Raw genomic sequence first — 72,089 nt, forward strand, 5'->3', positions numbered from 1 at the left:
CCGAACTTGAAAGAAGTTGTTAAAAAAAGAATTTATTGAAGTGTTGGATGCCAGAATTATTTACCCTATTTATGATAGCTCATGGGTAAGTCCGGTGCAAGTAGTGCCTAAGAAGGGAGGAGTGACGGTGGTAGAGAATAAAAATAATGAACTTATTCCAGCAAGAACGATCACAGGTTGGAGAGTGTGCATAGACTACCACAAGCTTAATGATGCCATACAACCATTGCACTCATGCAACATTTTTAGGGATGTTTATTTCTATCCTTTCATTTTTTTTATTTTATTTTTTTCATCTCTTTTGATTCTTCACATTGGGGACAATGTGTTCTTTAAGTTTGGGGTAGAGGTAATTTATTTTAGAGTATCTATTTAGTTTAAAGATATATGAATAAGAAAAAATTTGTTTTGTTTTGGTTTTAGGTTGATGATCACCAGCCTTTGATATTACCTGATTGAAATTGAATTGGATTTGTGAAAAATGCTAAGTTTGTCTTGTTTTGTGCTTAATTCTTGTATTTGCTTGATTTATTTGAATTCTTTTGAACACTTTTACACAATATCATGATCAATAAGTTGCTTTGTTGGCTTAGAGTATATTTATGTGAATTAGATATTTCATAAGATCTCACTAAACTTTAGAACCTGTTTGATAATTTCTTGAGACAAAATCCTAGGTAGCACACCATTAGAGAAATGATCTAGACTATCTTTGGAACGTTTGAGCTTTTCTAGCCTACCCTAATTATCTATCTCTAGTCACCCCTTGGAGCCTTAAATACATTGACCATTTTTCTTTCATTAACCCACATTAACCACATCTTTTAACCCATAAACATTCATCCTACCATTTCAAGAAAAAATGTTATATGCTTAGTCATTGGAGAAGAGAAAAGTTTGTTAAAGAACTAAGAGAGTAAGAGCAAGTTTTGTTATTCTATTAAAAAAAATTAATAGTACAAATAATACAACCCAGATTAAAAAATAATAATAAGTTTGGGAAAAGAAGAAAAAATATATGTATAGATGAATAAATTGCTCATAATGTGCTCTAGGAAGTAAATGTAATTTTTTTTCTCTCTCTTCATTGGTGAAGCTTGTGTTGAATTTTCTTGCTTTGAATGCCATACCATTTTTTTTCTTTTTCCAGCACCCTAAGCCGAACATTACAAGCCTTTATTAAGACCTTTTGATCTTTTGTGATGTGTTTGTACTACGTTAATGGAGAGTTGATTTGAAAAATAGGCATATGAAGTTCAAGAAGCTCATTATCATAGAGATCAATCATAATTCAATCAAGTTTGCATAAATTGATCCGAGTTAATAGAGTAGCGAGTTGATATTGGTTACTCACACACACACACACTCAAAGGTTTCTACATAAACCTAAGCATGCTCTTGAATTAATTTAAAAACTTGTTAAATGTTTAGACTTTTCCTTGAATCAATTTCTTCATGCAATCCATAACGCAATCATTGTGAGAAATCAACCTATTCTATTTATTTAATTTTTATTTTCACTTTTTATTTTTGCTCGAGGACTAGCAAATCATAAGTTTGGGGGGATTTTGATGTGTTTAATTTCTATACAAGTTTTGCCATACTTTCACTCTTATTTTTATGCTAGTTTGTAACGACCTGCTTATCTTATCATATAGTAAAACATAATAAATAAAATAGTCAACCTGAAACCCATGAGTAACGGGGACACCTGTTATACACAGCAGAACCTAGGCAGTAGTAAATGTAAATCATCATTCTCATAACCACAAAATATTTAATACCAAAGCTAACTACAATCCATAGTATTACTGTATTCATATACAACCTTAAAATATCAAAAATACAAGTAGGATCCCATAACAACAATCTCCTGACCCTAGCCCAAACTTACCCTCCTAGCAGGGTAGTACAATCGACTCAACAGCGGTCACGCTATGTCGGTCTTTCTAGGTTTCCTGAAATTTATTTAATGTTCGGGGGTGAGACACTTCTTAGTAAGGGAAAATAAACTAAATACAACTGTGTGACAATATGAATATTTAATGATAATATAGATATATAGTACATTCTTCATACCAAAGAACATTAATCATTTAGTAACTGCATAAACGTATACCTTCATATTTTTAATAAATCATACTAATCATAACTGTCTGGTATAGCTAATAATATTGAAAACATACCTAGGATTAATAGCTAGCTGATGTCATGTATTACCCCCCATGACGGGTTGTGCAGCTCGAAAGCGGGACCCGACAATGGCTGGCCGACCACTACCGAGTCAAAAATGTCTGTAAGTACGATGGGCCCGCCATACCCTGGTCCAGACTGCTAGGTGGACGTCTACAACTCTACACTAAAAGTCACATCGATTATTCATCTCCCACCCCCTCGTGGGGCGATTAGCACAAGTCTAAACATACATAGCTGATCTGTATAGCTACGGTACCGTACTCCTGAAACTGAACTAAACTAACATCCGGGTTCTAATAACATATAATACATGATAATATAGAGTTTAACATAAATGGATTGATAGCATTTTCTATAACTTCATAAATACGACTTTATGCCAAACATTTCATAAATACGGCATTGTGCTGTACATTTTATAAATACGGCCTTGCGCCAAACATTTCATAAATACGACTTTGCGCCGAAATCATATATCATACACGGCCTCGCGTCGACTATCAATCATGGCCTTGTGCCGAATATCTCATACATATCATTCTGAATAAATAAATCAATTATCATGCATTTTCAAAATCGTAATGTACTGTATTATTTCATAATTCCTGAAAACATGCTTTACTCGTAAAATTTACCATAACATAATACTTATCATGTAAAATAATATTCACACCACATAATACTGAGTAAAATCATACATTTCATTCTAAATTTACATTTCCTGTATAATAGTAGTATTTTCCCAAATATGCATTTTCTCAATAATATTCAAATATAACACATGCTTTTTTGAAAATTAATTTATTGATAAATAATACTAATTTGTATGGAAAAATAATTGCTTTAGTTTATTCCCTTACCTGACGCGGGAAAGAAACCCCTTAAAAATTCTAGTCCTGCACTCGCAAGGTTCTCCGTTCAATTCCCTAAAAAGAGTAACTCTCATAACTAAATTTCAGTATTTTTCCATGAATATCATTTCCTATAACTATGAAAAGACCCAATTTGACTTAAAAAGTCTTACCTCAACTCAGGGATGAAGTTCAACTCGCTTCCACCAACGATCCGCTCCTGTAGATTTGGAGAGAACTTCCCCAGAAGCGTCGTGGTGGCTTCAGATCGTCGATCCAGCGAACGACGGAGCCGAAATCGAAGAGAGAGGAGAGAGAAACCATAGGGAGGAGAGAGAGAGAGAGAGAGAGAGAGAGAGAGAGAGAGAAATAGAGTGAGAATTTCTGATTTTTTGCATTTAAATCCGAGTTTTAGGCTAATTATAGAGTCAAATTCGTCGACGAGACACATCACCTCGTTGACGAGTCCCTAAAGAGTTTTATCGATGAACCTTCACCCTCGTCGACGAAATTCAGAATTTCCAAAACCCTCCTCGGTATTTTCTCGTCGACAATATATACCCTTGTCGACGAGCCCAATTGTCGTGTCGTTGATTCATCGACGAAGTTTGCCACGCCCTCTTTTCAATTCCCATTTTCTTCTCTCTTAATTATTATTTAAATACCATTATACTTCGGGTCATTAAATAGTTTGTGTTTAATTTTCTTATTTATTAGAGTTTTGGTTTTTTTTTTTTTTTTTTTTTTTGTTTAGGAATAAATAAATGAAAGGAGTCATGGGATAAGGAGGAAACTTTCCTTTTCAAATACAAATTCCCTTCATCAAGAGTCCTTTTCAAATTCAAATTCCTCTCTCGAATTTCCTCAAACACCTTTCAATGTTTGGAGCATAACGTTTGCTAGAGAACTCCAAAAAAGGCGATATGAGTATGTATGGAAAGTTAAGAAAAAATCTCACAACTTTCATGTTGAATATTGTCAAAGATGGGAAGATCTTGATACATAAAATCACATATCAATGCGGAGGCAAAAAATGAGGGGATTTGGAGAATCTTGTTTTGGGGAGATAAGAATGGAGGATGACTACAGCTTTATAAAAGGAAGAGATTCGAAGTTAGGAAAAAAAAGAGGAGGATTTTCTTCACCATTAGGGAGGAATTCGAAGCTTGGAAAAAGAAGAAGAGAGAGGCCGAATTGGAGTTGTTGATGATTGAGATCCTCAATCTACATATAGTTTCCTTCTTACTTCTTTCATCTTCTTTTTGTACAATTTTCATTATGGATTCTAGAATTATTATGGTTTGTTTTGATTATATTATGAACTAATTTATATTGTTAAGGATACGATGTAACCTCTCCACGACAATTCCAAATCTTATTTCTATGTGATCATAATTTTATCATTCCTTTTAAGTATACAACATTGAGTTTAATGCTTTCAATTATTTAGCCAATAGTTGAGTGATTTGTTTTGCATGTTAATTTGAGAGATGATGCATGTAGTTTAACTTCGTATGATGTATGTCATGAATTGAACGAAAGATAGGAATATGTCAACATGATTTGTGCAACTTTTATGTAAAATATTATTAATCTTAATCTACTCAAATGCTTTTAAATTTGCATAGACATGTCACAGGTTATCGTATTTTGGGTAATTCTAATTCTACTCGAGAGAGGGTCTTAGATAAGTTAGAATATTTTTCTGTCAAATAGGATGATAATTGATTGATTGCAGGATTAGGATTTGGGATTGGATTGGTTAGGTGAGTTGGATGCCTTAGTGTTTTATTTTTGGGTGAAATGTTCTTCTTTTTAAGTATTTAGTTGATTTAATTTATTTGTTTTTATTTTATTTTTTAGATCCAAAATCCACCTCCTTTCTTGATTTTCAAATATTTTAGAATTAGAACAATTTCAATAGTTAATAGGTAAACAGTTCTCATGGGTTCGACATCCTTCTTTCTCACTATATTACTTATTACAATTTCGTACACTTGTGAATTTTCACAACATGAAGCAAGGATTTTTTGTGGTTGTTTTTCTTTATTTTTAGGTAGAAGGAGAATTTTATAAGTTGCGGTAAAATAATGTGTAATGAGGTGAAGGAACTTTATGCACAAAAATGAGCTCATGTTACTATTAAAGAAAAGGCGCTTGACAACAATGGTCCCCTTGTAGCCGTAGGCACAGCTTGCAAGGGCTTAGTGATAACCAAGGTTTACAACAAAAGAAAAGATATGATTCAAAGAGAGAGACTGACTCAACACAAATCCCATCCAAAAATTTGATTAAAAACGCTACTTAGCCCAATTGGTGAATGTTGGGATCCTGAGGGTCATAAGGGGATATGCACTAGCATTTTATCTCGCGTGGATGCTCAACTTTAACAATAAAGAGAATGTTATCAATTAGGTTCCGAACCCTATGCTTCAATCAGATGCAATTTTTTGCGCCATGACCTTGAGCTCCCATATGGTACTCACAGAAGGCTGTTGGGTTGAAATATCGCACTGTGACTTTAGGCTTTAATAAGATAGGTACCAGTTTTCCTTGTGCAACTAATCTTGCAAAGAGTTTTATTAGGGAGATAGGCAATGATGTGAACTCTCGACGAGACTTCCGAACTTTGGGAGTGCTAATTGATTTAGTGAAAGCATTATGAGCTTTCTTGCAATTGTTTCCTTTAAGTATTGAAGTCTTTGTAAAGGAAGCTGAGGGAACTTGGCCTATTTGACCCATAACAGTGTGTAACATGTATGATATGAGAACCAAGTGCTACCCTTAGTGATGTGATGTTTTGGTTCAATAATCTCACTATCCTATCATTTTTCCTTTCACCATTAATTGGCAAGGATTGTTTTGACATTTTCAGCCTTTGTGGCAAAAACTAAAAGGTGAACTTTATTATTATTACTTTTTAAGATGTGACAAACCATTGTCATAGCACCAAAACTCATTTTTACAAATCAAATTTGTACATAATTTTTGAAAGCAAACAATTAAAATAAGATTGCTATTATATTTAAAGTAAAACATCCACATCACTTCTAAAAACTTTCAAAAATAATAAAAATCATTCAAAAAAGACTAAAATATTCTTTGAGCACTGAAGAGCTTAAATATACAATAAATAAATGATTATGATATTTTTATTATAATGTTTTCCAATTTTTTTCTCATATCCATTTTCATTATTGTTAAGATATTTTTAATTATTATTTCACCAAAAGGACAAAAATATACATTTTAAATTTGAAAAATAAAAATAAAAAATAACAACCTTTCAATTTTCAGATTTTACTTTTATTTTGTTCTTCTCACTTTCATTGTAAAGTTCATAGGTACAATTTTAAAAGGGTAATCCCCCAAGAACATAATGGCACGTCCTAAACTATTTCCAAGACCATGGTTTTCCAAAAACTTTGATCAAGAGCAGAGCAAGGAAGAGTGTTTAAAAGCAATCAGAAATATGGAACACAAATTGGAAAGAAAGTTCCAATAACTAAACATGAAATAGCAAAATAGGAACAAGAAATTCACAAATTTACACCCATACAAAATCTTTGTACACAATTATGGAAATCCATTTGGATCAAAATGCTTCTAAAATAGGCCTCGTGACCTTTGTTGGTCAAAACTAATTAAACTCATGGCTAACCAAAACATGAATTTAATTTTTTTTTCTTTGAAATGTATTCAACTCTGAAGCATAAGATCAATTTATGATTTTTGTATAGAAAAGTACAAATATGTAAAAAGAAAAAACGTACCAAACAATATCCAAATATATTTGTTCAGTTATATGACTAGGCTTGATATTCGATTTTTCCCCGCTCGACAAGCATTGGCCCAATCATTTTGCACCTGGATCAAACCAATTTTCCCGGATGCCATATATCAAGGTTACGCGCTGGACCTCAACCCAAATGAAATTCTTTGCAAATGTTACTGGTTCGTGTAATTCATCATTGCCTCTTTGCTAATGTCTTCTTCAATCCCCTGGCAATCTTCTTAAACCACATCAAGTTCATGACAGAAAGCACCGATGGCCCAACAAATATCAAGAATATTCCAAAGGAGTGCATCTGAAAAACCTGTTTATTCAGAGAGGCAATTCAGAGTTTGATATAGAGGCCATCTATTGTTGGGTTTTTCAATAATTATGAGAATTAACTCAGAATACTGTCACTAACAAAGTTTTCAACAGGAAAACATGCCAGAATCCCAGCAAAAAACACACGCACTCATTTCCAAATTTTCAACTACCATCAATGCAAGACTAGATTTTTGTGAATGTAAATATGCATGTGTTCGCTAACATAAATGGCCTTTGGTAGTGAGATTCCATATTTTCTTTTCTCCTAAGCCGATGACATCATGAGTACCTCCAGTCTAGATAACTCAAATGTCAAATGATGTCCACCATGATGCTTCTCTTTGTCATTCCCTTCATTATATTTCTCTCAAAAAATTTTTTTTTTTTTTTTTAAAAATGAAAACATAAGCCAATTAATCCTAGTCAGTAATATAAAGAAGGATTATAGTAAAATTCTTAATTCCCGAGATTCTATAGGGATTGGAGAAGATATATTACCTGCTTGCGGTGCAAGTAGACATGGTAAAATAAGTACATGAACAGTACTAGTCTGGCAACCTGAGCATAATATTATCTTGTAAGTAATTCATACAGTTAAGATCAAAGCTAATGCAAGACGCATGTGAAACTTGATCATGTATCTCTCAATAACATCAAAAGAAATAATAATAATAAAGCCTCTTTAGTTAATATATGAGCACATCTTGAATACACTTACCAGCCACGTACAAAATATCACAACCCCATTAATGACATAGGCCTTGGACCTCTTCATTCCAGCCGTGTCAAGATACCTTCATCAACCCAAGGTATGCATAGAAAGTGAGAACAAATCCAAAACCCGTTAAGAGTTATATCACTTCATAAATAGAGCATTACCATCTCAAGTTTATCCCAGGGGTTGTCATCTCAGAAAGAAGAACCATGTAGGTGTAAAGCTGACCCTCTTGAGTTAACATAGCATATGCTACAGCCACCAGAGAGAGAAGATGATGAACCACCTGAAATAAATGTAAGTAAATTGTTTGTAACTAGTATCAATTTAAAATTATTCCATACTACATCAAACTCTGACTTCCTTTCAATTCACCTAATATTTGGGTAGAAACATCATCAACAATAAACAAAAGTTTCTTGTGTGTTACGAAACATCACAGGAAAATAGAAACACAATAAGTTTGATTGCAACTGACTAGACTAGGATATACTTACATACTCCATTCCACCTAGAGAAGGATAAAACCAAACTATCATCCCAAGATCAGTGAGGAAGTAACCAACAGAAACCTGACAAAACATGAAATTGTCCACAGGTATGAAGCACAAAATTTCTTGGCCAGATGAAACATAGAAAAGCGAATATAAATACAGGATGAATCATGGATTTCCATTCTTCCCAGATGCTGGCATGCTGTAATGCATAAAAGGTGGGAACACAACCTACCCAGACATTCTCAGAACTGTATTTTTCTAATTGAAAAACAAGATGAAGAAGCCAACAATAAAGAAATATCTAAAAAATTCAAAATAAATGTTACTAATCTTGTCAATTTCATCAGCTACAAATCAGGGAATTAACAGAATAAACAGCAACACTTTTAAAAAAATATATATTTTTTGGAATTTTTTCACCCATATCCTATGGCACAGGAAGATTTGTGTCAAAAAATAATAGTGAAATTAGTCTGGTACCAACTCACCTCATGGCTCATTTTGATTTCAAGAACAGGTTCAGTCTGCATTGGACCAAATAACGTTAGTGGAATTAGCCAGCTACTAGTTGGGTCATCAACCCAGCAAACATGGAGCCCAGCAATGAAGCACAAGCTCACAAATGCCGGTCAAAATGAGTGAATCCACCAGTTCACTGTGGGAGTGTGTTTTGAGTTTGCTATTTGCACTACTTGATGTGTTTAGCCATCCATTTTTTTTTTAGCTTCGCCCTCAGCTCATGTGGTCAGCCCAGAGTCTCTAAAATGTGGAGCAATCTACGACACTGGAAGGACTAGAATTAATTAGACTGGATTACAGCGTGTGTGTCTGTGTTGTCATGGTTTTAAAACCTGAACTGATAACTAACCATGTAAAGTCCTACATCAATCAGACCAGTCAATGACTGGGTTAAACTGTGGTCACAGCATGACACCATATTATTTGTGTGTATATATGTATACTGTAAATTGGAGGAAAAGGAATCATGTGGACATCAAGTGGAAGTTAATTTGGATTCATGTGGTCACCAATAGGAATTCTTGGTATGTTGTTGCTGTTATGTATATATGTATATTACAAAAAAAAAATACTACACCAGTCCTGTATAATATTACAGAGACGTTGGTCTAAGTCACCCATCTAGATAAAACTAGTAGTATTTTTTCTCATTTTTCTGAAAATATTCTAAAATTTTATTATTATTATTATTATTATTATTATTATTATTATTATGACTCAAAATAAATAATGACAAGTAGGGAGAGAAGGGTCCTCCGATTCAGTTAAAAATTGAAAACAAGAGTTGCAAAATTGTTCATGTTTGTTCCACGGAAAAGCTAACCCTATGGGTCCAATGGGCCCATGATCTTATGGCTCACATGGGTTTGGCTAATGTGAGTCTGCCAAGTAGCTTGAAGCTCAAAACAGGAAAGACGGACCAGATGAGCAGCCCAGGTTCTGATTTCTAGCAGCACAAGTCTTCGGTCTACATAATCTTACCTCAGTCCAAGTCAATGTCAGCACACATGGGCTTAGCATAGGACAAGTGGGCCAAACATGTGAAAACTTAGCAGCTGGTACTTCCAAAACAGCACAGGACAGTTTTTGTGCCGCACCATCAATCACCTTCCCCAATCCCTTTCCTTTGGAGCCACATCATTTAGCAAAAGCTAAAGTTCCTTTCAAGGTTCAGGCTTCCATCTGGATGATGCTGAAGGCCCTCCAAGGCCCTTGACCGTGCTTGCGTGCCAAGGAAAAACATAATTTAGAAAAAAAAAAAAACTCTGCTTGTATGTGATGTGTCATCAGGCTACTGAATGAATGCTCTCCTCTTCCTTCACTGCAAGGTGGCTTCACATCTCTGGAATGCTTTGTTATCTGGTTGATGAAGCTTGGGTGCCATTGCGGTGGTGGGCTATTTCCTTGTGGTGAGATACTAGGGTTCAGTGCAGGCGATGTCTCTTGAGGAACAGATAAAAGCACGAAAGCCATGGATGTGTTAGAGAGAGAAGCTCTCTCTTCTCTCTAAGGGAAGTGCACGTCCGCTGGCTGGATGCTTGTTCTTGGGAAGGATCCTTGTGGTTTGTACAGGTTCTGATTGAAAGATTTTTCCTGTGAAGGAGGATTTAGTCATCCTTGGTTCTCGGATTGAGTTTCTAGGGGTGATTTTATTGATTATGTGAGTGTTCTGGCCTTCGGGAGCTTCGCGAGTGGTATTCTTGGTGACTGACCCCTACAAGTGGGACCTCTGTCTGTCCTGGAACTGTTTGGGAGTGTGGATCTGCAAGTGTGTGTATTATTTGGGGTGGATCGGTAATCTCCTGAATGATGGTGGAATTATCAGGACGTGTGGCCTTCCAGTTGAGCTCTAGTACTCTGTTAGCTGTGTTCTTGGAAGGATTGATTCTAATCCCTCGTGGTGGCCGCTACAGAGTTTATCTTGTATATTTCCATCTGTTTATCTGATTTCGGGATTTTTTCTGGTCAGGAAGGTTTTTATTTCAACGGTTCGCTTTGGGTGTTTGTTCATTGTGTTTCATCCCCTGTTCATATGTTCTTGGTCCAGTTTGGGTTTCGGGCACCTGTTTGATCCGTTCCTGGTGTCTCAATTTCATGTTCTACTGTTTGTGGGCGGGAAGTTTGAATTCGTAGTTGCTGGGTCTCCTCGTGCCGTGTCAGATTCTTCTGCCTAGGTGTGTGGGTGGCTTCCACGTGACTGTGTCTCTACATGAAGTTATTGAGGTTCCTGTGTGGGCATTAATTGTGCCTGTGTGGTTCGGGTTGGTGTGCTTCATCTCTCCTCGCAGGTGGCTACCACATGTTGGTGTCAGGTCAGTGCTTTTATTGCTCATGTTCAATTTGGTTTTATTGCTCTCTAGTGCAGCTTGTCTTTTGTTCCTCGGCGCTTCTTCCTGTGTGCCCTGCCACGTGGAGTGCCAGTTGCTGGTGTATGCCACATGCCTGCCTCTCTGTGTGTGGGTTGCGGTGTGGTTTGGTGACAGCCTGTAGCTTTATCGGTGTGCTTCTTGTTTGGGTCGTTGCATGCTTCTTGCCTCCTTCAGATACGTGTTTCTTCATGCACTCTGTTCTCTTAAGTGGTAATCGGTAATGGCGGCTATGGGAGGTGGAAGGGTGGCTAGTAAACACATTCATATGGCTGAATCAAAGGAAGAGATTGCTAAGGCACTTAAATATATTGAACTCAAGGGGGCTAACAGACTGATATGGAGAAAGAAGAAGGACAAGGAAATACTTGCAGAATACCTGCGACTTTCAAAAGAAGCTGATCGAAAATTCCAAGAGTCTAAGAGCATGCATACTCCCTCTCTCCATCAGAATCAGTTTGGGTTACCTGCATGCCCCTCCGACTCCTCGGATGACTCATCCCCCAGTAACAAAGGTGCAGCTACCCCGATGGTTTACAGTGAAAAAATTATGGATGCTCTGGGACTGGTGAGTTGAATTGGAAACATAGATTGTGATAAAGATCATGAGAAACCCTCTGTCTGCTACACTGGGTTCGCAGGATACAATAGAGATGTTGGAATCTGAGGATGGTGAACAGATGGAAGAGGAGGAAATGGTGCCGGACACTCAATGTAATCAAACTGGAAATAAGATGAGCTACGCCCAGATTGTGAAAGGAGAAAACGTAAGGATGATCACCCAGAACAATAAGAGTGTTCCTTGGTCTGAACTGTTCGCAAATAATAGGAACCCAGAATGGTGCATCCCCATTCCAGCTTTCACTTCTGATGGAGCTGGAGCTAGACTGGAGACCTCTGACCTAGCCCCGGAGTCTTCATACCTTAGATGCCTGGTGGGTTACTTAGCTGGTAAGTTCCCAGGTAAGGACGCTCTGAATAAGTTGATGTCATCTTGGAAGGTTAATGTTAATTTTGTGTGCCATAATGATGGTTGGATAGTTTTTAAGTTAGCAAACGAGGAAGACCTTGATTGTATCCTGCAGAAGGGCCCATATGCAATTTATGGAAGAACACTGCTGTTGAAAAGAATGCCAAAAAATTCAAATTTGAACCAGAACACAGAACCATCCTTCCTGTATGGATTCAACTGAAGAACCTCCCAATCGAAATGCGGACACCAGCGGCCTTAGGGAAAATTTGCTCTGAAATTGAGAGGCCCCTATGCGCAGACAAACTTACGGCTCATTGTACTAGAATCTCCTTTGCCAGAGTTCTTGTCAAAGTTGATGTAGCCAAGGAGTTAAAATATTGTGTGAAGGTGTTGCTGCCTGACGATGAGGAGATGCACCAAGAGGTGCTATATGAAAACCTACCCTGTTATTGCTCTCTTTGCAAAGTGGTGGGGCATTCGGAAAACTTCTGCAGTATAAAGAAAGAAAGGGAGGAGAAGGAAAAGAAGAATGGAAAAAAAGGGTATGTACCAAAGAACACTGGTAAGGATGTTACTGATAAACCTACTGAAGCTCAAATGAAATACATGGAGAACACAAAGGTGTATGAACAGGATAGGAGGATGGATGCCTCGTGGAATCACACTGGCTTTGCAGCAAATGTTGGCAACACCAGTGCCAAGGAAGGAAAAGCAGTAGAAAGTCAGGAAGCTGGAAACAAACACAAACTTTGCTTCAAAGTTGGTGACATTCCTTCTTCTTCTTCTGATAACAAGAGGGCGGGGGAAGTTGGTAATAGCCATGTGGCTGACAGAAATATGAAAGTAAACAAATCAATGGGGAGCCCTGGGAGTCTCCTGTGTCCTGATGTTGATTTTGGAAATAGATTCCAAACAGAGCATATATTGGGCATGTCAGAGGACTGTGATTCCAGGTTAGGCGGTGTGAATAATTCTGGTATGCTATACCTGAACTCTGAGGAGGACGTACTGAGTGTGAGTGGATTCTCTGTTCACTCAGCTCAGCCTAAGGGGGTAGATCAGAAATTTACAGAAGAGAAGTACCTGGATGCTGACTTTGGCAACAGATTTCAAGCTGTATTGGAGTCTGGTTCTTGAAGTGAAAATGCTATCAGACTTAGGGAGGATAACAGTTATGCTAGACATGTTCTGAACTCTGAAAAGGTACCTGTTGAAGAGATGAGGTCTTTTTCTCCTGGTAACCAGATTGATCAGGTTGGTAAGAAAGGATCAGAGGAACGCTGGCCTGGAAATAAAGAGCAAGGGATCTCTGCTGCTGGAGATTCTGAAATGATGGAAGAGGGTGGTCAGGGTAAAGCTCTCCCGATGTGTAAGGAGGTCATTTGTGCCCTCCAGCTCTGAGTTGACCTTCAAATGTAAGGAAGAATGACAGGCAGACCCAAAAGAATAATGAGGATGGGTTTATGCAGGTTAAAAATAAGAAGAATATGAAGGAGGGGCTGTAAATCAAGCAAATAAGAAGAGGGGTGTCTGGCCCCTCACATGCATAATGAAGATCATCACTTGGAACATAAGCGGCTTCAACAGCCCCTTGAAACAGAATGGGGTTCTTGACCTCATCAGGAAAAATAAGGTTGACATGTTCTGCCTCCAGGAAACCAAATTATCTATTGAAAACCTGGAGAAGATGATGAACAAGAAATTTAGCACTTGGAATCAGGCCAACAATTTTGATCAACATAGTGCAGGAAGGATTCTGGTATCATGGAATTCCCAAAGAGTTCAGGTACAGATTCTGGGGATGAAAGCTCAAGTTATCCACTGTAAGGTTACTTGTTTAATAACAACAAATTGTTTTGCTGTGAGTTTTATATATGGTTTTAATTCTATAGTAGCAAGAAGGCCACTCTGGCAGGAGCTCACTGAGTTCAACTGTACCCCAGATCCCTGGTTAGTCGTGGGGGACTCTAGATGTGTACTGTCTCCAGATGAGAAGCAAAACGGGGCTCCAATCACAGCTCATGAAGTGAAGGATATAAATGATAGTTTTTGTGAAGCTGGTATAATGGACTTGAATTCTTCAGGATTCCTCCTTACTTGGTCCAACGGTACTGTTTGGTGTAAACTGGATAGGGCTTTGGTAAACCATAAATGGCTTAGTTCAGAGTATAATGCTCATGCAGAATTTAAATTTACTGGAGTTCATTCTGATCATTCCCCATGTATTATTTCTCTGTTCGAAGAAGAGAATTATGGAAGGAGACCTTTTAAATTTTTTAACATGCGGGTGAATCATGATGATTTTCAGGAGGTAGTTAAGAAGGGATGGGAGTTGAATATTCGGGGATATGCTCACTTCAGATTTATAAAAAAACTCCAAGCACTGAAACAGCCCCTCAGGAACCTCAACTCTCTACATTTTTTTCATATCACAAAAAAAAGCAGAATCTGCAATGGAAGAAGTTGTTGAAGACCAGCAGCTGCTACATGACTCACCAGGGGACTTAGAAATCCAAAGAAGACTGACAGAAAAGAAGATTAAGGCTAAAAGACTCCGTGAAGCTAATAGACAGTTCCTATCTCAACTGGCCAAGGCTAAATATTTAAGAGATAGTGACAAGGGGACATCTTACTTTCATGCTCTGATGAAGATGCAAGCACACAGGAACCACATCTCTGCTGTAATAAAAGAAAATGGTGAAAGGACAATATCCCAGCAACAAGTTGTTGATGAATTCATTGATTATTACAAAAACCTGCTGGGAAAAGAGGATGAAACAGAGGGCATTGATGCACAGATTGTGGCCAGAGGAAAAGTTGTAAATGAAGTTCAAGCTGCCCAAATGGTAGCCCCTATTTCAGAAGAGGAAATCAAGAAAGCTCACCTTAGTATAGGGGATAACAAATCTCCAGGTTCTGATGGGTTTACTACCTGCTTCTTCAAGAGATTGGAACTTAACAGGTAAAGATCTCGTAAATGCTGTAACTGAAATCTTTATGACTGGTAGACTGCTGAAGCAATTCAATCATACTGTGATTGCTCTAATTCCTAAATCAAAACATGCCAACACTGTAAACGAATATAGACCCATCTCCTACCGCAGCATTGTGTACAAGTGATAGCAAAAATTATTGCAGGGAGAATCAAGCCATGTCTTCAAGAAATAGTAAGCCCAGCTCAGTCTGCATTTGTTGAGCAAAGAAGCATGATTGAAAACATATACTTAATTCAAGAGATTGTGAGAAAATATGCAAGGAAAAGAGTCTCTCCTAGGTGTTTGCTAAAGGTGGATCTTAGGAAAGCCTATGACACAATGTCATGGAAATTCATAAAGGAGATGTTGATTAAACTGAACTTCCCGGGGATAATAATTAATCGGGTGAACCAGTGCGTAACTACTACCAGCTATTCTCTCTCAATTAATGGTGGATACTATGGATTCTTTGAAGGGAAGAAGGGACTCAGACAAGGGGATCCTCTTTCCCCCCTTTTGTTTGTAATTGGACTAGAGTTATCAAGGCTGCTTGTTGGACTGGAACTGAACAGAAATTTCAAATTTCATCCTAGATGTGAGCAACTGAAAATATCCCACCCAGCTTTTGCAGATGACTTGGTTATGTTTTCAAGAGGAGACTCAAATTCAGTGGGGGCATTGCTGAAGTGTCTTGATGTATTTTCAAAATGTTCAGGATTGCATGCTAACAATCTAAAATCAAACCTTTTTCATGCTGGAGTGAAGGCAGTGGAGCTGGAACAAATTAGGAGCTTTACTGACTTTCAGGAAGGGAGCTTCCCATTCACATATCTGGGCATCCCACTGGCAGCTTCTAGACTGAATAAAATGCACTTTTCACCACTGATTAACAGAGTGACTGAATTGTTACAAGGATGGCCATCTCATACAATATCCTAGGCAGGTAAGCTGGAGTTGGTGAATTCAGTAATACAGGGTGTATAGTGTTTTTGGCTAGCCATCTTCCCAACACAAAAATCTGTCCTTGACCATGTAGTAAGATTATGTAGAGCTTTTTTCTAGGGTGGTAGGAAGAAACCCCCGATTACATGGAAGGAGATGTGTCTACAAAAAAAGGAAGGTGGCCTAGGGATCTTTGATCCAGAGTCTTGGAATAAAGCTCTTCTAACCCGTGCCTTATGGAACATACAAAGTAATAAAGACACACTTTGGGCTAAATGGATGCATCAGATTTACATAAAAGATCACACTTTTGGGAGGTAGAGGCTAAACATGAAGACTCTCAGCTATGGAAAAAAATAGTTGACCTAAAAAACTGCCTGGTTCAGAAGGAAGGTAGTTGTGTAGCAGCTGAAAGCTTGATAAAACAATGGGTAGTAGATGGGCAAATCTCTTCATCTATGGTCTACGAGTATTGGCGGAACAAAGGGAGAGCTGAAGTATGGCATAAAGAAGTCTGGAAATGTGGTAGTATCCCAAAGCATGCTGGCTGGGAATCAAAGGGAGGTTACCTACAAATGACAAAATTATCAGGGATGGCATAAACAAGGAATGTGTGTTCTGCAATTCAGAATTGGAGACAAATGGCCATTTGCTTTTCACTTGCAGTTATACAAAAGAAGTGTGGAATCAGATCAGAGCCTGGTTAGGCATAACTAGAGAAATGTCCACTTTGAAGTCTGCACTGAAATGGCTACATAAAGAAGCTAGAGGTACCGGGATCCAATCATTGGGGAAGAAGATATGCTTGGCGGCTACTGTTTACTTATTATGGCACTTCAGGAACAGGAGGAAATTCGAGGGCAAGATCATATCGACGCAGGAGCTTACTAGAGTTATTCAAAGGTACACATTTAGAGCAGTTTTTGATAAATTTAATATGTTTCTTACTTCTTAAATGATGCCTTTTTGTTGGTAAGGCTAGAAACTTCTGATGATAGTTTGGTAGGTCTTTTACTACCATGTTGTTTCTGTTATGCTCAGAGTCTGGATTCCTGGGTATGCCCAGTGTAGCTGTAAATATTCAGTTTTGAGCAATACATTTACCTTTACTGATAAAAAAAAAAAAGGAAGGGTCGAGTTTTGGAACAACGCGATTTTCGCTATCTTTTGGACCTTATGGATAGAAAGGAATGCAAAAATTTTCAAGGACAATCTAACTACCTCTCCTTGCTTGTTGTGGTATAAGGCTGTGTACTTGGCCTCGCTTTGGGCCCACCCTTTCAGTTTTTTTCAGGGATTGTCGTTGCCTGAGTGGGTTAGGAATTTGAAGGCAGCATTAATGTAATTCTTTGTACCTGTTTTTTAACTATCTTGTATAACTTTTTGTCCTCTCCCAGTTGTACCCTTTTGGATAGTCAATACATTTTTCTTATCCAAAAAGATGAACAAAATGTCTGTATACTCCTGAAAAGAACAGTTTGTTCTAAGTTTCTAACCAAAGAAAACTCTATTAAAAACAAGCAAGAACAGAAAATGATATTTCAACATATCAAATCTAAAAAAAAAAAATGACTGAACTCGAAAGAAAAAAGAAAAGAAAAGAAAAGAAGGAAAACCTCACCCCCAGTACAAATGTAGAGAGTGGTGAACTTCTAGAAGTAATAAGGCCAGCAAGGTGGTTGTCAGAAAAGAGATCTGACCCGAACACTAGATATAAAGACATAATGGTAATAAAAATGGCATGAACTGTAGATATAGCACTGCAAAACCAGTGAAGAATTATTATAAGAATTTTAAGCATGGAAGCATACATAGATTTGGATTATACACACGCCCACAATCTGTATATGTGTGTAGATATATGTAACTATGTCCAAGTATAATCACCGGTTATTCCACTCAATTTGTTGCACTTTTGAGAGGCTAGAATGGCTCTTGAAGTAAATTGTGCTGATAAAATGCATAAGATCATATACCTGAAAGCAGGGGATAGTGTAAAAATCCAAAAGCAACAAAAGGTAATACATAAACTTCTAGCCAATAGAAAAGTTTGCTACTTAAGTCAAAAGACAACACATGCATAATATATATATATATATACTAAAACCATTTAAATGGAGAATAGTTACATACCATCTTGCAACACAAAATGCCGAAAATAACAGAAATGTAGTGGATAAAAGGATCCACTAATATGTACTCTCCGAGCAGTAGCTGGGCCTGGTTGTGGTTAGAGTCAACCGCCATATCAGCTCTTTCAGAAGCCAATATCATATATTAATCCTCAGTTCACAGGAACAAACAAGCAGCTCTCGTCGCTGCCTTACACACTGTAATTTCCTGTTTTGTGATTCTTTCATTTTGTCTTTCACAAATAAATTATAAGGAAAGAACAAACATAATGTAAGAAATAACAGAAAGATAACGCCAATCTAAAACTTGCTAATTTCCAGACAGTAAAAACTTACAGGGTTACTGTAATGAATATTTTATCCAACATAAGATGCTCTCAAATTTACTAAAAAGATTCTGCATATTATACCACTACTAGCACACGCATCACCAGAGGGTAAGATTAATTCGGAGAGGAATCAATCCTCTCACAAGCATTCTTTAATGCTCAAGGAAAAAAGAAGAATCAATCCAACCACATACTGCCTAAGCAGATCACAATATCAGAATCCCTGAAATTTCAATCCAATAATTGACAGAGGCTGCAATTTCCTTCTCTAAAAAACAAGACTTGCTTACTAAGCATTCACTTTGCAGAGATATAAGTGATGTTAAACAAACCATTGCCTCATTAAATATTGAAGAAAGACACCAGCTATTTTTTTTCCTAGATCTCATTCATCTTCATTTAAACAATATACTGTAAGCCCACAACCTAAAAGCTTAAGCTTTTAGGTGAAGTGTTAAATCTGACATGGTATCAGAGCTATCCTTGCCAGGACCCGGGCTCTACTCTTGTTGCCTACCTTTTAGGAGAAGTGGTAATCTAACAATAATAAAAGAAGCATATACCAAATGGGAGATAAGACATCCCCCAGTAACAAAAAAGAAAATCAAAGCGTAATCTGGAAGCTATCAAAATGCCACTCACCAATCCCTTTGCAAAAGTACAAGAATAAGACCATACATGAGATAAATAAAAAATGAATTACAAGAAAATTTCCTAGAAGAATCCAAAATCCAAAATCTAAGATCCACCATCCCCACGCTGGAAAATGAATAGAGTCAAGAACAGTTATCATTAGAATAAGAATTTTAGTCTCACTAACATTCAAGTCACAAATAAAATGAAAGTTCCAAGATAAATCCCCATTGCGATTCCTACAATGCTACCTAACATGCATGCAATGTCACAATGCCCAAAGCATAAAGCAAATATTGTTCAATAATGGCTCACAAGAAATAGAACAAAATTTTAACTTTCAAAACACTTCTAGAGAATAACAAATGAACCACATATTTGCCACGTCTAACCTACCTTATATTTGCAATTCCTGTCATCAGCCACTCATCAATTTACTAAGTTTCTTGATAAAACGTTACACTTTTCTGCAAGGATCTCTTGGCCCTCCTGCTTTTTTTTCTTTTCTTTTTTTTTGGGGATAAGAAAAAGAATTTATTAACACCAGAAATAGAATGTGCAAAGAAGGGAGGACAAGAGGTCCTCCCGAGACGAGACTGAAATACAGCCAAAATCTTGCAAAGTAAACTACAAAAGTGCTGCCCGCCAATACCTAAAAAGATTGGGCAGCAGCAAGCCCCTAAAAAAACTCAAAGAACGTACCCACAAAGAGGCTAGAAAGACAGATTTATCCCACAACAAAGCCAGTGAAGTAATGCAACTATTAAATGTTTGCAATTCTTTTGACCCAAAGCGTCCACAAAGTACCAAACACAGCACTATGCCAAAGCACTTCTCTTTCCCGCTCTTACTAAGACCACAATAACTCACAAGAAAAAATTCACCCACAGCCCAAAGAGGCCCCCAAGCCTCGCAAGGCAAGAGAAAAAAGCACTCCGGAGATGCATAGCAACCCTATGGTGATGGAAAAGGTGAGCATTCAATTCATTGGACTTGCGGCATATCACATGAGAGTCATGAAAGGCATTTTGATCTGAAATAAATCACGCGTTTATCTTCATCAGTCACTGTCCAGATGAAGGTTTGAATCTTGAATAGGACTCCAGCCCCCAAGACATTGTGGTTCCAAGGAAACAAGATGGGTGTGGGAGACTATGAGGAGGTAGAAAAAAAGGATTTAGGGGGAATATGTCCTGATGAATCACCTACTTGCACTGTCTTAGCACCCCACCTAGAAAGAACAAAATGATCCTAAGTATTAAGTAAAGTGGTCAATTTGACAACCTCTCTTTTGTTCAAATTCCTAAAGAAATGGAAACCCATGAGCGAAAGCCCCTCTTAGTAGAAAGAAAGGCGCTGATAGGTGCATTATGGAGGGAATAAAGCTTATACAAGCGAGGAAATGATCGAGCGAACCCTATCCCACCCAAAGGTCCTCCCAAAACCACATAACCATTGCAACTTTGAAATGGGTAAGATGAAAGAAAAGACTAGCAACTTGGGATACGAACTTCCAAGACTAGCACGAGAAGTGGTTAGAGTCTGTTGCATTTTGATGCACCCCACACTTAATTTTAATTATATAAGGAATTGCCCTCTAAAGGGAGCCTCCACAACCATTTTCTCGTTAAAGCAATGGTTTTGGAATCTGCATTCCCAAGACTCAGCCCCCGTTCCCCCAAGATTTTGGTCTCCTAACAACCTCCCAACTAACAAGGTGATATCTCCTAATATACCCGGATTCTGACCAAAGAGATTCACTCATCATCCTCTCTAGAATCCTGGCCACCCTATTGGGCACCCTAAAAAGAGAAAGAAAGTAAATCAGAATGTTAGAGAGAGTTGCACCAATGATCCTGGTATGAACCCCTAAGGAAAAGTACCCCTTTCTCCTCCTATCCAACTTTCTCCCAACTTTCTCAATCACTGGGTCACAAAAAGCCATGGAATTTGGATTTCCTCCACAAAGCAGACCAAGATAGGTAAGTGGCCACTCCATGATAGCATACCTGTCATGGCCTTAAACCCCTCCAAAATCCTGCTACCCACATTGATGCTTGTGATCCCACTCTTAGACAAGTTATTCTTCAAGCCAAGATTCTTTCAAAAAAAATTTAACAAAATGAGGGCCTTTAGAATTTTAGGACTGTCAATATCAATACGTTTTGAGTGAATACTTTGTCTAGATCTTATAGTAAAGTCTATATACAAAATTTGACATATGAAATTACGACATAACTATGTGCAGTAATAACAATAGTCTAGATCTTATAGTAAAGTCTATATACAAAATTTGACATATCAAATTATGACATAGCTATGCGCAGTAATAACAATAGCCTTTATAATATCTTGTCATATCCTCTTACGGAAAAACTTATAAAAGACTAAAGACTTCAAGACTGTAAAAAGGATGAGTTTTTAAGTCCCTTCTACTAATCACTGTATAGAAACTCAAATTGAAACTTGCAATATCAAGTTCTTTAGCTCAATAAGCAAAATACATCACATTAAATGGTTGAAGCACTGAATCGAATGTATCTCGAGGTTAATAGTGCTTGGTACCTTGGTAGGACAAAGTTTAGTTGTATGTTCTTCATAGACTTAAGAGTGCTTGAATTAGACGGGCATTAACATAAATCTACATATATGAGTGCCGAAGGTGGTGCCCCTTTCAATTTGCTAGAGTCAACTCTAGAGCACCCATGAAACCAAATATAAACACAAGGCTAATCCAGGTGTCAATTTTTTTCAAAAATCCAGCAAATATATTGAAAATTTGTGTGTAAAATCATTTGTGGTTAATCATAACAGTTCAAAGTCATGTCTACCAAGGGTAGTAGATTAACTTCGATTTGATTTTATTGATTAGATTTGACTAGTTAGTGGCAAGTTGCAATACATCATTACCCACAAAACTTTCAAAGCTTTTACAAAAAATTTTCATGCATTTTGCAAATTGGTAAGGGAGTGATCGAAAATTTTCAAAATCATTTGGACTTCTCAATGTGGTTTTCAAAACTGCAACATACACACGCTACTTTTAAGATATATGAATGGAAACTTTGTCCCACATTGGAAAGTCAAGGGAAAAAAGAAGTGTTTATAAGTGTGTGCCTCCCATGCCTTATAACTTGTAAGGCATGTGTGCAGCAGGTTGCAGTGCGCTAATCACACATTGTGACATTTTAGTTGAGCAACTAACACTTGGCACATTTGAGACGCGCAGGGGCCAGGCGAGGCTTTAGTGTATCTTGTTTTGAGTCATGTGGCAGTTTGCAACCGTAATAGCAATTTAAATCTCAATTTCTAGAGACACAATAACTCTAGAGAAAATTACTGTTGCTTTTAATTTCATTGAGACACAATTATTCAAGTGTGTTTTTGTTTCTATTTAAATACCTATTAGCAGATGAGAAAAAAAGACATTCTTTCTCCGATACTCTCCCCTATGTATGGGCACTCCAGAACTTGTAGTTCGGAGGGATTTGTGTGGATTTAGACCAGAGTAAATCCACACACACACAAATCCATATCCTCAAAACCCCCAAACCTGGTGTCTAAAATTTTGTGGTCTGCAAATAAAATTTTGCATGCACAAATTTCCTACATCATAAAAAACTTAATTGAAGTAGGATATTCGGATTCTTTTCACCTGTGCAATCTGCCAAAAAATTAGCCAGGCTCAGATGGTCCATTTATATATCAAATGATTCACTAAGGAACCCATTTGCACACTCCTTGGTGTGGGCAAATTTAGTCTTTAGGAAAGTGCATGTAGTACTTGAGAGCACCTAGTTTCTTTTTTGAGGGCATGTTGAAGATGGAATTCCAATTCATTTTTTAATAAATTTTTGCAATGGTCAATGGCATGGTTATGATATGAATCTGAGTCTGAGCTAAGGCTGTTAATTCAGATATAACAAGGAGACATCAACTTCACATATCATATGTTGAAAGCCCTCTCTTAAGCCAACACGAGGCCAATCTTCAAGGCTATCAATCCTGCCACCAAGCTCCTACCATATCTGATGTCAAACCCAGCACCCTATGGTTCAAAATGTCTTCTACTTAAAAAAGACAATAAAATTTACATGGCCCTGGTGTGAACCGTGTGATGTCCTGATTTATTTGTCTAAATTGCATTTCATTAATCATTTTTATTATTCAAATAGACTCAACAATATACTGTTATCTTAACATGCAAATAAAAATAATAATTCTCTTTCATGTTGAACTGCACATTATCGAACACATATCTTCTCATTTTCTCCTTCCATCTTCTAACACAAACTTGTCAACCCAATGAAGTATAGCTTTACAATCCTTATGTGCTAGAATTCAGAGTTGAGCCAGTAACAGAAGAAATTGCTACTGTTTTCCACAATAACATAGGCTGCTTCAAATTCTAACCTCCCATTCCCCACCATTCCATACTCCAAACCCCTAAACCTCAACTTCCTGTCATATGGACCAAAAATCCCCACTAGCCCTTTGAATATATTCACTAAATTGAGAATCCATTTGAAATTTATCCCTCACCATGTCAAATTTTCTGCTCAATGCATGTATTCATGTTTATCATTAATATCTTACTGAATATTCATTCAACAACAACATCATTTCACATAACAATATTCTGATCTTCCAGGATTCTAATCATAGCTCCTAAACAATATCTTTCATTAGCGATCCATGGTGCAAGTAGCCTTGTCTCACTTTTAGAGACATTGTGATTATCTCAGTTCCCACAACACCAGGATGTTGATTTCGAACACTACAAACAAAGTATCACATCGTGCAATAGAGATCAATGTTTCATTCTCTTCAAGAAAGAGAGAGGAATCCCACCTCTATGAAGATAGGGATGCCAAAAGAAGAAGCAACCAAACAAAAACAACAGAAAAAATCAAATAAAAGCGAAGGACTGTAATACTGTTCAATAGGAACTCCCGCAATGAGCTGTGAAATAATCATGGGTTTCACTAATTCAGTCTCTACAAATCTGGCCCTTCCTACATCTTCAATACCAAATTAACAGCAATCCGAAATTATGTAATATTGACAGAAAGCAGCAATTCCTGCTCAGAACGCAAAAATAAAGAACCCAACTTTCAAAAATCAATTGAATTCAGAAGTGTATGCTTAATAGGCTGCGTCCTTTCCACGCTGCAGGAAGATTTTTCCGAGAAAATATACACTCCTTTGTTTTTGTTCTTAATAAAATATATACCCAAGCTTCCATTTTTAAAGAAAAAACAAATTCAAACCTCCACGAAGTTAATTTACTCATCGACATATCTTTTCGGTGAGTGCCTAAACAATATATGCACACCTCAACAAAACTCGAACTGTTTTTCTCGGGAAAACTTTGCCATGGAAAATTTTTTCCGTTAAAGCAAACAGAACATTCAAAATCGGTGATACTCAGTCATGAATTAACAGTTGAAAAATAAAAAGATCAAGGTACATAGAGAAGACGAAGAAGGTCGTAGGTTTACCTGACAATGGAAAGGGTCTGGAATTCAACCAAACCGTAGAGAGAGAGCGAGAGAAGCCAAGCGCGGAAGCAGCGGAACTTTGGATTTTTTTGGACAAGAGAGATATTGCACCGAGCGTGCGCTGTGGGTTTTTTTTTTTTTTTCCCCGTTTTCTTTTTTTGATCAAATAGAAGTCCACGCCCCACGGCCAGCCTTATTATATCTCTTTTTTCTTTCTTTTTTTTGGCCTCTTTAACCATTAATATGTTCTTAGAGGACGCCTCTTTCTAGGCTGAAACGAAGGAATTTTTACCGAAGTATTTTATCCATCTATTGACTCACCAAAAATAATAGGAAAACTAGTGTTAAAATCAGAGCAAAAAGGACGAGAGGAATAAAAGAAATATAGATTTAGAGGAAGAAGAATATAAAAATAATAATTCTATTCAATTATGTATTTTACAATAACTTACAATCAATATTTATACTTATAATTGGGGAACGATGGAGTAAATACAAAATCGATCTTAAATCCATTTCTATGCTCCTTTCTATAGTAAGAAGATTTGCTGACCCTTTTTAAAGAAAATATCACGTAATTGGGGTCTCATGTGTTGCTCCTTTATTTGTGGTCTTCCTCAACACTCCCCCTTAAGTTGGCGCGAATATTTATAACACCCAACTTGTTGAGTAGGTAGTTAAATTGTGCGAGTTCAAGAGTTTTGGTAAATAAATCAGCGGGTTGCTGGCTTGTATGCATATGGATTGTTTGAATGATCCCATTTTGGAGTTTTTCTCGAACCACATAACAATCTATCTTGATATGTTTGGTTCGTTCATGAAACACTGGATTTGAGGCTATATGTATAGCGGCTTTGTTATCACAATATAGTTTGACTAGTTAAGAATATGTCACTGCAAGATCTGAGAGTAAAAATTTTAACCAAGTGACCTCACAGCATGTAGAGGTCATATATCTATACTCTGCTTCAGCTCAGGAGCGAGAGACCATTTGCTTCTTGGTCTTCCAAGAAATGAGTGATTTTTCGAGTAGGATGCAATACCTGGTAACTAATCATCTAGTGTCCCTGCAGCGTGCCTAATATGCATCATAGTATGCATGGAGTTGGATTTCACTAGATGCCGACAAGAAAAGCCCCTGGCCTGGAGATTTCTTAATGTACCGCAAGACTCTATATGCTGCATCCAAGTGTGGTATACGTGGCTTGTCCATAAACTGACTGAGTACATGTATTGAATAGGCTAAGTCTGGTCTTATGATAGCCAAATAAATCAATTTTCCAACAAGTCGTTTATATGATGAAGGATCTGTAATGAGTTCACCTTCACTCTAGCTGAGTGCGAGGTTTTGTTCCATGGGGAAGTTGCTAGGTTTAGCTCCAAGGAAGCCAGCATCTTCCAGTATCTCAAGGGCATACTTCCTTTAAGATAGAATTCCCAAATCTTTAAGCTTGAAGTGGTCGCTTAGAAATTTATTGACTGCATTGATATGCTCCAAACTATTTCTTGCAACGATAATGTCATCCACATATACTAAAATGGGAGTGAGATTGTTCTTATGGGATCGGACGAAAAGTGAGTAATTTTCCTTAGACTGTGAATATCCTGCATCAATAAAGGTGGATGAGAGCTTGGCATACCATTGCCTCGAGGCTTGTTTAAGGCCATAGAGAGACTTAAAGAGCTTGCATACTCTAGTCTCCCCTTTTGTCCAAACCTTGGTGGAAGCTGTATGTATACTTCTTCTTCCAGATCTCCATAGAGGAAAGCATTGTTGACATCAAGCTGATGAAGATGCCAATTATGCGTGGAAGCAAGAGCCAGAATGGTGTGTCATCTTGGCGACTAGAGCAAATGTCTCAGTTTAGTCAATGCCTTCTTGTTGATTGTAACCCTTGGCAACGAGGCGAGCCTTGTATCGTTCGATGGATTCATCTGGATTGTATTTAATCTTATAGACCCATTTACATCCAATAGTATTCTTACCAGGAGAGAGAAGAGTGAGGATCTAGGTATTGTTGAGCTCAAGAGCATCAATCTCAACACGCATAGTAGTACGCCAGTTTGGATCAGTCATGGTTTGCAAGAAAGATTGTGGTTCTTTGGAAAAAGAGATAGCTGTGGTGAAGGCACAGTGAGAAGGAGTTAAGCAGGAATAAGAAAGGTAATTAGTGAGAGGATAAGGAGTACCTAATGAACAGACCAGTGCAGAGTCATATGATTGAGTGGGCCAAGATGGTAGAACTTGTTCCACATGAAAATCCTTTAAGTATGTTGGTGGCTGAGTGGGACGACTAGATCGTTAGGGCACTGGAGAAGTAGATGTTGATGGTGATGGTGATGGTGATGGTGATGGAATGGAAGACGGGTCATCTAGAATATGGTCAAGGGAAAATACTGGACAAGGTAGGATAGGTTCTGTAGGTTTAGGTTTAGAAGAGGCAAAAGGGAAGATATCTTCATTAAAAATGACATCTCATGAAACAAAGACTTTGTGTATGCTAAGATTATAGACTCGGTAACCCTTTTGACCATATGGGTAACCAAGGAAGACACATTGGATGGCTCGTGGGTCGAATTTGGCTGGGTTCTGAGAGTGAGTGGAAGCAAAAAACAAGCACCCAAATACTTTTAAGTGATTATGTGTGGGTTTGACACCATGCAGCAATCTTTCATAAGGAAATAAACCACCCAAAACGGGAGAAGGTGTGTGGTTAATAAGATAGGAGGCGGTAAGAATAGTATCCCCCCAGAAATGTGTAGGCATATGTGCTTGAAAGAGTAAGGGAGCGAGCAACACTGAGAAGGTGACGATGTTTGCATTCAACCACTCCATTTTGTTGAGGAGTGGAGACACGGTTGGTTTGGTGGACAATACCCTTGGGTGAATAAAATGTGGGCATGTGAAACTCTAGCCCATTATCGCTTCATATGATTTTGATGGTGGTGGAGAATTGGTTTTCAATGAGATGAATGAAAGATTGGAAGAGAGAACGGATGTCAAATTTGTGGTGCATTAAGTAAACCTAAGTACTATAGGTAAAATCATCGACAATAGTGAGAAAATAATGTGCACCAATAATAGAAGGGGTGCGAGAAGCCCCCCAAATGTCAACATGTAGTAATTCAAAAGGTTTGTGGGAAGAAATGGAACTAGTTGGAAATGGAGCACAAATCTGTTTAGCCAATGGGCAAATTAAACACATTTCAAATTAGAACTACAAATTTCTTGTAGTTTATTAGAAAGAAAAGACAAATTTTTATTGGACAAATGTCTTAAACGTTGATGCCATATATGGGAAGTCGAAGTGGAGGTGGCGGCTCGACAACCAGCCTTTCTAGTGTTTGCAAAGTGGTAGAGGTCATCCCGCTTAGTTCCCATCCCAATCATCTTCATCAAGCACAGGTCCTAAATAAAGCAAAAATCAGAAGAAAAGATAATGAGACAATGGTGTATTTTGCATAACTTACAAATGGAAATTAGGTTGAAATGAAAGGTCAGTACACAAAGAACATAATCTAAAGTGAGAGCGGGAGAGAAGCGAACTAATCCAATATAGGTAATGGTGGCATGGGAGCCATCCGATAATTGGATTGTCCAACCATGGATTGGAAAATATTGGGGTCAGAATAGTGGGTGTGAAAACCATAAGATCGGTTGCACCACTATCAAGAATCCACAAATGTTCATTATTGGGCGTACTTGCCAATGAAGAGTTGACGCTACCAACTTGGTATGCCATGGATTGTGAAAAAATGAAACCTTTTTTTTCGAAGTACGGACCACGTCAGACTGGGGTGCATTTTGAACCGGAGTGCGAGTCGCAGGGATCCGAGCTTCTTGGTGTGGGTCACTTGGTCTTGGATCTTTAGCTGTGAAAAGAAGGTCATCTTCAACCTCTCATTCAGACGAACTAGTGTGTTCTCTGATTTTCTGAAGACGATGACGAAGATGATCAGGAGATGACGTCAAATTAGACAGCCGAGTGCAAGGAGGATGGTTTCACAACCCATTACTCGAGATGCTCCACTAATCCGTGAAGGCGTAGATCTAAAAGAGCAACGAGCAGACTAAGGAAGACGATGTTAGAGAATGAAGTCACCGGAGACGTCGATGACAATGTCAAAGACATCAGCGAATAACGATGATAGAGACAAGGAAGTCAAAGGTCGTTGATAGTAGAGGTGAAGATCAGATAGGGAAGGCCTGGTCAGCGCCAGCAATCGGCAGTGAAGAAGTGATGGTTCCTTCGTTGTCTTTGATGACGGAACTAGTGGAGAGCTCACCAGACAATCGGAGTAGATGTTCGATGAACCCGCTCTGATACCATGTTAAAATTAGAGCAAAACGGACTAGAGGAATAAAAGAAATATAGAATTAAAGGAAGAAGAATATAAAAAAATTAACTCTATTCAATTATGTATTTTACAACAACTTACAACCCCTATTTATACTTGTAATTGGGGAACGATGGAATAAATACAAAATCAATCCTAAATCAATTTCCATGCTCTTTTCTATAGTAAGAAGATTTGCTGACTTTTCTCAAAGGAAATATCACGCAAATTGGGGCCTCATGTTTGCTCCTTGATTTGTGCTCTTCCTCAATAACTAATAGGAACCATATTACTGCAGTAACTATGTCTAATGGCGATCATACTTCCTCTTAGGTTCAGGTTGTGGATGAATTCCTAAGGTTCTTTAATTAGCTACTGCAAATGGAGGGGTTTGTTTCTAGGGTTGAAAGTCATATAGCTCAGAGTAGCCCTCTACAAAATGATACCCAAAGAGATTGTATGATGGTTCCCATTTCAGATGATGAGATAAAGATAGATTTATTTAGCATTGGAAATGAAAAATCACTAGGTCCTAATGGGTTCACTACATGCTTCTTTAAGAAGGCTTGGTGTACTGTGGGTAAGGATTTCACTGATGCTGTGAAAGAATTTTTTGCTGCCGATAAGATGTTAAAGCAACTAAATCACACTGTTATTGCTTTAATTCCAAAGTCAGACCATGCCTCGAAAGTTAGGGATTATAGGCCTATTTCTTATTGCAACGTTATCTACAAAGTAATTGCTAAGATTATAGCTGCAAGAATTAAACTTGGACTTGAAGAAATTATAAATCTTGCTCACTCTACTTTTGTTCAACAGAGAAGTATGGTGGAAAACATATATCTTGTTTAGGAGATAGTGAGAAAGTATGCTAAGAAGAGGGTGTCCCCAAGATGTATGCTTAAGATTGATCTTAAGAAGGCATATGATTCAATTTCCCGGTGCTTCTTTATACAGATGTTGTTTCGGCTAAATTTTCTAGCTACTATGATTAATTGGATAATGGAATGTGTTACAACCACGACTTATTCATTATCTTTAAATGGGGGTTTCCATGGTTTTTTAAGGGCAGAAAGGGCCTTAGACAAGGCGACCCATTATCCCCCCTTTTTTTGTGATATGTCTTGAATACCTCTCAAGATTGCTGAAGGTTTTGGAACACAATGCTGATTTTAAATACCATCCTAAGTGTGATAAGATGAAAATATAACATTTGGCTTTTGCTGATGATTTATTTCTCTTCTCTAGAGGGGATTTATCTTCTGTAAAGCTACTAATGGATTGTCTCAAGAAGTTCTCGGATTGCTCAGGTTTAATTGCAAATTGCCTCAAATCTAACATGTATCATGCTAGAATCAAGGAATATGACTTGGAGGGGATAAAACAGCTGACTGGATTTAATGTGGGTGAATTTCCCTTCTGATATCTTGGTATTCCACTTGCAGCTTCTAGACTCAACTTTAGCCATTATTCCCCCCCGGTAAACAAAATTGCTAACTTTTTTAAAAGCTGGCCTCATACTATTATAGGAAAATTAAAACTAATCAACTCAGTCATCCAAGGTGTAGATTGTTTCTAGCTTGCTATTTTTCCTTTTCCAAATAATGTCCTGGATCATGTTGTGAAATTGTGTAGAAAATTTCTGTGGGGTGGTAGGAAGAAGCCGATTGTAGCTTGGAGGGAAGTCTGCCTTCCAAAATCTGAAGGGGGGTAGGGAGTTTTTGATCTTAAAATATGGAACAAGGCCCTCCTTACAAAAGCCTTGTGGAATATCCTAGCGAAGATGGACTCTTTATGGTCAAGGTGGGTGCACCAAATTTTTTTAAAAGACTTTAGCATATGGGAGTTGGACTCTAAGCACCAAGATTCCGCTCTTTTTTAAGAAGATAATTGATATTAAGTGTAATGACCTGAAGAATAATGGTAATTAAATAATAATAATAATAATAATAATAATAATAATAAAAATAAAAGAGGGAGGAAAGGAAATAAAAAGGGGGCAGCGCGTTTGTCGACGACACAACATATTGGGTTCGTTGATGAGGGTGCTATTTGTCGATGAGAAAATACCGAGTGGGGGGTTTTGGTGACTCTGAATTTCATTGACGAGGAGAGAATTCTTTGATGAGTTGTTTTCATAACCTCGGCAACGAGGTGACGTAGCTCGTTGACGAAGGCCAGTGTAAAAATAGTGTTAAACACGATTTTCAGTTTATTTTGGCCGCAGAATTCACTCTCTCTTCCTTAGGTTCCCCTCACTTCTCCCTAGCTTTCTGGGTTCATTCTTCACCAGATCGACGATCTGAAGCCACCACGACGCTCCTAAGAAAGTTCTCTACAAGTCTGCTGGAGCGGATCGTTGGTGGGACGAGTTTGGAATTCATCCCATATTCAGAGTAAGGCTTTCTACTTAGTATTTGGCTATTTGATAGTTGTAGAGAGCGTAGTACGCGTAGAAATACTAAAATTTAGTTCTGAAAAATGTCGTTTTTAGGGTGTTGAATGGGGAACCCTGCGGGTGCAGGACTGTTTTCTTAAGGGCTCTTCAGGAATTAGGTAAGGGGATAAACTAAACTAGTTATTTTATGAAAATGTATGTATGTTATTATAACATCTGAGTTCAGGAAAATAAATATATTTATATATGTTTTATATTTGGGAAATACTGCTGAAAATGATAGTATGTTAAATATACAAAAAACCTATTTCGTGTGGCATGAGTAGGATTTATAATGAAATATTGTTTTCTAGGAATATGATAAAGATATGGATTTTTATAATGAAAAACCGGTGCACGGGCCGTGCTATGGATATAATTTACTGGCATACAGGTTGTGCTATGGATATGATTTGCCGGCGTACGGGTCGTGCTATGGATATGATTTGCCGGCGTACGGGCTGTGCTATGGATATGATTTGTCAGCGTACGAGCCGTGCTATGGATATGATTTTCCGGCGTACGGGCCGTGCTATGGATATGATGTGCCGGCGTACGGGCCGAGCTATGGTAAAATATGAAATACAGGAGTACGGGCCGATGATTTTATGATATATATATATATATATATATATATATATATATATATGCAAAATGATGTGATGATATTGATTTGACAATTAATAGTATGAAATATCCATGTATCACAGTTTGGTTACATGCTATATGTTATCAAAACCTGGTTGGCTTGGTTTAGGCTAGCACTTGCACGGTACCAATGCTATGTGTTCATGATTCATCACGATATTTTTGTTAACGTTGCTGTACGGAGTGGCGTGAGATTGGATGGTTGATGTGGTTTTAAGAAGTGTGAGCGCCCTTGTTGTACGGACTAGATCTGGCAGACCCATCGGACTTACAGATTGTACTTTTGGCTTGGCAGTGGTCGGTAAACCATTGTCAAGTCCCACCTTTAGGCCACACAAACTAGTCTTGTGGGGGTAATACATGATAACAGCCAACTAACCTACCAAGGTTGTTTTCGTATTATATTATATGAGATGAATTATGTTTATGAAAATCTTGTATGTTTTGCCATGATATTAGAATATATATGTTTCCCAAATATGATGTAGACAGTTATACTGATATGTTTATGTATGATTTTATATAGAACAAAGAAATACTCATGTTGTCACACGCTAGTATTAGTTTATTTTCGTTATTGAGAGTTGTCTCACCCCGAATTACATGAAATTTTCAGGAGCCTCTGATAGGAGAGCGGATAAAGCTTCGCTGAGATAGTACTGTTGATCTGCCCTCTCTGAAGGGTAAGTTTTGGTGGGGACGGTTGGATTTTTGTGGGAAATGTCCCTAGGACTTTCTTTTAGGGATGTATATATAAATGTAATGGATGTAGTAACTTTGGTATATTGATGGATGGTATTGTATATAGTATTATGGGTTATTTCTGATTTTATGTTTCCTACTGCTTAGGCTTCCTCACTATTTTCTGATGTATCCCTGGTACCCATGTGAAATTAGGAATAGCTTCCCAAGAGGGGGAGGGGGTGAATTGGCTTTTAAAATTTCTTTTAATTCCTTTTTAGAATTCTTAAACTTATTTTATTTCTTTTAACCAATTCATGACTGATTTGTTTAATTTGTCAAGCACTCAATAACTTAGTTTCTTTACTTAATTTTTAACCATACAAACATCCAATCATTCAACCAAACCAATCAACTAAATTTATAAAGTAAACAAACAAGCCAATACACAACACTTATGTAATATAACAACTTAAGATGGTTGTTTGTTTATATTTGCCAAATTTGAACCAAGCCCTGTAGTGAATGAGAATTTATGCTTGTTGATGTAAAGCCCTGTATAGATGAATCAAATCACTATTTCCAAATATTTAGAACTCAAATAAACTCTTGGTAAATTTATCTTTGGGATGTTAACCAAGTAACGTACTCTCGCAAGGTTTCCGCAAGATATGGTGTAACCAACGTACTCTCTTTCGGTTTTTGCAACCCAAATCAAAATTAAACCTTAAGTTTGTTTGATTTCCAAATATTATGTAGTATATATGATTATCAAATAAACTATCCATGCAATTTAAATATGTTGAAAATAAAGAGTAAGGGAAAGAGAGAATGAGATGGAGATTTTTATGAGGTTTGGCTTATACCCAATGTACATCCTCACCCTTGGCAATCCACCAAAGGATTCACTAAACCTGTTCCGTTGACGGGTGGAACAAACCTTTACAACCTCCTTGGTTATGGCTAGAGCCTGCCTTCTCCAAATGATATTCCTTCATTCGGTCACTCCTTTAGGCTAGAGCCTGTCTCTCTAAGCAATATACCCCTTGCTTAGCCAACGATCCAAACAATCCTTGGAACGTCAAAGAACTACAAAAAATACAAGATAAGATCTGCGTACAAGTATACTCTCTTAAAGAGCAAGTTAGTACAATTTCAGCACTATATACTTGAATGTAAAATATCAATATGAAATACAATGAAGCTCAAGTGTAGAATTCACCAATATCCTTCTTAGATGAGGATTAGCAGTAGAAATTCATAGGAGGAAGGATCAGCACTTCAAAATATCTCAGCAAAATAGTTTTGCAATGAGTGAACAAGAGAGCTTTGGAAGAACAGGAGTGCTTTCAGCTTTACAAGCAGATTTTTCAATTCTTGGATGAGTTTTGATTTGCAAAACCATGTATTTATAGGCTTTCAAACTTGTTTCCATGTTAAAAAAGTTTCCCTAGAGAGTTTTCCAAATTTTTTAGAAAGTTTGGAGCTCAAACGGCTATATTTTAAAATATTAGAATTTAAAAAATTTGTCCGTTGAACAGTGTTCAGATGTTTGATAGCAGTGACCCCACTTCATTTTTTTGGCTATAAATTTTTTTTTATAACTTAAAATTAGATTTTCTTGGTGTCAAAAGAAAGCTAAGAGAAAATTCTACAACTTTTATGTTGACCACTTTTTAAAATAATGAGTTTTTGATAGAGAAAAATTTACCTCAATTCCGCTATATAAAAATTGACAGCATTTGGGAAAACTCTTTTTGGTACTTTTTATTCCAAAAATGATTCTAACCTTTTTTTAAAATAATTTTTTGACCTTATAAAAATATTTTTTTTAGGTATTTTAAAAGGTATCTAGGTATAAGAAATTAACTTAAGAGCTTCAAAATATTTCAAACGATATTTTAAACATTAAAGCACTTACATAAAGATTTCTAAGATATTAACATTCTAAGTTCTTGAGTCTTCATGATTTGTCCTTAGATTGAGTTCATCTTTTCTTCAAGCTTCCATATTCTTTGAGCTTTCTCAATTTGCCTTTCCTTGGCTCTTTGGACTTTAATATCCTTTGGCTTTCAACAACTCATTCATGTCCTCATATTCTTCAAGGTTTCATATATCATCTTTAAATCCATGCTTTGACTCATTTAAGCTTCATTTAATCCTTGTGAACACTTTCACCTTACTTTCTCATATGTGAGCCCTAAAATAACATTACTCATAGAAATACATTAAATTTCACTTGTTTGTTAGCATCAAAACAAGATAACAAGATTTTAAGCCTTGTAAGGCCAACACCATGGGTCCAAGTGGATTATGATTTTCTAGATATATATATATATATATATATATATATATATTATATTGGTTTTATTATGGAAAAAAATGTTTGAAATTAAGCAGGTCATTACATTAAGAATCAGATTCTTCAGAGATGTGATTATCAAATAGCAGCTGCAAAATGTCTGTTGAATGGGTGGATTTTGGATCAAAATAACTCCTCTCAATGCTATGATTTCTGGAGACAAAGGGGATGCAAAGTCCTATGGGTTAAAGAAGTGTGGAGAAGTGGAAGCACCCCCAAGCATGTATTTATTCTTTGGTTGGGAATCAGAGGGAAGCTTTTTACCAATGACAAACTGTATTGGGAAGTGCGGGACCGCAATTGTGTTTTCTGTAGAGAGGAGTTTGAAACAGTTGACCACATATTTTTCAAATGTAGGTTCTCCATTACTGTGTGGGATTGTATTAGGAGATGGTTGGGTGATGTAAATCATAGCACAACTTCAAAGGAACTAGTTCAAGTCCTAATTGGGCCGATTACGTGAGTAAGGAAATTTAAAGCTGTACTCAATGGAATGATTCAAGCGGCATGGACTCAAGCAAATTCATGGAGGACCATTGAGCATGAGCCATGTGAGTAAAAAAAATTCATCAACATGATTCAAGTTCTCGAAGAATTTGGCCAAGGCTAAGCTTAAATTGGCATGTTTAAGAATACTTCTTTTTGGGTTTGATTGTAAGGCTTGCATTCCATTTATTTTCCTTTTATTTGTTTTGACTTTTATGGGCTTGTATGACTAATAACACATTCATTTAAAGCTCCCCACTTTCCTTTTTCTATTTTAGGCATGTGATCAGCCAATTAAAGGGCTGATTGTCCTTTTTTTTTTTTTTAGGCAAGTAAGAGTTATTTCTTTACCAAATTTTAGCCTTAATTAGGATAACTATTTTAGGAATTTTCCTTATAATGGCCAGCCTACAAATAGGCGTCTAAGCAATGAAAAGAGGCAGATTGTAAATTGTGAGAGTATTTTCTCTACGGTTCTTTGAAGAACTATTCAAACTTATTAGGATTTCTCGTGGCGTTCACCAACGACTTATCAAATGGTTTTCCACCACCATTTGTGGTGTCTTCCTTATACTGAGGTTCTTGTTTCGCAATAAACAATGGATTGAGGTCATATATACCAAGGTTCTTGTTTATTGTAAACAACGGGTCGAGGTTTATCATTCAATTCTAAATATAGAATGATCTTGGGTTCTTTTTTTTTGTTGTTGTCGGATCTCATTATTTTGGTGGGATTCGCATCATTTGGTATCAGAGCAAAGTTCTAGTTTAGGTTTGCCTATACTTTAAAACATTTCTTTTGTTTCTTTATTCTGTGTTGTTGTCAATTCCAAGTTCGGTTCATGTACCCTAGTTTAGCTGAATTTCCTTTACCCCATTCCGCTCATATTTTGTTTGTTCTATTTTATTTCGAAATCTTATTCTATTATTATCAAAAGCCAGTTGCTGATCATTAAAAAAAAAAGAAAAGAAGAAGACGAAAAAGAAAAATAATAAAAAAATTTGTTTGTTTTCATTCATTTTGGGCTCTAATAAGCTTGAAAATCACCTCACCCTAAATTTCAAATATTTGTTTTCTTCAAGGAAGTTTTGGTTATTTTAAATCTAATCTGCCATGTTCCTTGTATTCTTGCTTTTAAAACTTAAAATTCCTTGATGAGTTCTTGGTGAATTGTTGTTGGAAATTTTGAAATATTGTTTAGTTTCAAAAGAATTGGAAGAGAATTATCAAGTGGAAAAAGCCAATAGTGGTGAGAACATTAAAGGATTAAAAGCCACGTATTTTTTTTGAGTGAAACACGAGTGTAAAGTGATTCACATTCTTGAGTGTAAACACATAAGGGAGAGAATTGTGAGGTCCTTTTTTTTTTTCTTTCTAACTTTGCCCTGCAGTAATCATGTCTCACAACAGTGCTAAGAGCATTACTGAAGATGCTACGGAATTGGTTGATCCGAAAGTGTTTATGGAAGCCATGATGAGTGAGATAAGGCATGTGATGAAGTTGGAACTGGAGCAGGTTCATGAAGGGATAGATCAAAGGGAGAATACATATGAGAAGCAGCCACAAAATTCCCCTAATGTGATTAGAAGGGAAATAGTTCAACCGAGGGAAGTGAGGGTTGAAGATGAAGAGCCTTACAAGGCTGGTTTTGATGAAGAAGATGATTAGGATTCTATTGTTAGTAATAGGAGACATTGAGAGAAGTTTAGAGAAACTAGGAACCGGGAAGATAACAACTTGGGTATTATTAAGATGAAGATTCTGTCATTTCAAGGTAGATCCAACCCTAAAGCATACCTTGAGTGGGAGAAGAAGATAGATTACATATTTGACTGCCACAACTATTCCGAAACAAAGAAGGTAAAATTAGCTATGATTGAATTTTCTAACTATGCTATTACTTAGTGGGATCAGCTTGTTATAAACAGGAGGCGGAATAGAGAACGACCAATATAGACCTGGGAGGAGATGAAAATAGTGATGAGAAAGTGGTTCATTCCAAGTTACTACTACCGAGAGTTGTACAAAAAGCTACAAGGTCTTAGGTAGGGAAGCCAGAGCGTAGAGGATTACTACAAGGAGATGGAGATTGCTATGATCTGGACTAATGTAGAGGAAGATCGAGAGGCTACAATGGCTAGGTTTTTATTTGGATTAAACCGGGAAATCCAAGATAAGGTAAAGATGCAACATTATGTGGAGATGGAAGACATGGTGCGCATAGCCATCAAAGTGGAGCAACAACTCAAGAAAGGGGGTGGGTCACATGCAGCCCATAACTCTAGTTCTACCTTTTAGAAACTAACTTATACCAAGCAGATGGACAAGTCACAAATGTCCAAAGCTGAGCCCAAATCCACGAACACCCGCCACGTTCCTCAAGGTAAAACTGACACTTCTACCTTTAGGAATCGTGACATAAAATGTTTTAAATGTCAAGGCAAGGGACACATAGCAAGTCAATGTCCAAATAAATAGGTCATGGTGTTGCAAGACAATGGTGAAATTGTGATCGACAATGAAAATTCCGACACTAACTACATGCCACCATTGGAGGATGTTTCCGAGGAGGAATATTTAGCCACTGATGCATTGACATTAGTCACGAGGAGAGCATTGAGCTTGCAAGCAAAATGAGTTGATGAAGTGTAATGGGAGAACATCTTTCACACTAGGTTCTATGTCAAAGACAAGGTATGTAGTTTGATTATTGACAGTGGTAGCTGTACTAATATTGCAAGCACAATTATGGAGGAAAAATTGGGACTACCCGTGTTGAAGCACCCTAGACCGTACAAGTTGCAGTGGTTAAATAATAGTGATGAGATAAGGGTGAACAAGTAGATGTTAGTTGCATTTCGAATCGGTAAATACGAAGATGAAGTGTTGTGCGATGTAGTACCGATGCAAGCAGGACACTTATTGCTAGGGCATCCATGACAGTTTGATAGGCATGTGAAGCATGATGGCTTTACGAACAAATACTCCTTTGTACTTAATCAACAATCAATCACTCTTGTAACATTGGCATCGCAACAAGTATATGAGGATCAAGTGAGATTGCAAAAAAAAAAAAAATGATCAAAAGAAAGAGAGTGAACAAAAGAAAAAGAGTGAAAATCAGAGAGAGGCTGAGAAAAATGAGAAAGAAAAAGAAAGTCAAAATTCGGCCATTGAGAGAAAATCAAAGAGAAAACAAAAGGATTTCTATGCAAAAGTGAGTGAAATTAAGCGAGCAATATTTTCAAATCAGTCGATGATTGTACTTTAGTACAAAGAGGCATGTCTAAACACTAACGAACTTGACCTTGCTTTGCCTAGTTCTGTTGTTTCTCTTTTGCAGGAGTATGAGGATGTCTTTCACGAGGAAACACCACATGGGTTACCTCCGATCCGAGGGATTGAACATCAAATTGATTTTGTTCCCGGTGCGACAATTCCAAACCGACCAGCCTATAGGAGCAATCCCGAGGAGACAAAAGAGCTTCAATGGCAGGTAAGTGAGTTGTTGGAGAAAGGGCACATGAGGGAGAGCATGAGTCCATGCGCCGTTCTGGTTTTACTTGTATTTAAGAAGGATGGGACATGGAGAATGTGCAATGATTGTCGGACCATCAACAACATCGGTAAAGTATCATCATCCTATTCCTCGCTTAGATGATATGCTAGACGAGCTGCATGGTTCTCTTGTATTTTCTAAGATTGATTTAAAGAGTGGTAATCATCATATTAGAATAGAAGGACATGAATGGAAAACTCCCTTTAAAACAAAGTATGGTTTGAATGAATGGTTAGTCATGCCTTTTGGATTGACTAATGCTCCGAGCACCTTTATGAGACTTATAAATCATGTTTTGTGTGCATTTATAGGCAGATTTGTTGTTGTCTACTTTGATGATATACTCATTTATAGCAAAAATGTGGACGATCATGTAGTACATTTGAAATCTGTTTTAGATGTGCTTAGGAAAGAAAAGTTGTTTGCTAATCTGAAGAAGTGTACTTTTTACACCGATAAGCTTATATTTTTGGGATTTGTTGTTAGTGCACAAGGTATACAAGTTGATGAAGAGAAGGTATGTGCAATCCAAGAGTGGCCGAGTCCCACAAGTGTAGGTAATGTTCGTAGTTTTCATGGACTTGCTAGTTTTTACTAGCGGTTTGTGAAGGACTTTAGTAGCATAGCCACACCACTTACTGAAGTGATCAAGAAGAACGTTGGATTTAGATGGGGAGAAGAACATGAGAAGGTGTTCCAATTAATCAAAGAGAAGCTGACCAACGCCCCCTTATTGTCTTTACCTAAATTTTCAAAAAATGTTTGAGATTGAATGTGATGCTTCAGGTATTGGCATAGGTGCAGTTCTTATGCAAGAAGGATGACCAAATGCTTACTTCAATGAGAAACTAAACGGGGCAGCCTTTAACTACCCAACTTATGATAAGGAGTTGTATGCATTGGTTCGAGCTTTAGAGACGTGGAAACACTACCTATGGCCTAAGGAATTCGTGATTCACACCAATCATAAGTCCTTGAAACACTTGAAGGGCCAACACAAGCTGAACAAAAGGCATGCGCGGTGGGTGGAGTTCATTGAGACGTTTCCGTATGTCATCTGATATAAGCAAGGTAAGGAGAATGTGGTTGCCGATGCACTTTCTCGCAGGTATGCATTACTCTCCACACTTGATGCAAAATTGCTTGGTTTTGAGCACATTAAAAACTTATACATTGATGACCACGAATTTTGTAAGGCATACTAGGCTTGTGAGAAAACCGCTTGTGGTAAGTTTTTTAGGCTTGATGGATTCCTGTTTCGAGAGAATAAGTTATGTGTACCTAATTGTTCCTTGAGGGAGTTGTTAGTGCAGGAATCTTATGGTGGGGGATTAATGGGACATTTTGGAGTTGCAAAGACTTTAGATGTTTGCAGGAACACTTCTATTGGCCTCACATGAAAATAGATGTTGAGAGAATTTGTGGTAGATGTGTCACATGTAGGCAAACCAAATCCAGAGTGAGGTCCAACGGTTTGTATACCCCTTTACCAATTCCTAGAGAGTCTTGGATTGAAATTTCAATGGACTTTGTGTTAGGATTGCCCAGGACTAAACGTGGGAGAGATTCAATTTTTGTGGTTGTAGATAAATTTTCTAAGATGACACACTTTATTCCGTGTCACAAAACAGATGATGCCTCACATGTTGCTGATTTGTTCTTTAGAGAGATTGTGAGATTACATGGCATGCCTAGAACAATTGTTTCGGATAGAGATGCTAAGTTCTTGAGCTATTTTTGGAAGACTTTGTGGTGTAAACTAGGTACTAAGCTATTGTTTTCTACTCCTTGTCATCCACAAACTGATGGTCAAATTGAAGTAGTAAATAGGACCTTATCTACTTTATTGAGGGCAATCATTAAAAAAAACATCAAAACATGGGAAGAATGTTTACCACATGTTGAGTTTGCTTATAACAGATCTGTTCATTCTACTACTAAATTTTCACCATTTGAAATTGTGTATGGATTTAATCCTTTAATTCCATTGGATTTATCTCCTTTACCTTTGACTGAGCATGTTAATTTAGATGGCAAGAAGAAAGCTGACTTTATCAAGCAGATTCATAAGAAAGCACAACTCAACATTAAGCGAAGAATAGAACAGTATGCAAAACAAGCCAACAAGGCATGTCACAAGCTGCTTTTTGAACCCGGAGATTGGGTTTGGTTGCATATGAGAAAAGAGAGATTTCCGGCACAAAGACGTTCCAAATTGCTTCCAAGAGGAGATGGACCTTTCTAAGTCCTAGAGCGCATTAATGACAATGCTTACAAGCTAGATTTACCTGGTGTGTACAATGTAAGTGCTACTTTTAATGTTACTGATCTGAGTCCTTTTGATGTAGGTGATGATTTGAGGGCAAATCATTTTCAAGAGGAGGAGAATGATGTAAATCATAGCACAATTTCAAAGGAACTAGTTCAAGTCCCAATTACGCTGGTTACGAGAGCACGAGCAATGAAATTTAAAGTTGTACTCAATGGATTGATTCAAGCAGCATAGACTCAAGAAAATTCATGGAGGGCCATTGAGCATGACCCACGTGAGCAACAAAGATTTATCAACATGATTCAAATTTTAGAAGAATCTGGCCAAGGCTAAGCTCAAATTTGCATGCTTAAGAATACTTCTTTTTAGGTCTGATGTAAGACTTGCATGCCATTTATTTTCCTTTTATTTGTTTTGACTTTTATGGGTTTGTACGGCTAATAACGCAGTCATTTAAAGCTTCCCACTTTCCTTTTCTATTTTAGGCATGTGATCAGCCAATTAAAGGGCTGACTGTCTTTTTTTTTTTTTTAGGCAAGTAAGAGTTATTTCTTTACCATATTTTAGCCTTAATTAGGATAACTATTTTAGGAATTTTCCTTATAATGGCTAGCCTATAAATAGGCGTCTAAGCAATGAAAAGAGGCAGATCATTATTCAGTAAATTGTGAGAGTATTTTTTCTGCGGTTCTTTGAAGAACTATTTGAACTTATCGAGATTTCTCGTGGCGTTCACCAATGACTTATTAAACAGTTTTCCACCACCGTTTGTGGTGTTTTCCTTATACCGAGATTCTTGTTTTGCAATAAACAACAGGTTGAGGTCATATATACAAAGGTTTTTGTTTGTCGTAAACAACGGGTCAAGGTCTATCATTCAATTCTAAACGTAGAACGATCTTAGGTTCCTTTTTTTTTGTTGTCAAATCTCATTATTTTGGCGGGATTCGCATCATTGGGACTGCGAAGAGATATGAAAACCTTGAAAGTTGCGGTAAAGTGGCTTCACAAAGAGGTTAGAGGAACTGGAATCTTATTAGCGGGGAAGATGATTGGGCTTGCTACTACAGTTGATTTCCTTTGGCATTTCAGAAACAAGAGAGGGTTTGATGGCAAGACTATTTCTCCCGAGGAGTTGATTATGATAATCTAGAGGCACATCTATAGAGTTGTTTTTGGAAAATTTGATCTACATTCCATGTAGACTTTTTGGATTAGTATCTTTTGATGTATCTAAGATGGGGATTTATCTCCTTTCTCGGGTATGCCCAGAGTATACTTTATATATGCATTTTGATCAATACAATTTACCCTTTACAATAAAAATATATATATTCTAATTTGAAAGCAATAATAAATATTTTTAATAATTAAATGTCATAAAAAAATTAAATAAACATATATTTTTTATATTTATATTTATTTTATATTCGGATAGATATTAAATTTAAATTTATATTGAATTTGAATAAAATATAATATAAAATTGTATTAAAATTTATATAAATTCACCTAAATTAAAATGTAAGATCCAAAATTCGTACTCCCAAATATAGTTTTAAAGTAAATTTTTTTATCACCTAATATTAATAACTTGTATTATTTTAAACCAAAATAAAGGACAAGTTTAGTATAATTGATCGTGATTTGGTTAGGCTTAAAAAAAAAAAAATGTCTTCAGTTTTATTTTTTATCTTTTTTTGCGTGGGTGGGAAGCAGGCCTATATGCTCACAGATGTGCCAGCATTTTTTTCCTGAAGCTGCCGTCTCCTATGCACTTCCAATCCATCTCCTCCTGGTTAACTCCCACCCTTTTCATTTTTCTTTCTTTTGGGTTTTTTTTTTTTTTTGATAACCTAGGACTCTAGCTACTATCGTGCCACTTCAAATGCTATAGTATGACATTAAAGACGAAGGTGGAAGCCGCCCGTCCATTAACGCACTTCTGATAATTTACTGAAATAAACTTTCAAGGGAAAATCGAATCCATGATCTTGGAATCACCAAAGTCACAAGTCGTCCTCATCACTATCATTTTTTTTTGCTTTTTCTTTCCTTTTAGTTTTGTGTATGTTTTTGTATAATAGGTCCTCCTCAGTGAAGGCCATGGAGATATTATTACAATTTCTCCTTGATATATGGGCTACAAACTCTCATCCCCTTAGTTGTTTAATATTCAATCAATTATCAATTATTTTATAATGAAATTAAATTAATTTTAAATTTATATGGTATGCTAATTAAGATGCAAATTTTGAAAGTATTGCTTCTAATTTCATATTAATATAATGTTAATTATAATTATATACTATTTGAGAGTTGAGACCTCGAACTATGAACAGGATATTTAATAGCTTAATATTTTAATATTGTAGTTTAAAGAATTTGTTCAATTAAAAAAAATTAAATAGATTAATTATGTTGTGAGTAGAAATTACAAAATTTTTATTCTGCTATAAAATCCTTCTAAAATTCAAGTACAAAATTTATATATATCATCTAACAACCATTCAGCACCATAAATGAATTTTGTTATTATTTTTTGAATATATACAATAGAATAAAAAATTTAAAATTTTTAGTCAATAAGAAAAGAAAAGTCAAAAAATTTTCTTGTTTAGGAAAGAACATGGTTGCTTTTTATCTTTAAAATTGACTGGATTCTCTTATCATTCAATTTCCAAATTTAACTTGATTCTCGACTAAATTGAGAGGGATTTATTATTTAATTAAAAGAGGTGTGAGGAAACAATTTATGATAAATTAGAACATTTTTGAATAAAAAATAAATGCTAAGTTGTATATCTTCACTTTATATGTCACATTAATTATTGCAACGTCATAGAGAAACGTCCAAAATGACGAGAGATAATAACATTAAAGCGCTGTAGTATGTGTCTCTCTCCACTTCTAGCATCAACCTTTTGGGCTTGTAACTTATTATTTTATTGGCTGAGACAATTAATAGGTTAGGGGTGCGAGGGCAACGCCCCCGCAGTACGGTATATGGATATTTGAGGAATTTTTCTAATACATATGTACGACTAAGGTTAGTATAAATACATATGATGTAACCCTACTTTGACATAGTGAAATCTAGCCACTGCTCGCTTCTATGGATGTAGGTATACTGCTGAATCACGTTAAATTCATGTGTTTTTGTTATTTTATCTCAGTGTTTTTCTGTACAATTCATCATAATTGCCGCATGTTTCACAACATAAAGGTTCAATGAAGTTGTCACTAACCTACTATTTTCCTAAGTACGATTAGTTCACTTAATTACTACTCGTTAATTGGTTTATAGACTAATCCTAAGGTTAAGGAACTAGTAGTCTCGGTTTATATTTACTAGAGTTAGGATCGGGAGTTTAGTTATGCGAGAAAAATGCACCAACACCATCTACACACCCTGTTTTACAAATGGTACCTAATTAACTATGAACTATCCCTAAATTGAATCTAATGGTCTTTAATTAACTCCTTAAAAAACAAATAAATATTAAAACTTTAAAAAGTAAATGTGAACTAAGGTGCATTTTAGAAATGTCTAATAAGACCTCAAAAGGAGGGGATCTTATTAGATAAACTCTCCTCATAGCTAACATAGGTGAAATCTAAAACGCATCTTTACCCTTTATTTAATTATTGGAACGCACACACATAAAAATAGAATATATACAAATAATAATCAAACAAATTCCTCAAATTTAAGAAAAAAAAAGTCTTTAAAACATTCCAAGGTTTTTCAAAAACTTTAAAGAATTTTCTAAAAAATTTTGAACATTTTTCTGCAATGCTCTAGGATTTTTAAAGACCTTTTCTCCATTTTATTTATTTTTGGTATTTTTAGTTTTTTCATCTTTCTATTATATGAGTCAAAATAACCCAAATAAATTTTATTTATTTTTTCCTAATTTTTTTTTCATTTTTTTTAAAAAATTAAAATGTAATTTTTAAAATTCAAAAAAATGAACCAGTAGTTCGGGATGTGTCATGTGATGATCAGCTTAATTTCCATATATATATATATATATATATATATATATATATATATATATATATATTAAATAAAACCAATATAATAAATCTCGCATATCATATTCCACCTAAACCCGTGGATACGAGAGATACATCAGAAAATAGCACGGAAGCCTAAGCAGTAGGAAACATAAAGTCATAAATAACTCATAATACCATACACAATGTCATTTATCATAATACTAGAGTTATTATATCCACTATATATACATATATAAATCACCCAAAAGAGTCCTAGGGTCACTCCCACAAAATCCAACTGATCCTATCACAAAATACATACCCTTCAGAAAGGGCAGATAAGCCATAACTATCACAGTGGAGCTTTACCCGCTCTTCTATCAGGGGTTCCTGAAAAGTTCATATAATTCGGGACGAGAAACCTTTCAGTAAGGGAAATAAACTAATGCTAGTGTGTGGCAACATGAGTATTTCCGTGTTCTATATAGAATCATACATAAACATATCAATATAACTGTCTGTATCATATATGGGAAACATATATACTCATATCATGGCAGAACATATAGGATTTTCATAAACATAATTCATCTTATATGATATAATACAAAAACAACCTTGATAGTTTAGCTGGCTATTGTTATGTATTACCTCCACATGATTGGGTTGTGTGGCTCGAAGGCGGGACCTGACAACGGTTGGTCGACCACTGCTAAGTCAAAAGTACACTCTGTAAGTCCGATGGGCCTGCCAAACCTGATCCGTACACTAGGGGCACTCACACTTCTTAAAACCACATCGACCATCCAACCTCACGCTACTCCGTACAACAGCGTTAACACAAATATCATGATAAATCATGAACACATAATATCGGTACCATGCAAGTGCTAGCCTAGACCAAGTCAACTAGGTTCTGATAACATATAACATATAATCAAACTATGATACATGGATATTTTATACTATTAATTGTCAAATCAATATTATCACATTATTTTGCGTATATATCATAAAAATCATCAGCCCGTATGCCGGTATTTCATATTTTACCATAGTTCGGCTCGTACGCTGGAAAATCATATCATAGCTCGACTCGTACGCCGGCAAAACATATCCATAGCTTGGCTCGTACGCCGGCAAAACATATCCATAGCTTGGCCCATATGCCAACAAATCATATCCATAGCACGGCTCGTACGCTGGCAAATCATATCCATATCATTTTCATATTCCCAGAAAACAGTATTTCATTATAAATTCTACTTATGCTACATGAAATAGGTTTTTTGTATATTTAACATACCATCATTTTTAATAGTATTTCTCAAATACAAAACATATATAAATATATTTATTTCCCTGAAATCAGATATTGTAATAACATATATACAATTCCATAAAATGACTAGCTTAGTTTATCCCCTTACCTGAGTCCTGAAAAGCCCCTAAGAGAAATACTCCTGCACCCGCAGGGTTCCCTGCTCAACACCCTAAAAATGATATTTCCCAGAACTAAAATTTAGTATTTCTACGTGTACTACGCTTTCTACAACTGCCAAAAATCCAAATACTGAGTAGAAAGCCTTACTCTGAATCTGGGATGAATTCTGAACTTGACCCATCGACGATCCACTCTAGCAGAAATGCAAAGAACTTCCCCAGGAGTGTCGTGGTGGCTTCGGATCGTTGATCTGGTAGTAGACGGACCTAGAAATCTACAGAGAAGTAAGGGGAACCGAAGAGGAGAGAGAAGGAAGGTTCTAAGTAGAAGATTTCGGCCAAAAATGGATTTTAGGCCTATTTATACACTAGTCCTCGTTGACGAGCCACGTCACCTCATCGACGAGTTCATGAAAACAACTCGTCGACGAACTCTCTCCGCGTTGACGAAATTTAGAATTACCCAAAACCTCTCTCGGAATTTTCTTATCTATGAAACACACCTTCATCAACGAGTCCAATTACCACCTCGTCGATGAAGGCTTTGCGTTCGTTGATGAGGACCTGTTGTGCCCCCAGTTAATTTCCTTTTCTCCTTTCCTTTTATTATCAAAATATTATAATTCTTCTGGGTCACTACATTCTCTCCTCCTTATAAAATTTCGTCCTCGAAATTTATTGTTCATGTAACTTATCATCCCTTAAAAGAAAAATGGTATACTTATTTTATTACTTACCCTTACTTATGGCAGAGGAATACCGTGGTTACATTATAAGTTCTGGAAGATTACATATACAAAAGAAAATTCTCCCAAAACTAAAATACCACTAACTAATTAAATTATTACATGTACCTGTAAAAGAAACATTACCTAACTACTTACATTTTACCCGATTAAACTTTTTGGAATAAGTGTGGATACTTCTGCTTCATCTGCTTCTCGGATTCCCAAGAAGCCTCTTCAACTGTATGATTCCTCCACAAAACTTTTACTTGAAGAATCTCCTTGTTAAGTAACTCATGTACTTTCCTATCTAGAATTTGTATTGGCACCTCCTCATACACCAGTGAATCACTGAGCTCTAATTCACCATAACTGATAATATGAGAAGGATCTAAAACGTATTTCCTCAACATAGAGACGTGTAATACGTCGTGAATTCTGGATAACACAGGTGGTAAAACTAGCCTGTAGGCCACCGGCCCCACTTTCCCTTAGATCTCAAATGGACCGATAAACCCAGGGCTAAGTTTACCCTTCCTCCCGAACCTCATAACCCCTTTTAGCGAAGCTATCTTCAAAAATACATGATTGCCAACTACAGATTGTAAATTCTTGCGGCGATTATCAGCATAACTTTTCTGTCGGCTCTGAGCTGCACTAATTCTCTCTCTGATGAGTTGAACCTTATCACGTGCTTGCTGTACTAGCTCTGGCCCCATAACTCGCCAGTTACCCATCTTATCCCAAAACAAAGGAGAACGACATCTCCTACTATACAGTGCTTCAAATGGTGTCATGCCAATACTGGTATAATAACTGTTATTATACTCAAATTCTACTAGCAGCATGAACTAAGTCCAATTACCCCTAAAATCCAATACGCACGCTTGGACATATCCTCTAATGTCTGTATTGTCCTCTCAGTCTGCCCATCTGACTAGGGATGGAATGTCATGCTAAACGATAATTGACACCCTAGTACTTCCTGCAAACTTTTCCAAAAACGTGACGTAAAACGCGAGTCTCGATCTAAGACAATTGATACTGGCACCCCATGAGAACGAACTATCTCCTGAATGTAAATCTCTGCCAAACGGTTGAGGGAATAGCTGATCTTGATAAATAAGAAATGGGCAGTCTTAGTCAAACGATCAACAATCACCCAGATGGCATTCTAGCCATGCAACGCTGTCGGCAGTCTTGACACAAAGTCCATAGATATATGATCCCACTTCTACTATGGGATAAATGGCGGCTGCAACTACCCTACCGGCCTCTGGTGCTCAGCTTTTACCTGCTGGCACGTCAGACATTGGGCTACATACTCAGCGATCTCTCTCTTCATATCACTCCACCAGTACGACTCTCGCAGATCCCTGTACATCTTCATACTACCGGGATGAACTGTATACAAAGATCTGTGAGCCTCCTCTAGAATGGTCCTTCTAATATCCACATCAGTAGGAACACATAATCTGAAACGAAACCGCAAAGCTCCGTCATCTGCAACACTGAATTCCTCCCTCTGACCACTCTGCACTCTGTCCATCACCACTACTAATTCTGGTCTTCCTTCTAAGCAGCTTTAATCCTTTCCTGTAAAGTAGGCTGCACTATTAAACAGGCGATACATACTTGAGAATCATTTTAAACTAATTCGATGTCAAGTCTCTCCAGATCCATCATAATCGGATACTGGATCTCCAAAGTCGCCAACGCTGATTCCCGCAATTTCCTGCTCAACGCATCAACTACCACATTTTCTTTCCCTGGGTGATAACTGATGATACAATCGAAATCCATAATTAGCTCCAACCACCTTCTCTGCCTTATATTCAGTTCCTTCTGCGTGAAAAAGTACTTTAAACTCTTGTGGTTGGAAAAGATCTTACACCGCTCACCATACAGGTACTGCCTCCAAATCTTCAACACGTGTACTACTGCAGAAAATTCAAGATCATGAGTAGGGTAATTCTTCTCATATTCTTTTAACTGCCTAGACGCATACACCACCACCCTGCCATGCTGCATCAATACACAGCCAAGTTCTTTCAAGGATGCATCACCGTAAATGACATAACCCTCACCCCCTGATGGGGTAATTCTTCTCATATTCTTTAAGTTGTCTAGAAGCATATGCAATGACCCCGCCGTGCTGCATCAATACGCACCCAAGTCCCTTTAGGGATGCATCACTATATATCACAAACCCATCCTCTCCTGATGGAATAGCCAACACTGGGCCAGTCACCAACCTTTGCTTCAACTCCTGAAAGCTCTGCTCATTGTCATCAGTCCATTCAAACCTTACATTTTTCCTCATAAGTTGCGTCAACGAACTTGAAAAAATGGAGAAACCATCCACAAAGCGCCGATAATAGCCTACTAAACCCAAAAAACTTCTGAATTCTTGAGCATTTTCTGGTCTTACCCAATTTACCACTACCTCTATCTTACTCGGATCAACAAATACACTTGCCTCAGAGATTACATGGTCGAGAAAAGAAACCTGCCTCAGCTAGAATTCAAATTTCTTGAACTTTGCATATAACTTTCTCTCTTTTAATATTTGTAATACTAGCCTCAAATGATACTCGTGCTCCCCAAAACTCCTCGAGTAGACTAGTATATCATCAATAAATACAACTACAAACTGGTCTAAATACTGATGGAACACTCGGTTCATTAAATCCATGAATACCGCTGGTGCATTAGTCAACCCAAATGGCATCACAAAGAACTCGTAATGCCTATATCTCATCCGAAACGCCGTCTTCGGGATGTCCACTGCCTTTACTCTCGCCTGATGATAATCTGAAAGCAAGTCGATTTTAGAATAAACTTGGGTCCCTTGGAGCTGATCAAACAAGTCGTCGATTTTGGGAAGTGGATATTTATTCTTAATTGCCAATTTATTTATCTCTATATAATCGATACATATCCTCATGGTTCCGTCTTTCTTTTTCACAAATAGAACTGGCGCTCCCTAGGGCGACACGTTGGGCCTGATGAATCCTTTATCCAACAATTCTTGTAACTGATCTTTCAGTTCTTTTAACTTGGCTAGGGCCATCCAATAAGGAGCTTTAGATACTGGTGCTGATCTCGGTAGAAGATCCGCTGTAAACTTAACTTCAAAGTCTGGTGGCAAGCTAGGTAATTCTTCTTGAAATACATTTGAGAATTCTCTAACTACAAGGACATCAGCTTGTTTCAGTTCTTCTTTCGGCGATTCCTTAATGTAGGCAACAAATCCCTGGCAGCCTTCTTGGATCAATTTTCTCACCTGAACAGCTGATGCAAGCTGTGGTGAAGAACATACCCACGAACCAAGAAATCTGTATTTTGGCTCGCCTGGAGGTCTGAAAATCATTTCTATTAATTGACAGTTAATACTAGCATGATTATCTGCCAACCAGTCCATACCTAGAATTATATCAAATCCTTGCATATCTAATATCACCAAATCAGCTGACAATATTTTTCCCTGAATAGTTATTGGAAAACCCCTCAGTATCCTTCTACATCTCACCACTGACCCAGTCGACGTAGCTATAACCAACCCAATATCCAACAACTGTGCCTCATACCCCATTAACTTAGCATATAATGCAGAAACAAAAGAGTGGGTGACACCTGTATAAAAAAAAATAATAGCTATAAATGAAAAAGCAAGGGTACCTGTAACTACGTTTCCAACTACATCGGCACCACCCGACTTCAACGCGTACACTCTCATTGGTGTCTTATTTCTCTACTGTCCTCCACCGGGCACCTAATAACCACCCTAGTATGGTCGGGGAGCTCGTGCCTGAGCTAGAAATCCCTGACACGGCCAAGATCGGTGTTTGGGTCTCCCACACCGGTAGTAGACGTCCTCACCCATCCTGCACTCCCCTGGGTGTCTGCGGCCATATCTAGGATAGGTAGAAACAGTCTGTCCACCCTGAGGTCCACCATGGCCTATCATTTGTCCCTGAATGCCTCCATATCGATCCCCTCTCCACGGCCCTCTGCTATAGATCGACTGTAAATCCTGAGGCGTGGACCTCTTTCTTTGACCCTGAGCTGCAACACTCCTCTGCATACCTTTCTCAATAATAGCAGCACTTTCCACCACCTCTGTGAGCGTCTGAGCCCAAAAGCCAATAAATTGCTCGAATGAACTCTTCTTCAAATCTGATTCAAACTTCTAGGCCTTTTTCTCTTCGTCTGGTACTAAATGTGGGGCGAAATGGTATAACTCGAGAAATTGCGCAGCATATTGTGTCACCGTCGTCAACCCCTGATACAAATGTAGGAACTCTGTTGCCTTTGCACTTCGAACGATAGCAGGGAAATATCGCTCGAAGAATAGTTCCTTGAACCGACTATAAGATACTAGCACTGGATCTGCCCTCTGCTCCTCAATCAACTGCGCTGACCTCCACCAGCGCTTCGTTTCTTCTGTCAACTTAAACAACGCAAATGCCACTTTTTGCTCGTCTGTACAGGCTAGCACTGCTAAAATATCCTCAACATCTTGTACCCAGTTCTTAGCTACAATCAGGTTAGGTCCTCCAGCAAAAGAAGGAGGCTTCATCTGCATAAACTGCTCGATCGTGTAGCTACGCTCTCCTCCGCTCCTAGCCATCTCAGCCATCACCTGCTGAGTGACAGTATGTAAAACAACATTTGTATCTCCACCTGCCATACTGGAGGCTCCTGGTCTGTCACCTTTAGCATCTATACCACTGCTACCCACATCCATCCTGAAAATACACAAAATACTATTTTAAAATCCTATACAGATTTACTTTACTCCATCCATCTAAAACCTCAAATTCACTGTCAACTATTTCCCTTATTCCTGCCCCAAAATCCAATCCTGTGACCTAAACACACGACTTGTCGATAGTTTACTATGATTTTCCTGAAATCGACACCCCAGGAAAAACACAGAAACCACCACAAAAAAAACCTCAAATGCTTTTCCTGTTTCCTAGTATTGTTCCCACTGCATTCTAGAGTCTACAGAACTTAGCAACCCAGGCTCTGATACCAAACTGTAACGACCTGCTGCTTATATATATATTTTTTCTATATCATAAATATCAATTGTTTGAAATATTACTAAAAATAGCTCAAGCTCAAAGTGCACTGAAGAAACTTTGTCTGTCATACATAACTAAGCAGTGGTGTACAAAGCTTGGAACTGGTATATACAATACTAGGAAACTATAATGCTCTGAAATATAAATATAACACTAAACACCTAATGACAACATCAAAATCTAAAAGCTATCCCCAAAATCACTGATACCCAAAACACACCTACCCTTTCAAGAAGGGCAGCTTTAGTCAACCTCTACCCACAAGCCTGATCTGCTCGCCTAGTAGGATCTCTTGAAAAATAGTAAGTCACTCGGATGAGACAACGTTCAGTAAGTGGAAATATGCTATTACTAGTGTGTGGCGGTTGAGTTAATCATTTAAAATACTGAAATAATACTGATAATGTAATATGAGAAAATTGGTAAATTGTACATAATATCTGGAATATAATTTAAAACATAACTGTGTATCTAAGTTTACTATTTGAAGGTATTGCTAATAAAATAATATAAACTATTGTTGTGTGATATATCTGTACATAGGAACTTCTGCTATACCATGGGATATGTATATCATGATATATCCCCTCATGATAGGGTTGTGCGGCCCGTAAGCTGGACTTACTCTGGTTGGCCTACCAGGCAAGTCAATCTCTATCATCTGCCAATCTGTATTATTCTAGCCTACTGCAATCACTCCTGGCCATCTCAAACTTCTATCATTGTTTGACCGACTACCTCAACCCAGCATGCTGGGGAGATTGCAATCTCTCCTCGCACGGTTAGACAGAATCCACATACTATCTAAGTTATGTGGTTGCACGTGTCTGAAAATAGCAACGGTACCGTGCTTTACTATATATATATATATATATATATATATCAGTCTGTAATTTCCACAGGGATCTGATATTGTGTAATACTATATACATATATAAATATATAATCATCTTGCTGCTTTTAACATGATTTCAAAAATAGCCATAACACTATAGTTCTGAACTGTATTCTTTGAAATATCTGACTGAAGTGTATATATAATATCCGTCTGCATCATCTGTGATTTCTGTCTATACTATCTGTAATAACTATATAAAATATTTGTATATAATATCTGTATAATCTGTGTATAATATCTGTAATCTTTGTATAATCTCATTATATAGCATCTTGATGCTATAATTGAATAATCTATTTGTAATATCTGTACTATCTGTCTGTAATATCTGTAAAATATGTCTTAGTGTTATGGTTTAGAAATCATGTTATTCTGAGAAATACTGTAAGTCTCATTCATTGCTAATAATATGAAATATTTGAATATCTGTAATACTGAAAAATCTACATATTATACTGTAATAAACTCATGCCACACATTTGAGTAAACATAATCTCATGCTTAATTTCTGTAATTTTGTTATAAAGATTATATTCATAATTCTCTAGAAAAATAATCTGATCTGCATGCTTGTATATACATATTCTTAATATTCTGTATACATATTAAAAATTTCTAGCATAGCATATTTCTCTTACCTTAAATCTGAAAAGCCCTTACTAAATTCTGGCCCTATACCCACAGGGTTCCTAATTCAACATCTTAAAAACAGTATCGCCTAGAACAAAATATTAGTATTTCCATACATACAATGTTTCTTATAACTGTAGGGAAAACATATTCTGAATAAAACACCTTACCTTGGATTTGGGATGAATTTCAAACCATCTTTCCCCATTATCAGCTCCGACAGACTTGCAGAGAACTTCGTCAGGAGCGTCGTGATGGCTTCAGATCTTCAATCCGGCGAGAAATGGGGTCAGGATCGAAGAGAGAAGGGGAGGGGGTCGTGAGAGAGAGATAGAAGGGTTTCTGTGCTAAAAATTTTGATTAAAAATCTGAGTTCCAGCTATTTATAGAGCCGAATTCATCGATGAGAAACGTCACCTCATTAACGAGTCCTACAGAAAATTCGTCGACGAACCTGCACCCTCATCGATGAGTTTCAGTTAGCATTAAACACTCTCTCAATATCTTCTCATCGATGAGACGGGACTTTGTCAATGAGATACTGAAGAACCCTCGTCGATCGAGACCCTTGTGTTCATCAACGAATCCTGAAATAATTTTTCGGGTTATTACATTCTCCCCTCCTTATAAAATTTTGTTCTCGAAATTTACCATCTATATTATCTTCTATCATCCCATAAAAGCAAATGGTCTACTTATTTTATTAATTGCCCTCACTTGTGGCGGAGGAATACCGTGGTTACATTCTATGTTCTAGGAGAGTGCACATATAAAACTAAAAACTATCTACTAACTAAAATTAATACATGTACCTGCAAAAGAAACTTTATTATCTAACTATTATACTTTACCTGATTATCTCTATACCTCTTGGAACAACTGCAGGTATCTCTACCTGATCTACTCCTCAAGCTCCCAAGAAACTTCCTCTGTAGCGTGATTCTTTCACAAAACTTTTACTAACTGAATTTCCTTTGTACGCAATACCTGGGTTTTTCTGTCTAGAATTTGTATCGATACTTCTTCATAAGCTAATGAATCCTTAAGCTCTATTTCTGCATAGCTAATGATGTGGGATGGGTTTGGGATGTATTTCCTCAACATAGCAACATGAAACACGTCGTGTATTCTAGATAACACTGGCGGCAAAGCTAGCCTGTAGGCAACTGACCCTAATCTTTCAAGTATCTCAAAAGGGCCAATATACCTAGGGCTCAACTTGCCCTTCTTTCCAAACCTCATAACCCCTCTTAGAGGAGCTACTTTCAAGAATACCCGATCTCCCACATCAAATTCTAGATCCCAATGGCGATGTCTGTATAGCTTTTTTGCTAACTCTGTGCCGTACTGATTCTTTCTTTAATTAGTCAAACCTTATCATATGCTTATTGTACAATCTCTAGACCCAAAACTTACCTCTCTCCTACCTCATCCCAGAAAATAGGAGAATGACATCTCCTACCATATAGTGCCTTGTACGGAGCCATGTCGATACTAGCCTGGTAGCTGTTATTATAGACAAATTCAATTAGTGGTAAAAACTAAGTCCAGCTACCCCCAAAATCTAGTACGCAAGCATGAAACATATCTTCTAATGTTTGGATCATCCTCTTGGTCAAGCCATCTATCTGGAGATGGAAAGCCATACTAAATGCTAACTGTGTACCCATAGAATCCTAAAAACTTTTCCATTCGTGAAGTAAACCGAGGATCTCGGTCTGAGACTATGGATACTGGTACTCCATGAACGCGAACTATCTCCTGAACATATATCCTTTCTAGTTTGTCCATGGAATAGTAGATTTTAATAGGGATAAAATGGGCGGTCTTCGTCAGACGATCTATAATCACCCAAATCGCATTCAACCCCCGTTGCATTGGTGGTAATCCCGTAACAAAATCCATAGAAATGTGATCCCACTTCCACTCTGGGATAAACAACGGCTACAGCTGCCCTGCTGGTCTCTAGTGCTTAGCCTTAACCTGCTAGCACGTCAAGCACTGCTGAACAAACTCGGCTATCTCCCTCTTCATTCCACTCCACCAGAAGTTTTCTCGCAGATCCCTGTACATGTTGGTGCTACCTGGATGAACGGTGTATAGGGATCTGTGAGCCTCCTCCAATATAGTTCTTTTGATCTTGGTGTCTACAGGAACATAGAGCCTAGTACGGAACCGCAGGGCTCCATCATCTGAGATACTGAAATCCTCTCCCTATCTGTCTCACACTCTAGCCATTGCCTCAGCTAACTCTATGTCATTACCCTGAGCTGTCTTTATCTTTTCATATAGTGTAGACTGTACAACTAGGCTGGTAATGAATGCCTGAGGACTATCCTCTACCAACTCTATGCTAAGTCTTTCCAAATCCATCAGGATCGAGTGCTGAATCTTTATGGCTGTCAGTACTAGTCCCACTGATTTCCTGCTCAGTGCATCTGCTACTATATTCGCTTTCCCTGGGTGGTAACTAATAGTATAGTTATAGTCTTTGATAAGTTCAAACCACCTTCTTTGCCTCACATTCAACTCTCTCTAGGTGAAGAAATATTTTAGATTCTTGTGATTTGTGAAGATTTCGCACTTTCCACTATACGGATAATGCCTCCAGATCTGAAGAGCGTATACGACTGCAGCTAGCTCCAAATCATGTACAGGGTAATTCTTCTCATATTCTTTAAGTTGTCTAGAAGCATATGCAATGACCTTGCTGTGCTGCATCAATACGCACCCAAGTCCCTTCTGGGATGCATCACTGTATATCACAAACTTATCCTCTCCTGATGGAATAGCCAACACTAGGGTAGTCACCAACCTCTGATTCAACTCCTGAAAGCTCAGCTCACAGTCATCAGTCCATTCAAACCTTACATTTTTCCTTGTAAGTCGCGTCAATGGACCTGACAAACTGGAGAAACCATCCACAAAGCGTTGATAATAGCCTGCTAAACCTAGAAAACTTCTGATTTTCGAAGCATTTTCGGGTCTTACCCAATTTACCACTACTTTTATCTTACTTGGATCAACAGATACACCTGCCTCAGAGATTACATGGCCGAGAAAAGAGACCTGCCTAAACCATAATTCACATTTCTTGAACTTTGCATATAACTTTCTCTATCTTAATGTTTGTAATACTAGCCTCAAATGATACTCATGCTCCCCAAAACTCCTCGAGTAGACTAGTATATCATTAATAAATACAACTACAAACTGGTCTAAATACTAATGAAACACTTGGTTTATTAAATCCATGAATACCACTGTTGCGTTAGTCAACCCAAATGGCATCACCAAGAACTCGTAATGCCCATATCTCATCCGAAACACCGTCTTTGGGATGTCCTCTGCCCTTACTCTCACCTAATGATAACCTGACTGCGGTCGATTTTAGAATAAACCTGGGTCCCTGGAGCTGATCAAACAAGTCGTCGATTCTGTGAAGTGGATATTTATTCTTAATTGCCAATTTATTTATCTCTCTATAATCAATACACATCCTCATGGTTCCATCTTTATTTTTCACAAATAAAACTGGCACTCCCCAGGGCAACACGCTAGGCTTGATGAATCCTTTATCCAACAATTCTTACAATTGATCCTTCAGTTCTTTTAATTCGGCGGGGGCCATCTAATAAGGAGCTTTAGATACTGGTGCTGACCCTGTTAGAAGATCCACTGTAAACTCAACTTCACGGTTTGGTGGCAAGTCAGGTAATTCTTCTGAAAATACATCTTAGAATTCTCTAACTATAGGGACATCAGCTTGTTTCAGTTCTTCTTTCAGCGATTCCTTAATGTAAGCAACAAATCCCTGGCAGCCTTCTTGGATCAATTTTCTCACTTGAATAGCTGACACAAGCTGTGGCGAAGAACATACCCGTGAACCAAGAAATTTGTATTCTGGCTCGCCTGAAGGTTTAAAAATTACTTCTCTCAAATGACAATCAATACTAGCATGATTATCGGCCAACCAGTCCATACCCAGAATTATATCAAATCCTTGCATATCTAATATCATCAAATTAGCTGGCAATATTTTTCCCTAAATAGTTCTTCGAAAACCCCTCAATACCCTTCTATATATCACCACTGACCCAGTCAGCGTAGCTACAGCCAACCCAATATCCAATAATTGTGCCTCATACCCCGTTAACTTAGCATATATTGCAGAAACAAAAGGGTGGGTGACACTTGTATAAAAAAAATAATAGTTATAAAAGAAAAAGCACTAAGGGTACCTGTAACTACGTCTCCATCGGCGTCACTTGACGTCAACGCGTACACTCTCACCGGTGTCGTATTTCTATCCTGTCCTCCATAGGGTACCTGATAACCACCCTAGTACGGTCTAGGAGCTAGTGCCTGAGCTGGCAATCCTTGACACGACCAAGATTGGTGTCCGGGTCTCCCACACCAGTAGTAGACGTTCTCACCCATCTTGCACTCCCTTGGGTGTCTGCGGCCACATCTAGGATAGGTAGAAACAGTTCGTCCACCCAGAGGTCCACCATGGCCCGTCATTCATCCCTAACTTCTCCATATCGATCCCCTCTCCATGGCCCTCTGCTAGAGCTCGACTGTAAATCCTGAGGTGTGGACCTCTTTCTCTGACCTTGAGCTACAACACTCCTCTGCATACCTCTTTCAATAATAGTAGCTCTGTCTACCACCTCAGCGAGCGTCTGAGCCCGAAAGTCGATAACTTGCTCAAATAAACTCTACTTCAAACCTTCTTCAAACATCTTAGCCTTTTTCTCTTCGTCTGGTGCTAAATCTGGGGAGAAATGGTATAACTTAAGAAATAGCACAGCATACTCTGTCATCGTCTTCAATCCCTAATACAAATGTAGGAACTCTGCTACCTTTGTGCTCCGAACGATAGCAGGTAAATATCGCTCGAAGAATAATTCCTTGAACCGACTCTAAGATACTGGCACTAGATCTGCCCTCTGCTCCTTAATCAACCGCGCTGACCTCCACTAGCGTTTCGCTTCTCCTGTCAACTTAAACGACGCAAATGCCACTTTCTGCTCGTCTATAAAGGCCAGCACTGCTAAAATCTCCTCAACATCCTAAACCCAGTTCTTAGCTACGATCGGGTCAGGTCCTCCATCAAAAGAAGGAGGCTTCATTTGTGTAAACTGCTCGATCGTGCAGCTATGCTCTTCTCCACTCCTGGCCATCTCAGCAATCACCTTCTGAGTGACATTGCGTAAAATGGCATTTGCACCTCCACCTGCCATATTGGAGGGTCCTAGTCTATCACCTCCAACATCTGTACCACTGCTACCCAGATCCATCTTGAAAATACACAAAACACTATTTTAAAATCCTATACAGATCTACTTTACTCCATCCATCTAAAACCTCAAATTCACTATCAGCTATTTCCCTTATTCCTGCCCCAAAATCCAATTCTGTGACCCAAACACACGACTCATCGATAGTTTACTATGATTTTCCTGAAATCGACACCCTAGGAAAAACATAGAAACCACCACAAAAATCCTATATCTAGACCACAAAAAAAACCTCAAATGCTTTTCCTATTTCTTGGTATTGTTCCCGCTGCATTCTAGAGTCTACAAAACTTAACAAACCAGACTCTGATACCAAACTGTAACGACCTGCTACTTTTATATATATATATATATATATATATATATTTTCTATATTATAAATATCAACTGTCTGAAATATTATTGAAAATAACTCAGGCTCAAAGAGCACTGAAGAAATTCTGTTTGTCATACATAACTAAGCAGCGGTGTACAAAGCTGGGAAATGCTATAAACAATACCAGGAAACTATAATGCTATGAAATATAAATATAACACTAAACACCCAGTGACAACATCAAAATTTGAAATCTATCCCCAAAATCACTGATACCCAAAACACACCTACCCTTTCAGGAAGGGCAACTCTAGTCAACCTCTACCCGCGAGCCTGATCTGCTCGCCTATCTGGATCTCCTGAAAAATAGTAAGTCACTGGGATGAGACAACGCTCAGTAAGTGAAAATATGCTATTACTAGTGTGTGGTTGCTAAGTTAATCATTTGAAATACTAAAATAATACTAATACTGTAATATGAGAAAACTGGTAAACTGTATAGAATATCCGGAATATAATTTAAAACATAACTGTGTATCTGAGTTTACTATCTGAAGGTACTGCTAATATAATAGTATAAACTGTTGCTTTGTTATATATCTGTACATAGGAACTGCTGCTATACCTTGAGATCTGTATATCATGATATATCTCCTCATGATAGGGTTGTGCGGCTCGTAGGATGGACTTACTCTGGTTGGCCTACCAGGCAAGTCAATCTCTATTATCCGCCAATCTGTATCAATCTAGCCCACTACAATCACTTCGGGCCATCTCAAACCTCTATCATTATCTAACTGGCTACCTCAACCCAGCATGCGGGGGAGACTGCAATCTTTCCTTGCACGGTTAGACGGAATCCACATACTATCTAAGTTATGTGGTTGCACGTGTCTGAAAATAGCAACGGTACTGTGCTTTACTGTATATATCAGTCTGTAATTTCCACAGGAATCTGATATTATGTAATACTTTATACATATATAAATATATAATCATCTTGCTGCTTTTAACATGATTTCAAAAACAGCCATAACACTATAGTTTTGAACTATATTCTTTGAAATATCTGGATGAAGTGTATATATAATATCTGTCTGTATCATCTGTGATTTCTGTTCGTACTATCTGTAATAAATGTATAAAATATCTGTATATAATATTCGTATAATCTGTGTATAATATTTGTAATCTCTGTATAATATCATTATAGCATCTTGATGCTATAACTGAATAATCTGTCTATAATATCTGTACTATCTGTCTGTAATATCTATAAAATCTGTCTAAGTGTTATAGTTTAGAAATCATGTTATTATGAGAAATACTATAAGTCTCATTCATTACTAATAATCTGAAATATTTGAATATCTGTAATATTGAAAAATTTACATACTATACTGTAATAAACTCATGCCACACATTTGAGTAAACATAATCTCATGCTCAATTTCTGTATTTTTGCTATAAAGATAATATTCATAACTCTCTAAAAAAATAATCTGATCTGCATGCTTGTATATATATATTCATAATATTTTGTATACATATTAAAAATTGCTAGCATAGCATATTTCCCTTACCTTAAATCTAAAAAGCCCCTACTAAATTCTGGCCTTATACCCGCAGGGTTTCTAGCTCAACATCCTGAACCCTAGAACAATATATTAGTATTTCCTTGCATACAACATTTCTTATAACTGTAGGGAAAACATATTCTGAATAAAACACCTTACCTTGGATTTGGGATGAATTTCAAACCAACTTTCCCCACGATCAACTCCGGCAGACTTGCAGAGAACTTCGCGAGGAGCGTCATGGTGGCTTCAAATCTTCAATTCGATGAGAAATGGGTCTAGGATAGATAGAGAAGGCGAGGGGGTCATGTGAGAGAGAGAGAGAGAGAGAGAGAGAGAGAGAGAGAGAGAGAGAGAGAGAGATAAGGGTTTCTGCACTGAAAATTTTGATTAAAAATACGAGTTCTAGCTATTTATAGGGTCAGATTCGTCGACAAGACACATCACCTCATCGACGAGTCCTATAGAAAGTTCGTCGATGAACCTGCACCCTCGTCGACGAGTTTTAGTCCGCCTTAAACCCTCTCTCGGTATCTTCTCATCGACGAGACAGGACTTTGTCGATGAGATACTGAAGAACCCTCGTTGATGAGACCCCTGTTTTGTCGACGAATCCTGAAATACTTTTTCGGGTTATTACACTGTGGATATTTCCCTCCCCATCTGTCTCTGTCTCCCCATCTTCTTTATCTCATTTCCTTTACTCTTTGAATCTCTCTTTCCTCTACTTACTCTCTCTCTCTCTCTCTCTCTCAATTCCTTTTGATCTTTCACCTTTCTCTCCTTCAATCCCTCTATCTTTGTTCTCTCCGCTATTTTCTTCTTTCTATCTTCTGTTTCTTTCTATCTATAATCTCTATTATTTCTAACTTTTTTTTTTTTCTTTGTAAGGTGATGTGCTTTGAGCTCTCTACCTCTCTCCTCCTTACAGATATGAACCCCAAATAACCTCACGCATTCTTCTTCTTGTTCTCCTTTTTAATTTATTTTCCTTTTTCCTTTCTTTTATGTTTTCTTGGGCTTTTCCTAAGTATTCTCACACTTTCTCATGAGCCAAATGGGATTGGGGGTTCAAGTTTGACCAACCTAGGGTTAAAAGGCAGGTTAGGGTTAGACTAAGTTGGATCTTGGGGTGAGTGACTTGGATGGGCTTTAGGCTAACATCAATTGGGCTTAAATTTGGTTTGTCCAATTAGGCCGTGATTTTTAGGCCTTGTTAATAATTGGGCTTAAGCTTAATTAAATGGGGCTCGACCATTTGGGTCCAGCCTTATGGGCTCAATTTGGGAAATGAGCTTGGTAAATGAATCTAATTTATTCTTCAAACTGGTTTGAGTCCAATTGGGTTGGGTTCAAGGTTTAATGGTTTCTGGTTAATGGATCAATGAAACTGGTTTGGGTCAAGTATTCGAGTATGAGTATTTGGATTTGGGGTGATCGGGTCTGGGTATTAAAGTCTGGATATTCCAAATTTGGGTTAAATACCCGAATTTTGTTTAGTGTATTCTAGGAAAACTATTTTCTATTTTGTTTGAATTTAAACACTAATTATAGAATCTTGAGTTCAAAATTCAACATTTTCAGAAATTAAAATAAAACTAATACAAAATTAATAAGTATCTACCTCTGTTTCTAAATCTCCACTTTGCAATTTCCTCTTCCTTTTTCTTGAGCCTCCTAAATTCCTTTCTGCCAATTTTCTACCGCTTTTGTGGAATTGGCGATGGAGGGATTGGAGAAGGTGAAGCCCCATGGGTAGCTGCAACAAAGGAGACTGAAGGCTTAGGGGTAGTGGCTATTGGGGCCTCAGTCAGCACACGTGGAGATGACAGATTTATGAATCTTGGAAAAACAAATGTCTCTAATGCACGTGGGAAGAAGACTCGGAGGACATCAAAGAGGACCCAAAATCCCTACCTAATCTCAACTGGAGTCTCTAAAAGCTCATGTTGCACCGCCGACACGAAGCTTTGGAAGTCTTGGCGCAGTTGGCCCAAGCTATCCCCTGCCCGAGGCACAATAGTGGGGGAAGCTGGAGGAGGAGGCATTGTCTTTGGCAAGGTAGTAGTAGATATGGAAGGTGCATTAGCCACCCTCTTCTTCTTCTTCTTTGGAGCCCTGGGTGGTGGTGGAACCAGAGGATGTAGTCGCTTCTCAGGCCTAGGGTAAAATTGAGGCACAAGGAATTTCGTCCTCGGGTCGCCCTCGACTGGTACCCACTTATTCACCTTCAATCGCGTTGTGGCCACCAGACTCAAACTCAGATTCCAAGTCTTCTTGTTGGTGACCTCGCCAATCTGAATGTGTGCATCAAGGTCACCCAAATTGATCTTCTTCAACATCAGAATGGTCATGGCCACGCATATGCATCGACTGATGCTTCTTCCTCCTAGGGTGCTTCACATTCTTCTCGTAGACTGTGAGCATGTCCTCCAAAATCAGCTTCAGGATATCAATGTCCATATCCCGATGTATCGCATATAGCACCTAGAGGTGGATGCCCGTCACCTTGAATGGTGCCCTAAAGCGCAAATGTTGCGCTGCAGAATAAGGTCCTACAATAGCAGATAGTCCTGTAGGTGGATCCAAGCTATGCACATCCTTCTCTTATAATCGACATTGTCTGAATAAGAGCCATGAAACATATGGCGGATAATGTGATGCACGTTGGTGGAATCGATTGGTGGCCATGATATGTCATTGATCTCGTCATGTAGCCAAGCCCTATAGATAATCTCAATTGTCATCTCAAACGCGATGCCAAGAACCTTATTGGTTCAGGTGTCGGTGGAAGGATCATGCTGCACATTGTTATAGAACTCCTGCACCAACTATGGATGATAAGAAGTGATCGGCAGGGTCATGTAATGATCATACTTTCTCTTCTCCAGTATATCAATGTAGCATTTCTTCCTCGAATGGGCTTGGGTCTCATCAAGTCGGAATATGTACATTGGCTTGAAACTATAATCCTCTAGGGTTATGCACTGAACCTTTTTCCCTTTACCTTTCTTCTCCTATTCTTTTTGGGCTGCCGGACCCCTTTTCTTAGGCTAGATCGGTGGAATCCGATCAGAAATAAAGTTAAAATCATCTCCGAGTTGATCCTCAACCCTCTTTCGCTTGGCGGTAGTATGGGAAGATTAGGGCTACTTAGAAGTAGCTCGGGAATCGATGTGACTAGTCATGGTAGCCAAGCCTCTTGGAAGAAGAGATACGGATGTGACGAGGGTAGAAGATGAAGAGACAACACTTATTGGAATAGCCCTCGTTGCACAAATGGAGGAAACTCAGGGTAGGAAAGGAGAAGTGTTGGAATTGGTGTGATCCCAAGAGGTGGGGTGAATTGGGTATTTAAAAATTCTTCCTAGGTTAAACTAGATTCCACAAGAACTATTACACAAACCTAGGGTCTTTCTATAAAATCATGAACCCAATCAAATATTCAAACAATAAACATAGACATACAGGTGTAGAAAGTAAATTGCGAAAAATAAAACTTACACAAGATATGTTATTGGGGTTCGGCCAATACTGCCTACATCCCTGCCTCAGCTCGCAAGTCCGAGGATTACCACTATTGCTCACTTAACGGGTGGAGCGGCACCGTTTACAACCAGGTCAAATTACTAGGGCTGACCTCAACCTTTACACACTCTCCTTGAGAGGCGAAGAAGACCCTAACAACTAATCCTTACGGGCTAGATCAATACCCCCTCAGGCCACGCTTGTAATACAATCAATAAGCACAAATTTTGTGTACAAATAAAGATGCTTCTAATACTAGCAGATTTGTACCAATACACACAAGAAATAATCAATGCACTTCCAAATGATAGGAAATATAAGATTAGTGAAGATATGTGAAACTACTCTTAATATTATGTCAATGTGCAATCAATGTATAAGAGTGTGCTAGAAAAGTTTCTTTGAAACAATCTACATAAATATATCAACCACAAATAATGTTTCAAATATTTCCAAGAGTATAATAAAATATCTCAAAATGATTTTCAAAAGATTAAGCACAAGAGATATTTGCAAAGCAATCTTGTCAAAAAAATGTTCTTCAAAAAACACAAGCAAGCTTAAGAGTCTTGCAATAAAGTGCAGAGACTCACAAGCTTAAAATGTTTCCCCACAAAACGAATTTATAGATTAAATCTATGGGGAGAACTTTTGAGCTTAACTCTCCTAAAATCAACAATCAATATGAGAGTCTAAGCTTGTAGATAATCTCCAAAATACTCTCACCAAATTGATTTTAACAAAGGAATGAATAAGGGTGGAGTATAATGAGCTAGTATGTGGAAGTGAAGATCTCAAAATTTCAGAGAAATTTTTTTAATCAAAAGCCCTAATTTGCTCTTAATTTTTGCAAATGAGCACATATATATAGACATGCAATAAATTATGACCGTTGGGGACACCATGGGAATTATTAAATTTGTTTTAAATGTGTTTAATAAAATTAACCATGTTTTAACCCAATTAACAACAGTAAAAATTTTGCCAACCTGAGAGGTTCGGTCGACCAGATTTGAGGTTCAGTTGACCATATCATTAAGTTCGGTCAACTGTGACATTTTTGAACCAAGGTTTTGGTTGACCAGATTAAGGCGATTTTGAACCCTCCGAGCTTCAGTCGACCAGAGCATGTTCGGTTGACCAAATTTAGAAGTTTGGTATTTCGGTCGACTAGGGCGTTGGGAATTCCCCACATGTCAATTTGGTCGACCATATGTGCCTAATTCATTTCAGAATGGTCGATCGAGCGAAGTCAACATGTTAACTTCTGGTCATTTCGGTCGATCGAGGCTTTTGTACTGCTTAGGATTCAGTCGATTGAAGCTTTGACTTTGGTCAACTTTCTTAGTTCGATCTACCGAGGTTAGATGACCTTGCGATGGTCGGTCGACCGAGGCAAGTGAAATTCCAATTTGGCCCCTAAGGTCAGCTATGGTCCTTGTTCGGTTCCCTATGGTCGAAGCTTTTGAATAAATCCAAAAAATCTGGCATTGGTCGACCTTCGGTCGACTGATGTTTTTGTAAACTTCGCTTTAGCCCTAATATTTGACCCTAACCATCACGACCTTGAAATTTCATATAATTTTTTTTTAAAAATAAAATATAAATAGATTGATAATTATTTACTCTGATACCCCTGTAATGACTATTGGGAAAACCTATGTAGCAAAAAACATAACATTGTACAACTATATACACAATACCAGAATTCAGTATCTCCCCAAAATATATACATATACAAAAACATAACTCTCCAGGTTTCATCTATAAAGACTCCTATGATCTACCCAAAAATACTTCCCTCCTAAAAACACTTACGCTACAAACAGGGCAGTGCAAATATCCTCTCTATCTCCAAGTCTGATCTACTCGTCTAACTGGATCACCAATGTCTGGCAACTGAGTTTACATAAATAATTTACTGATAAATAACTAAATTGAGATATCATGTAAAATATAATATTGTGTAACTCACACCTATGTGGCTTAAAAATACAACTCTATTATCTGAGCTTTCTATTTATTCATACTGCTAATATAATAATATATCTGCTGTTATTATGTAAATCTGTATATATATATAAATATAACTGTGAAACATCCTTGGAAAACTATATATCATGATTTAACCTCTTATGACAGTGTTGTGTGGCCCATAGGTGGGACTTAACTCTGGTTGGCCTACTAGGATAAGTCAACTGAAACTCTATCAATCATCAGACTGAACGCCTACAATCCCTCCACGGCACGATATTGATATCTCTCTCGTCAAACCGGCTACCTCTACCTAGAATTCTGGGGAGCTTGCAATCCCTCCAAGGCATGGTTGACGAAAATCCACACACTATTTGAGATATGTGGTTGCACTCTATTATGAAATAGCTACGGTACCTTGCTCTGCTGACTGAATCTGACTGAAATAATTCATTAGATCTGATACTATATAATACTAATATATATAATTATCTTACTGTTTCATCATGATTCCAAAATAACCATAAAATTGTAAAACTGATATAAAAATACTGTAATATTTGACTAAAATAACTGTAATATTTGACTGTATAAACTAAAATATTTGAGTGTTATGACTTTGAAATTCTGGAAATCATGGTATTCGATAAACACTGTAAAATATCTGTCTATAAAATATCTGAAATTTTTAAAAAGGACCACAGCAGGGCCTCGTCAACGAACGCTCTACATTTGTTGACGAATAGTCTTCTTGGGCTCATCGATGTGGATACGTGTCTCATTGATGAGAATTTACAGAGGGGCTATTTTTGGGGCCTAAAACTTGTTGACAAGGGTTAGTTGCTCTTCAACGAACCCTTTTCTTGGACTCATTGATGAGGTGATGTGGCTCATTGATGAGGCCACGTGGCAAGAGGTTTATGAATAGCTGAAAACGAGGTCTAGCAAGAAATTTTATTTTCTCTCTATTTTCTCTCTCTCTTGCTCAGTTTCTCCCCTATTCTCTCTAGATTTCTCGTTCCATTACTCCCCAGTTCGACGATCAGAAGCCGCCACGTTGATCCTGGGGAGTTTCTCTACAAGTCTACTGGAACAGATTCTTAATTGGGGCAACTTGGGAACCATCCCAAAATCAGGGTAAGTAGATTATTTAGGTATTTTTAGTATTAGTAGGCTTATTTGAGTCCAGATTGTGTATTATATGAGAATCTACTGGAGTTTTGTGGAATAAAACTAGGGTATTATATTTTGAGGGATAGGGTGTTTTGGGACCTTGCAAGCATGGTTTGAGGATCCTAGTGGATATTTTTCTAGGAGCCCGATATGTTATCGGGGTTCGGCCAATACTGCCTATATCCCCACCTTAACTACAATAGCACAAGGATTCTACTACGACTCACTTAACGGGTGGAGCGGTATCAATTACAACCAGGTTAATTAGCACACGATTGAACTCAACCTTTACAAATTCTCCTTGCGAGGCGGAGAAGGCCCTAACAATCTTAACGGGCTGGATTACCGCCCCCTCAGGCCACGCCTGGAATACAATCGTATTTTTCACAATAAAACTAGTACAATGATTATGCTTTCATGTAAAGAAGATATGTACCCAATATAATCTATCACATGCACATCAACAGTATAGGTAATGTAAGCTTAGTGATGTGAATATATGTGCAAATAACACTCAATAAGATATGATCACAATAATGTTCAAGAGTGTTCTAAACAAATTGTATCTTTGAAACAAGTTAATATCAAATCTCAATGTTTAATCAGAGTTTCAAAGATGCTTAATCAAATATTCAAACTAACTCAAAATATTTTTCTTCAATGTAATGAGCTCAAGAATAATTTGAAAAATATTATAGCTTGTAGAAAATGTTTTTGCACAACAAAATCAAAGCTAAGGGAATCTTGTAATGACAATGCAAAGATCCCTAAGCTTGTTAGTTTATCCCAACATAAGATTTAAAATATTGAAATATGTGGGATAAACTTAACTAAACTCCCAAAAATTAATCACACAATCAAACAAGAATAGTGGGAGTATTAGTAGTGTCTAATAAACACAAGAACAATCAATAAACTCTCACAATATTAAGATGTGTCAAGGGAATGAATATTTGAGAGTATTTTGGGCAAAATGAGATTTTGAGATAGAGAGAATTTTTGTGAATGATTTTGGCTAATCTCATGTTAATCTTTACAAATGAACCCATATTTATAAACGAGGTCAAAAATATAACCGTTTGGGACTTATTGGGTATTCTTAGAAAATTCTAAAAACACTTAAGAGCCATTTATCCATTTTAACCCATATTAACCTTGGGTAAAATAAATTTAACCCGAGAAGGTTTGGGTGGTTGAACCGAGGTTCCGTCGCCCGAACAGACTCATTTTCAAAATCACTTTAAAATAGTTCGGTAGCCTGAATATTAGCTCAATAGCTCAAACCAAAGTCAGTAGCATTTGTTCGTAGGTTTGGGTGCCTGATTCCAAGTTCGATTAACCGAACCAACCGATTTGGTCGCTTGTGTACATTTTGAACGTGATCATTTGGGCGCCCAAGTAGTTGAAAAGGAACCTGACATAGGTTTGGGTGCCCAAGGGAGATACGCTCAATATAGGTTCGGGTGCCCGAAACATGAAGTCAACATGTTGACTTGTTCGGTCACCCCAACCCACCGAACCTTTTCAATTAAGTCCAAATTTTTGCCTTATTTAATTCCCCTGATATAATGAGTGATGTTGGGGACTATTTTACATGCAAGTGCTGGGACCTAGGGTCTTTCTAAGGTCTTTGAGGACACCGAAAAAATTTGGCGTCGGTCGAACAAAGGGTGCCCCAATGACATTCGGTACCTTATGGTCAGTTTATGGTCATGTTGAGCTTACAAAACCTACATGCATGACATGCAGAGATTATTACAGATCGGTATAAATTATTAAAGATCCAAATAATATAAATTACAACAATAAATAATCTTCAGGGTCTTTAGAATTTACTTCGTGTGCTATCAATTGATTTGCTAATATAAACATGCACACAAACTTGAAAGCTATCAAATATTATAGTATTTGTCATTTTCAAAATTGGGTGTGACCTATAAAGTCAATAGTTATTTTCCATAACACTATGGTATTACATTTTACACACTATATATATTACAGTATATTTAGGATTAGTTTTCAGTGTTATGGTTATATTGGAATCATGATGAAACAGCAAGATATCAATACTATAAAGTATCAGACCCTGATGAATTAGTTAAGTAAATATTCAGTTATCAGAGCATGGTACCGTTGCTATTATAAGATCAAAGTGCAACCACACATCATAGATAGTGTGTGGGAGGTTTTCGTTAACCGTGCTTGGAGGGATTGCAGACTCCCTAGAATACTGGGTTGAGGTGACCGGTTTGACGAGGTAGATATTAGTTTCGTGCCTAAGAGAGGTTGTAGTTTGGCTTGGAGGAGGTTGGTAGAGATACAATTGACTTACCTAATAGGCCAACTAGGATTAAGTCTCGCCTATGGGCCGCACAACCCCGTCATGAGGGGTTAAATCATGACGTATAGTTTTTCAGGGTAAACATTTCAGTTATATACATGTATATAGATTTACAGAATACCAGCAGATATAGTATGATACTAGAAGTATGAGAAAGTAGAAAACTCAGATATTACAGTTATACTTTAAACTATGATTGATGCAAATTATATTGTATATTGATTTACCAGCTTTCATAGTTTCAGATTTATCAGTATAGTATTTACGAAACTCAGTTGCTACACACTAGTAATAGCATATTTCCACTTACTGAGCGTTGTCTCATCCCAGTGATTTAATATATTTTCAGGTGATCCAGTTAGGCGAGCAGATTAAGCTCGTAGATAGAGAAGGCGAGTACACTACCTGGTTTGCTGGGTAAGTGTATACAGAAGATAGTATTTTTGGGTAGATGATACTGGGGTGATGTATATATATGGGTGTATAGTTGGGATGAATGTAAATTCTAGTATTGTTTATATGGTAGGATGGTTTTATGTTTTTCTACTGCATAGGTATGTAGTATAAATAGGTTTGCTCAGTACTCACTTGGGGTTTGAGATGTTATAGCAGATATTATCAGAGTATATGATTTTGTAGTTTATTTTTATTTTTTTTAAAATGGTAAGTTGTTACAAAAAGACTATTAGTAACGATTTTCGTAAATCGTCGCTAATAATAGACTATTAGTGACTGTTTTCATAAACCGTCACTAATAATGTTAAATAAATTATTTTTATATTTTTTAAATAAAAACACTATTAGTGACAATTTAGAAAATTCGTCACTAAGAATAGACTATTAGTGACGGTTTCTATGAACCGTCATTAATATTCTTGACTTTGTCTACTAAGACAATACTATTAGTAATGTAATGACCTTAATTTCTTAATAAGAAATATAACATAATAAATGGAGAAGTCAACCCGAACCCGTGGGTAACGAGGACACCTGTCAATCACAATGGAAACCTAAACAGCAGTAAAATAAAATCTTAATCATTCAACCATGAAACATAATACCAGAGTTATTTACGTTCCCAAAATACTGTATTTATTTACAAATTTTTCAAAAAGTCAAAATAACACTAGGATCGTACAACAAAAATCTCATGATACTAGTTCAACGCTTACCCTTCTAGTAGGGAAGCTAAACCCACTTAATGGCGGCCTTGACCCGCCGGTCCCTCTGGGTTTCCTGAAAATCATTTAATATTCAGGGGTGAGGCACTTCTTAGTAAGGTAAAATAAACTAAATACAGCTGTGTGGTAACATGAATATTTAAGTCACTTATACGTATACAGTACATTTCATAACTTTGTAAACATTCATCATATCATACTGGATAATCATATAATTTCATATTTGTTAATAAATCATAACATACATAAAACATCTGTTATAACTGTAATATTGAAAATATATCCAGGATGAATAGCTAGCTGGTGTCATATATTACCCCCTATGACGGGTTGTGCAGCCCGAAGACGAGACCTGACAATGGCTGGCCGACCACTGTTGAGTCAAATATGTC

The 72,089-nt window shown here is 37.4% G+C and overlaps 1 protein-coding gene across 3 annotated transcripts; it reads right to left on the reverse strand.

Annotated features, from left to right (window-relative positions):
- Positions 1-6,531: 6,531 nt before the first annotated feature.
- LOC131148895 (uncharacterized) lies at positions 6,532-24,940 on the reverse strand. 3 transcript variants are annotated; one of them, XM_058098855.1, is made up of 9 exons: positions 24,729-24,940; positions 18,267-18,498; positions 18,021-18,109; positions 17,755-17,893; positions 8,359-8,433; positions 8,026-8,147; positions 7,865-7,940; positions 7,645-7,704; positions 6,532-7,144 (listed from the first exon to the last, which is right to left on the reverse strand). In XM_058098855.1, exons 2-9 carry the CDS (start codon positions 18,405-18,407, stop codon positions 7,016-7,018), a joined length of 831 nt encoding a protein of 276 aa, XP_057954838.1. In that variant the 5' UTR covers positions 18,408-18,498; positions 24,729-24,940; the 3' UTR covers positions 6,532-7,015. The 3 variants fall into 3 exon arrangements, with proteins under 3 accessions (XP_057954838.1, XP_057954836.1, XP_057954837.1); XM_058098853.1 differs by having other exon boundaries at positions 18,267-18,463; positions 24,729-24,898; XM_058098854.1 differs by having other exon boundaries at positions 18,267-18,473; positions 24,729-24,898.
- Positions 24,941-72,089: the final 47,149 nt, after the last annotated feature.

This window comes from Malania oleifera, chromosome 2 (assembly GCF_029873635.1).
Source record: "Malania oleifera isolate guangnan ecotype guangnan chromosome 2, ASM2987363v1, whole genome shotgun sequence".
NCBI classification, from domain to species: Eukaryota; Viridiplantae; Streptophyta; class Magnoliopsida; order Santalales; family Ximeniaceae; genus Malania; species Malania oleifera.

Coding starts and splice junctions, on each gene's coding strand:
- LOC131148895 (XM_058098855.1), bottom strand. CDS start 18,407: ATGATATTGGCTTCTGAAAGAGCTGATATGGCGGTTGACTCTAACCAC. Junction 8,434..17,754: donor TCTCTACATTTGTACTGGGG/GTGAGGTTTTCC, acceptor ATGTTTTGTCAG/GTTTCTGTTGGTTACTTCCT. Junction 8,148..8,358: donor CTCTAGGTGGAATGGAGTAT/GTAAGTATATCC, acceptor CATTTATTTCAG/GTGGTTCATCATCTTCTCTC.